This window comes from Camellia sinensis, chromosome 5, assembly GCF_055761805.1.
Source record: "Camellia sinensis isolate YWXY chromosome 5, ASM5576180v1, whole genome shotgun sequence".
Classification (NCBI taxonomy): Eukaryota; Viridiplantae; Streptophyta; class Magnoliopsida; order Ericales; family Theaceae; genus Camellia; species Camellia sinensis.
In genome coordinates, this window is record NC_138965.1 from 162,518,989 (window position 1) to 162,591,077 (window position 72,089).

The following is a 72,089-nucleotide window of genomic DNA, read 5'->3' on the forward strand; positions in this document are numbered from 1 at the left end:
TGTCTGCACTTTGTTACCCGTACCGGAGGCCCTGTTACGGGGGCTCAGCTTCTGTTCTGTTGCCCGGATCCGGAGGTTCCTTTATGGAACTAGTTATTCGTAACCTCACGTGTATACGTTCTGTTCTGTTCTGTTCTGTTAATGCCAATGGATGTATCACGTAAACTTAATCACTACTTATGATTTCTGTCTGTATATGATCTGGACAAATGATGAATTTGATACAAATCTGAATTATGATTTCTGAATCTGTACGAACTCATTCATTGAAAACCCTTTACTCTGTTATTATTCACTGGGCTCTACCTCACTGTATTATTTATGTATGTCGGTGATCAGGCGCGCGACCAGGCTTAAAGGTAGAATCTGCTTTTGTCAGCCAACCTATGTGTGTAACAACCTAGATTTTTAATTATTCTGTAGAATTTATACTAATATTATTTAATCTCAGTTTGAAAAATATATAATTTATTATATATTATTATGTGTAATTTTGTAAAATAATATAATTATTAAAAGTTTATGGGTCAAAATATAAATAATAATAATATAGATAATATTAATAATAATAATAATGGATGTAATAGTAAAATAAATAATTAATTTTCTGTTAGTATATGATAATGTGTAGTTTAATTAAGAATTAATTAATTTATATAATTATATTAAAATATTAGGTCAAAAGATAAGTATCTTAAATATAAGAATGAATTTTTGTAATGATTATTGAAATCTGCCACGTATCAACTCTCCCCCTATAAAAGGGAGGAGGCCTCCGCTGGAAAGAAGAGGAAAGAAACAGGAAAGAAAGAAAAGAAAGAAGAAAAGAAAGGAAAGGAGAAGAAAGAAAAGAGAGAAAGAAGAAAAAAATAGTGGGAGTTAAAAATATTTTTGATAGTGGAAAGAAAGAGTAAGATATTAAAGTTGAAGTGAGTTATATTATATTTTGAGTTATCAAAATGTATTTTATGTATGTTTTGACTTACCAAAATCTATTTTATACAAGTTATGTTTTATAAATTATTATAAACTATAAACATTTCAGTTACGTGGTTTTATTTCTGAACCCTATTTGCCTAAAAGGAAACCCATGGATATGTTTGTTTATATTTTAAAGAATATTTGACTATAACCTTATATACAATTATGTTTTGTAAGTATCACCACGGGAGTCCCACGTCTTGGGGGACTTAAATAACTATTGGCTTCTATTTGACCATTTTGTGCTCCTCTGTTTGTCATGGATCCATTGACCTCTGTTTTGTGGGGAGCAAAGTGCTGTGTAGAGCTAAGTGCTACACTATTGTGAGAGCCACCTCTAGAATCCGTATGAGCCACCTCTTGAATCCGTACCTCTATTCTATGCGGACCAAAGTGCTGTGTGGAGCTAAGTGCTACACTATCGTGGAAGCCACCTCTAGAATCCGTACGAGCCACCTCTTGAATCCGTACCTCTGTTCTGACTGTCACTTCTGTGACCTCTGTTCTATTCTGTTCAGTACCATGGTTATGGTGATATATTTACATAGTTTCTGTATTTCAGTTTCTGTCATTTAAATGATTTATGAAATAATCTCAGTTTTGCTACTTAAAGGATTATTTGTTCCGACTAAGTTATCTGTAAATGTTTTGGCCTAAATAACTATCCATAGTTATTTCGTGTCCCTTATACTCTTAGTATAATATTTCTCACTCTGCCATGTGCTTATAGTCTTTTACCAATTTTCAGGAAACATGCAATTCAGAAATAGCTTCTGAAAAGTTTTAGACGCGGGGCTGCGGAATAGACACACACATTATTTTTATGATATTTTTATATGTAAATATCGACCTTTTTGGTCAATATATTTTGTAATAAAAATAGAAGCTCCAATGATTATTTTGGTACCCTTACTCAAATATTTCTTCTGCTTGCGTTTATTAATTTGTTTATGAATTGGCCGTAGGTAATTTCAATTACTGGCCATTACAATGCTTAACTCTTGGGTATGGGGAACGGGTCGTGACAATGTGCCTCCCATGGAGGTTCCGGATATGTCAAGTGATTATCGCTAAGTGATTTGAAGTTTAAGTTCAGTTTTCTTGTTTGGTTAAACAAGTCTTGTGTATTTTGTAAAAGGGGCTAAGTCCTTTTTGTCTGATCTGTATATATATGAGGACTTAAAGATAATGTGTCTATAGGTATATAAAAAGTTTAAAATTTTTCTGTCCCATATAAGTCTGCACAGCTCAATGAATGTTGTATATTGTTATTTGCTTCCGCTAGCCCCTAATATTATGTTAATCTGTCTCAGAGGCCTTCGGTAATCCCAGGATTCCTGGCCGGTTATGATGCTTGTCACGATCCAAACCCGCCCATATGGGTTTAGTACCGTAACCAGCCGGTAATCCGAGATTACCGAAGGCCTGCTTAACAGTAAAACGATAATACAGAGTACAGGGGCTGGCGGAAGCCAAAACAGTAAGTAAAAGATGTCCAATGAGCTGTGTCAGTCTGTATGCAAAAAGACTTTCATAAATATTCACATAAACAATACATATACATCCATACATTCATATATAATCATACAGGTTAGGGACCCAAATCCCTACCATGACAGTACAGTAACAGTCTATACAGTTGGTACAAAACAGAGACAGAAAAAGGGAAATCTAAAACACCCTGAAGCAGCCTTAGCTTGGCAGCACTTGGAACAAAAAGGGAGCTTAACCCGACGCTCCTAACTCCGGTTCGGTGCCTGAACACCTACATATATATAAACAGTAAGCTAAAGCCCAGTGAATAACATATGCGTAAAGAGGTTAAGAATGAATGTCCTTTCAGTATTGAAAACAGTCATTTATCAGTATATCAGTCATTCAGTTTGTGGCTCATAATTCATGCCATGACAGTAATTCAGAAACTATAATAGTCATATGTGGTACATCCAATAGCAAAACAGTACAGTAGGTCTTAACAGACCGAGCAGTCAATGATGGCCATCATACCAGTAAACAGTAGTGGTTCCAAACATGGGAACCGACAGAGATCTCTGTAACAGTAGCAGTAATAGTTTAGTAACAGTAAATTGCTATGAATGCCACGAATACAGTTTACAATAGGACAAACATTCATTCAGTAAACAGTGTCATTTCATAAAGCAATATAGTCATTTGTTCAGAAAATAATCTCAATTGAGCATATCTTTACAACATTGTTACTCACAGAGTACTGGGCTATAAGCAGCTAGAGCGTCCTCGGGTGCCAACCCTACAGTTACAGAATGAACACACACTAAGCTACACAGTTGGGAAATAATAACTTAATCCCTAATTTGCCTCGGTGTGGTTCTACATCAATATCCTCATTAAGATGCCTTAAACTAGGCCTAGGAATGCCTATGATGGAATGAGGATGCAAAGATGCACTTTAAAACATTTTTCAGAATTTTCAGAAAACAGGGGTCTCGCTCGAGCGTGGCTTTATACGCTCGAGCAGACATGCAGACAAATGAGCTCCGCTCGAGCGTGACTTCTGTCACTCGAGCGGACTGTAAGCTACAGTAAAAGTACTGGATGCACAAAAATCACGCTCGACGGGTGCTCGAGCGTGAGACACAAGTCCTCGCTCGAGTGTGAACTCTCTTGCTCGAGCGGACTGTAAACGCATGCAAAGTACTGGATACACGAATTTCACGCTCGAGCTTCACTTCCTACGCTCGAGCGGACTTCACGTATTCAGAGTGTACGCTCGAGCGTGGAGTTCCTCGCTCGAGCGTGGGTCCAAAATCTGGAAATTCCAGATTTGAACCTCAAGCTCAAAACTCAACTCTAATGTAACAAATTCGATCCTTTTGGGCCAATTTTCTTGAAAACACTTGTAAATTCATAGTATAACATGATTCAAAGCTCAATTTGTAAAATCAAGGCCCAAAAATGAGTCAATTAAACCCAATTTTCAAATAAACTTCAAGAACATGAAGAACAATGCAAATTCAACACATGCAAGGGTTCCTTGAAATTCCAAAGCTCTAAAACAAGATCAAATGTAAGATTTAACTTCAAAATATGGTGAGTTCATGGACTATAACAGAATGTGGACATGCATGTAACAAATTCCATGAAAATAACTTCAAAACCTCAATATAAGAGCATGCATGCATGATCTAACTCTCAATTCAACATTGTAAACCAATTCTAGACTTAGATGACTAAATTACCATGAGCCATGCATGAATTAACTTAAATTCACAAACAAGAAGTTAAATTTTCTACCTTAGGTCTAGAATTCAAGGTATACAAGCTCAAATAATGCAAGACTCCTTCAATCTCCTAAGCCTCAAAGCCAAAACAAGATGAAAACAAGTTTTTTCCTCTCTTTCTCACTCTCTTAGTCGTTTTGGACTCAAAAAAAGGCTGATGAAGTGATAAATCTAACATAAGGAAATCAAACAAAGGCTCATGAAAGTCCACTAAGTGGCACTCTTGTAAATAAGTCTAACTTATGTGATTTAACACTATTTAATTCAATTTAATCATACCAAATCACATTTTAATTAAATTACATAAATTCCAATTAGCATAAAACATTAATCAATTTCAGATTCGGCCGCCGATAAGGCCTTCAATTTGCAGTCTAAACATAATATATGAACAGATGATTTAACAGTCAAACAAATAGACATGCATTTAAACTAACACATTCAATCAATTAACTCAGAATTTCAATCAATTCAATTACTTATCATGATCAGTCTCAGTTTAGCAGTAATCAGTGGTGTTATCAGTAAACAGTAGTGAGGGTTGTCATAATGCTAAACCTATAGGGGCGGGTTTGGATCGTGACAATTACTCACTGGGTTTTAACTCACCATTTTCCCTTATATATATGTAGGTGAGCAAATGGAATATTGGTATTAGAGTTTGCCTCGAAATCCACCCCTTTGTCAAGCCATCCAAGCAATGCCTCTGTGTTGAGACTTTAGTTTTATTTTGTCAAGCTTGCTAAGTTTTGTATTTTGTTAAAAGACTTATGTATATATATGTGTGAAATGTATAAGATATGTCTTGAGTATGTGAAGATGTATTATAAATGTTTTAATATTTTAGTTCATCATGTATGCACAGCTTAATGGACAAATATTATTTTGTTTGCTTCTGCTTCAGGCTTCGATATTAATTAAAAAATTTCAAAATTTTGTCTTTGAGGCCTAATTATAGACTGGTCATGGCCTAAACCTTTAGAGGTGGATTTGGGTCGTGACAACTTTATACACACTTTTTAATATTAAACAATGCATAGGGGCACTTAGGCTTTGTTTGAGATATGAATTGGCTATTTGACTTTTTTAGTCTGAGATTAAAAAGTCTCGTTTAAGATAGGTTTTTTGGTTTTTTTTTTTTGATTTTTGTGAGAGAAAAACTGAAATGATTATGATTTGAATGTGATATTTTTTAGCCTGAGGCTGAAAACCTTTTTTATCTTTTTGTAATTATTTTAACCCCAACCCACCCCAACCCTGTATACCAAATTAGTGCTTATTAACATTTAGGACGAATTACACTAATAGTTTTTGTATTTTGAGAATTGAATCACTTTGATTATTGACTTTTTAATTGTGATATATTTAATCTTAAATTTTGAATCTTATTCCAAATAAGAACTTTGCAAATGAGTCATTTCAAGGGTAAAGTTGTCATACAACTTATTTTGTGTTGATTAACTTATATGTTATTTGAAATGTAATGACATTTTTTTAGTGAATAATGTTAGAACTTTCTTGATTATAAAGTTTTCTTTGGTTTTGTTTTCAAAATCTATTTCCAGAAAAAAAAAAAATTAAAAACTAAAATTTAAATTAAAAACACATGTTATTTTTATATAATTTTATCTTTGGGAGGGTAGGAATAATTTTTTTTAAAATAATTTTTTCTTGATATTTATTTTCATTAAATTTGTTTCTATCTTTTCAAAAATCAAACATGGCGGCAACTTTAATATTATTATTTAACCAATCAATTAAATTAAAAAATCCAAAACTAAAGATATTTCATATATTAAACATATTGATTACACATTAAAAACCTAATAACCCATTACATAATAACCATAAAAAAATATCTATTAATATCAAACACAATTATCTATTATATAATAACCATCCAAAACAATCACTCATTACATGATTATCATCAAAATACATACTAAAAATTAATTTGATAAAAAAATAAAAACGTAAAAATTTATCATTTTTATATAATTTTATCTTTGATGGGTAGTTTTTTGTTTTTAAAAAAAAAAATAATTTTTTGATATTTATTTTTGACAAATTGATTTATATTTTATCAAATTAACGATTTTATTCTTGAAATGGAGTAACGGTGTTTTCAATTGTCCTTGTTTGAAACAAAATTCAAAATTTAAGATAAAATGTACCACAATTGAAAAGTTAAAAATTAAAGTAACACAAGCCTAAAACTACAGGGACCATTAGTGTAATTCGCTCTAACATTTATCTTTTATCATTAGGAGAATTTAAACACAACGAGACGGACAAAAAAAATTATAAAAACATGTAGGGTGCAAGTGGCTTTGTGATTGAGGTGCAATTGAAAGGTTGTGGATGTGCAAGTGTGACTTGCACCCCTCTACGTTTGTATAAAAAAACAAAAAAAAAAAATTCTCTTACTGGGATGTAATTTCCCCAATATTATTGGCTTAAATTACATTATTCTCCCTCGTAATTTAAAAAATACATAATAAATTCTATAATTTTAACATAATTATATTCAGTTTTTTTTTAACAAAAATTAATTTATATAACACTTTAGTTCATTCTCATCAATAATTTATTATAGATAAAAAAAATGTTATCGTCTTATCTTTTATATGAATATGTAAATTTCACATTGGTTATTTTTGCATGAATATATTTTTATCAAGCTTGAGAGGAATAGTATTATTTACCCTTATTATTATTATTATTATAGCCATCAACACTCAAACATTAAACCTAGGAATGTTTGCATGCTGGTTCGGGCCGGGTTTGACATATAATCGGTTGGGTCGGGTTCACCCGTTTTCTAATCTATTCATCTGATATTTGCTCAAAAAAATTTTAAAAATCTATAATCTTAACCGGTGGTCGACCAAAATGTTTGTTAAATCTGTTCGTGAGCTGTCGGTCTTGGTTGGGGTCGAGTTTTTGAACGCCCCAGTTAAACTGACCAAGTTAATATCAAAGATAACATGAAATTGAGACACTCATTTGACCAAAAGTTAATTACCCATTTTTTAAGCTATTTTATTGAGAAATGTCTTAATATTTTTAAATCTCTTATGTAAAGTTAAGATGATTTATTTATAATAATATATTTTTGATCTACTATTTTAAAGTCAATCTATTAAAAATATATAAAAACACAGTATATAGTTTCTTAATTGAAGAAAAATAATAAAAATATGGTATTTTTTATTTTTATTTTTATTTTTATTTTTTTGTCTCTAGATTGGAGAAATATAATTGAGATAAAATTAAATATTTTTATAAATAATTTTATCAAGCATTAAATTAAATTTGTAAGAAAAATGTTAAATTTTTCTATGCTAGTATTTTTAACAAAGGATGATTTTTATTTTTTTACGCAACATGTTAATATACAATATAAACAGGATTTAGACTGAAAGTGAAATGACAAGGTAGCACATACACACACCAGAAACAAAAGCAAAAATACAAATTAAAATAGTTATAAAGGAGAAAATAGATTTTTAGCTTCAGGTGAAAAAGTGCTATATTCAAATTAAAATTATTATTATTATTTTTTTTATAAAAGTTAAAAAAATCACAAAGTTCATTCTAAATGAGACTTTTTAGTATGAGATAAAATAAAAATTCACACCAATAGAATTAACACGGCACCCACGCCTACTTATTTCGTGCACTATTGAGTCAAAAAAAAATATTTGAAATTCAAATTTTAATTTTTACAATTATATTTACAATGACATAACAATTAATGTATTAACTTTTGATTTGTCATAAACTCAAGTCCTGTTTGAAAACCATAGTTTTTAGTTAAAAAATTAAAAAATACTATAAATTGTCACATTATTTTTTTACATATATATATATATTTTTATAAAAAGTTCAAAAAATCAATTAAAATAACCAATTCACAAATAGAGGGTTAACTTTTCGTGAACTTTAAATTCAGCAGTGCTAGGGCCTCGAATTGTGAGGTTCGAATGCGTCTCGAATTCTCTTCCTCTTTTATTTTATTTTATTTTATTTATTCTATTTATTGGATTGTGTTGATTTAGTTGTTTTTTGTTTTTTTTTAACTAAAAATGTGGTTATGCATGGGGGTGTACTAAAAAACTAGATATCTTACACCAACTCATTAGCTTAACTGATTATAAGGAATTATTAAATTTTAACCAATAACTTAACTAATCAGTCAATTTTATCACCCAACTAGTTCAACCCAACTCATCCACCTTATCAAATCACACAGACTGAGTTAGTATGGAATGTCTAATTTTTTTGACACAACACAGAACCACCTTTCAAAGAAAAAAAAAAAAAACTAAACTAACATAACCCAACAGATGGAAAAGAAAAACAAAAAAACAAACAAACCAACACAGCCCAAAAAAAAACCAACAAAGGGCAGTTGAGGCGCATTTGAGCCTCACAATTCAAGATTCCAAACATTTCCCTTCGACCGCGCTAAAGGCCTCAAAATTTGAGGCGAATTTACCTCGAATCGTGTTTTTTTTTTTTTGTTGTGTTGGTTTGGTTTAGTTTTGTTCTTTTTTCTTTTTTGGGAGAAGGGTGGTTATGTGTATACAAAATTCTAAATTCTAAATTCCTAAATTTTAAATTTTAAATCCTAAATCTTAAAATTTTGAATCCTAATCTCTAAATCCAAAATCTTAAATCTCTTAAATCCTAAAACCCTAAACTTTAAACCCTAGACCTCTTAAACCCTAAACCCTACTTCTAAAACCCTAAATCCTAAACCTCTTAAACCTTAAATCTTAAATTCTAAACCCTAAATCCTAAACTCACCCCTACACATAACCATTCTTAAAAATAAAAAAAAATAAAAAAACAGCCCAACAAATAAATAAATAAAAAACAACCAAACCAACATAGCCCAACAAATAAATAAATAAATAAAATAATAAAAAAAAACAACTAAACCAACACTGTCCAAAAAAATAACCCAAAAAAAAAAAAAAAAAACAACAACAACAATTCAAGGCATTCGAGCGTCCATTTTGTCGAGACCTCAGTCTTTTTCCATTTAAATTTGGGATCCCTAACATTTTTCGTTGAATCAATTTGGTGACAAGCGAACTGGGGTGAAACATGGGCTGATGAAGTGGGCCATTTCGCTTGTTTGGTTCCAGTTTTTAGAAAGCAGTTTTCAGAAAATTCTACTTTTTTATTTTTCGTATTTTAACATTTTCAATGAATTTTTTTAATATTTTAAGCAATTTTTTTTTTTAATTTTTAGATACGCCTAACATAAATACACTTAAAAAAAAATATTTGTGAATTTTTTTTAAAAAAATACACTAAATACCAAAAAATACAAAAAAAATTTGAAAATTTAGTACATTTTCATATTTTTGTGTATTTATTAATTTTTTAAAATATTTTTTCACAAATATTTTACTATTTAGATACATCTAAGTAAAGTGCATCCAAAAAAGTAAAAAAATACCTTAAAATTTAAAAAATATTCACTAAAAACAAGAAAACACGAAAAACAAAAAACTTAGTTTTCAAAAAACTGAATTTAAAAAACTGAAACCAAACACACTGCATGTTTTTTTTTTCCTGGATATTTAATTTGATTTTCTGCTGGACGATGAAATGGATCTGGGCTAGTTTGAGCTTTTTTATTTTTTAGATCAGAAATTTGGGTTGGGCCTTTGCGGTTTCGGTGGACCACAATTATATATATTTTTTTTAGTGAAAACAGTTTTTAAAAATTCAAAAATTAATTTAAAAATAAATTAAAAGTAAATTTTTTTTTTTACATGGGTGTTTTTAGAGAAAAATAAAATTGAAAACAATTTATCAAACAAATTTTAGGTATCAGTCTTATTTTATATATTTTCAAGAATAGAAAACAAGCAATGTTACCAAACACGTTGGGGAAGTTAGTATTATTCTTTTCCCTTTTATGTTTGATTATTTTTTTCTTCGGTCCTTGATTTTTTTTTTCCCACTTCAACCTTTCATATTTTAAATTTTTCTCAATTTACTCTTAAAATTAATTTATGTTCAAAATTAGATAAAAAATTTCACATTAACTATTGCATAACATAAAAAATATATTATTAAATTGGGATTTGGGTTCGTGTTAGGGATGTGAGTTATATATATAATAAAATATTTTTAGCTCATGTGACTATTAATGTATCATTTTCTGTCTAATTTTGGACAAAAGGTAGTTGTTAGAGTAAATTGACAAAAACTTGAAACATGAAAAGTCAACATAAGAAAAAATAAAATTTTAAGACTAAAGTGAAAAAATAATCAAATATAAAATGGTAAAGTGTAATTTACCCCAAAAGTAATCCAGCTTAAGTGAAGCTTTTAATAGTGGTTCAATTTCACACATTCTTAATCTAGGTTAGGTAAAGTTAAAATTAGTTGTTTAATACAGTTTTAGTCCAGCTTGGGGGAAATGCATGTTCCAATTTCAAACACAGACACACATGGGCTCTTAGACCCGGTAATGACCTGCTATATGTCTGAAGAGAGATAAAAATTAAAATCATAAATTCATAACATACTAAATTACACTTTTATGTTTAATCATTTTCTTATTTTGACCTTTGAGTTTTTTTTTTTCTCTTTACTTTGGCCTTTTATATTTTAAATTAGACAGAAAATACCACACCAACTGCTACATGGCATAAAAAAAATTATTATTATTTTGAGATTTAAGTTTATGTCTTATATATAATATGATATTTTTATATCATGTTTCATTATCTATCTAATTTAAGATATAGGTTAATTTTTTGAGTAAATTGAAAAAAACTTAAAAAATAAAGAGCTAAAATAGAAAAAGAAAATTTTCAAAGATTAAAATGAAAAAATGAGCAAGTATGTAAGGGTTAATGAATAATTTACCCATTCATAATATTATCGGTTGATATTTTGATAGGTAACTTTGATGCTAAACGTGGACTTTGGAATTTATAATTAAAATACTTAGGACTAGTTTGTTAATATGTTATTTTAATTAAAACTTTATTATAAACTATCCCATTATCTTTTATTTTTTTTATTTTTTTATGAAACATTAAAAAAATTATTAAAATAATCAACACCAAAGCATAAATTTCATAAATTATTAAAATACTCAATACCAAAGGCATAAACTTCATTATCGTACATGCACGAGCATAGAATTTTCATGCATCCAATTAAATTGGTCAATGAGTCATAACGTTGACGGGATATATATATATATATATATAGAATAAAGCTTGAGATCCTCAGTCGGGGTGCTGGGATCCTCTGTGATTGGTTCAAAAATCAATTTTTTTTTCTTTTTTTGGTTTTCAACAACTTCCAAACTGACACGTGATACTGGAGGGGTCAATGGGAGTCACCCCACTGAAAATCCCAGCAGAATTGATATATATATATATATATATATTTGTAGGGTTCATGAAAACAAAATTACAATTAATTGCACGCGAAACACTTTTTTAACATTTTTCCTTCTTCCTCTGCAGCTTCGTTCCTCTTTGACTAAACAAATCAAATCAAACCAAGGATATCTCACTCTCTCTCATCACCAATCCTTCAAATCATACCCTGCATGCATAGCATCAGATTGATCAACAATTCTTTTTTTTTTTTAATTAACAAGTGTGGGAGTTCAAAAAAAATATCAATTCACTTGGGTCCAATTCAAACAAGTCTTAAGAATGGACTAACACCATCAACAACGTCTACCCAACAAATATCTATCAAGCAAATATTACACTTCTATAAAAAGGAAGCATGACATATTACACTTCTATAAAAAGGAAGCATGACATAGAAGGTAAGGGGAACACAAGCACACAATCATTCTAATTCTTCTTTTATTTTCTTTGATTTAAGTTATTAATTTTATCATAAGAATGTCCCTAGCCGACAATCCTAATTAAGTGGTGCCGGTTATGTTTGTCTATGTAAATCTACAAGGCTAAACTTATCTTTTCATTAAATCTTTTCAATAATCCATATGTGAGAATTTTAAGTCTCACAGAAAGAATATACAAATACGAATTCTCTCTCCCATAAAAGGGGATAACCAACAATCAAGATTTTTAAATATAGGCCATATCGGTTTTTTATCTCTTAATATTGATGCACTATAATATATCAATGATCGATAAGTTGGAGAACGAAGATTACTTGTGTGTTGACAAATTGACAATACGTCATAACTAATTACGACCAATATCACTGATTGATTATAAAAATCTTTACCAATACACTTTGATATATCAGTGGATCATATAAATAAAAATTATTTGCGTATCAGTTTATAATCGATTTATAGCTTGATTCATAGCCAATATAGCCATCCAATTAAGCTGCTGAGAGGGTAATTTATATGTAAATTGGGCCGAGTTGGGTAATGGACCATTCTGTGGGCCATAGTAAGAAGAGCTGAGTAAAAGGGCCTTGTAATTAGTCCGGTCCAGAGGAGCCTTGCTGGTAGCCCGGTCCGAAGGAGCTTAGTGGTTAGCTCGGTCACCACGGTCGGCGCGGTGACAGTTAGCCCGGTCAAACCATCTTGAGCCAAGGTATTTTTGGCTTCTATTTAGGACCTTATTGTTGAGTAGCTCGGTCCAAGTACGCTATGGTTAGCACGGTCTACAAGCAAAGCCGAGGTACATGTTACACATAAAGCGCCGGGATAAATGTAACATGAGTATTGTTAGCTCGGTTACATTGTCATTGTGTCATGACAATGCTAGCTCGGTCGTTTGGATATGACACCGAGCTAGGACCATCTCACTTGGTTTAAGCAGTGAGGAGGGTGTTGAAGGATAAACATTATCTTTCAGGAGTATGATTCCTAAGAGGATTCTGCATGGAGGAATAAGAGTCCTACTAGGATTGTGCCACGCGGAACCTATAAAAGTTCATACCATCACCTATGGAGAGGTAACACAACTTTGATTCTCGGAGAGGTATCCGGCACACACCCGCCGCCTAACTCACGTTTGTGTTTTCAGGGAGTAAAGAGACGACGTTTGGAGGAGCGCGGACTTGATCAACAAGATTATACGAGAAGATTATTTCTTGCTCGTATAATTGGCGCCGTCTGTTGGAATCACAGAAAGAACAAAACCTCTTGATCAAAGTTTTCCTCGCTATACTAGATGTAATGGCGCACAATAAGGATTTGCCGTAGTCCGCCATTGACGGACAAACCCCGGAGAGAGGTGGGAGGCGCGAAGGTTTGCCTTTCATCCCTCCCATGGCAGATTTAAAGCCCCAGCGATAGAACCCCCAGAGGGATGTAAGAGGGAGACGGGGTAACAGCCCCCGTCGCTCATCAAGTCCCGATAGGCAGAAGAGGAGGATCGACCCTTAAGTTTTGGAGGATCAGGTAAAGGAGCATGACGAGTTAATCAGGAAGATGGCGGTGGACATGGAATTGATGAAGCGCTAGATAAAAGGGAAGGGGGTGGCGACAGGAGTGGGGCGCAAGAGCAATACGCCTCCTCGCAACTCAAAAGATCGTGGTAGACATACCACACCATCGCAAGCAGAGAGTAGAAGCCTTAAGACAGGCGACACTCAATCAAGGACTTCCAGAACTCGTTACTTTAGGTCTGAGAGAACGAGATCATTGAGGTCCTATACTGAGGGAAGCACCTATCGGCCCTCACATACGCACCATACATCATCCAGGCAAACGGAGTTGCTTAGATCGTCCGACCTATAGACTGTGCTTGAAGAAAGGACACGACGGAAGGAGGATGCCAGGGCACGCGACCCGCACAGAGTTTCAGCCCTTCAGCAGTTGACTCCTCGAACACATGGAAGCGTCGAGGTTGGAATGCCAATACCGCACCTTGTCTACGAACCAACAGATAAAGTATTGGCAAGGCCACATAGCTCGCCGTTCGTTCCGGCGATTAAGAATGCACCATTACCTTCAGGCTTCATCTAGCCTAAATTTACGACTTACGAGGGAAAGACAGACCCTATATGCACCTAAGCCACTTTCGCTAGGTTATGGCAGTATACAGGCGGAATGAGGCTTTGATGTGCATCCTATTCCCATCTAGCCTTAGCGACCTAGGTTTAACCTGGTTCGAAAGGCTACTAGAAGGCAGCATAGCCTCCTGGACGCAATTAGCGGAGGCATTCGTGACAAGGTTCAGAACGAACACGAAGACACCAGTAGAGATCGATCAGCTACTCTCCATTGACATGGGTGACAAGGAGACGTTGAGATCCTACAACAGTCGTTATTGGGAGACCTTCAACGAGATAGGAGATTGCCCCACAAATCTCACCATCGCGCAGTACAAAAGAGGTCTTCCAGTCGGAAACAGGTTGAGGGACTCAATCACCATGACGCCACCCCTCACAATAGAAGCCTTAATGGAGAGGGTACACCAGCACATTCGGGTGGGGGAGGATGGCGCCCGTGCTACAACAAAGGCTGGTATAACCGTAATACCAAATAAAAAGACTCTGACAAAAGTCAACACGGTAGAACGTTCGAGCAAAAATGAGCGAGGCAGGCGAGACAACGGAGAGGACCAAGATAAAAGGTGGTTGAGAGTCCGCACTGCCATTACCACGGTGTTCAAAAAACCAATCTATCGGATTCTCAGCGAGATACGCGACGAACCCTTCGTCATATGGCCAACTAAATTGGGCGAGGCACAAAAGGACTATGACGAAAGATCCCGGTGCACCTTCCATAAGGAAAAAGGACACCGCACTAAGAATTGCATGCCATTGAGACAGCACCTGGAAGAGTTAGTGGCAGCTAGGCATCTGGACAAGTACATTGAGGGAGGGACGCAGCCAGCTCCCCAAAACCACGATCACCTAGACGGAACGCCGATCGACGCCCCACCTCAAGGCTTGATAAACGTAATACATAGGGTATACGAACCTGAGCGAGTATGTGAGCTCAAGGGCATGATAAAGAAGGCTGAGCACTTAAAGGAGGTATTAAGTGCGCAACCCATCATTAAAAAGGGGAAAACAGAAGCCACAAACGTCATGTCTTTTTCAAACAGAGACTTGGCAAGGATATATTGCCCTCATAATGATGCACTAATCGTCACTCTTCGCATCAAGGATTACGACATCAAGCGAATTTTGATTGACCAAGGGAGCTCATGTGAGATAATGTATTACGAAACCTTTAAGCAATTGAAACTGGAGGACAAAGACTTGGCACCTGCCGTATCTCTCCTGATCGGATTCAACTCAATGCCAGAGTGGCCAGTTGGCAAGATAATCCTCCCAGTCAGAGCAGGAAGCATAACGAAACAAGTGGAATTCTGGGTATTGAAAGCCCCGTCCACTTACAACATAATCTTGGGGAGGACATGGCTGCATGCCATGTGATTGGTAGCGTCAACTTACCATCAAGTAATGCGGTTCCCCAACGAAGCTGGAGTAATTGAAGAGGTCTACGGAGACCAAATTATGTCCATGCAATGCTTCGTTACAGTAAATGGCAGCCGGGCTGCCAAAGGGTTTGTTCAGATGGTGGAAGAACCTGAAAGCAATGAATTGTTTGCGGATGTTGGCAAAGCCGCTAAACAGAAAGCAGTAGAAGACTTGGTACAGGTAAGAATAGATGAAAAAGACCCGAAAAAATTCTTTTTGCTTGGTTCATCTATGTCCAGCACTGAGAGAATAGAGATCATGGAATTCTTGACCTCAAACATTGAAGTGTTTGCCTGGACGCCATATGACATGCCTGACATTGACCCAAACTTCATCTGTCACCAATTGAATGTCCACCAAACTGCAAGACCAATCATACAGCGTACTCGTAGATCGGCACTCCACCACGCCGAGATAGTGGCGGAAGAAGTGGGAAACCTTCTAGAGGCAAGAGCTATCAGAGAAGTGCACTATCCCAAGTGGATATCCAATACAGTAGTGGTGCCAAAGAAGAATGGAAAATGGCGTGTCTGCGTGGACTACAAAACAGTCAACAAGGTGTGCCCAAAAGACAGCTTTCCTTTACCACGGATAGACCAACTGGCAGGACACAACCGTCTTAGCTTTTTGGATGCGTACAGAGGTTACTATCAGATCGCCATGTATGAGCCAGACCAGGAGGTCACATCTTTTACGACGCCAAGAGGACTGTATTGTTACAAAGTCATGCCCTTTGGCCTAAAAAACGCAGGGGCAACATTCCAGCGGATGATCACCAAGATGTTCGAACCATTGTTAGGCAGAACAATGGAGGCGTACATCGATGATATGGTAGTCAAAAGCAAGGATGAGAATAACTATCTCAGGGACCTAGGTGAGATGTTTCAGATCCTAAAGAAGCACAAATTGTGCCTGAATGCATCTAAATGCGCGTTTGGTGTAGGATCAGGCAAATTCTTGGGCTTCTTGGTGACCAATCGAGAAATTGAGGCAGACATTTCTCAGATCAAAGCAATTCAGGATCTAGAGAGGCCCAACTCAGTAAAAGAAGTACAACATCTCACCGGTATGGCAGCCGCGCTAAATCGGTTCATAAGTCGGTCGTCAGACAGATGTTGACCATTTTTTTAAACATTAAAGACCAAGTTTGAGTGGGATGAAGAATGCGACCGCGCCCTGGAAAGTTTGAAGGAATACATGTCTTCTCCACCGCTGCTAGTGACCCCAATACCTGGAGAAGAACTATTTTTGTATCTGGCAGTTTCACAGCACACAATTAGCGCAGTGTTGGTCCGAGCGGAAGGAATCCAACATCTGCCCATCTTTTATGTCAGCAAGATGTTGCTGGGCGCAGAAACCAGGTACTTACCATTGGAAAAACTGGCCTTAGCCTTGATGATGGTCTCAAGGAAGTTGTCGTACTACTTTCACGCCCACACCATAATCGTCCTCACAGCTTTTTCATTAAAAGCTTTGTTTGAGAGGATGAACTTTTCTGGGTGAATCTTAAAGTGAGCAGTAGAGTTGGGACAGTTTGACATCAAGTTTCAACCCAGAACCGCGATAAAAGCCCAAGCTTTGGCAGACTTTGTCTCAGAATTCACACCAGGAAGTCATTATGTCTGCCCAGTTGACTTAACGGGTAAAACCGAAATAGGGATGGAAAGTGGCGCCGGAATAGCGTGACCTCTAATACAGGATACCCAATCACATCCCAGGACAGACTAGAGTAAACAAAAGGAGGGAGAAACAAACCATGCTGCACCAAACAAAGACTTATCAACAAATAAGGACTTGGTACAATCAGATAGAAAGGGGTAAACGGTAAGTGTGGACTTTGAAGAAAACACCAGCAACACTCAGGACCCCAAAGCATCATCCGATCCCTCTATTTGCTGGAAGCTGTTTGTTGGAGAGATGTGGAAGCTCTTTGTGGATGGAGCGTCCAATAGGCACGGTGTAGGACTCGGCATAGTCCTCATCTCACCAGAGGGCCTAGTAGTGGAACAGGCAGTCAACCTTGGCTTCCTAGCATCAAACAACGAAGCGGAGTATGAAGCACTTCTGGTAGGACTAAAATCAACACTTTACATGAAGGCCACCAAGCTAATGGTTTACAGTGACTCACAGCTGGTGATAAACCAAATTTCAGGTGACTACGAAGCAAAGGATGAAAGGATGGCTAAGTACCAAGAGTTAGTCAGAAAAGAGATCATGACGTTCGAAGTAGTGAGGATAGAGCAGATTGGCAGAGAAGAAAACAACAGAGCAGACGAACTAGCAGGCTTTGCTTCAATGACAGACACATGCATCCCATATCCACTACTGATCGACTTCCTACCCAGACCAAGCATTGAAGAACCTGAAGTAGAAGAAGTATGTTGCGCCGAATTAGGCCCTTCATGGATGGATCCTATCATAGTGTTCCTAAAAGACGGCTGTAACACGTCCGCGAGGGCCTCATGCTACAGTTCGGACTCGATTTGTGTCACGGTTCTTAATCTGAACCAAAGAGTCCAAATCTGGCAAATCGTTTTGAGAAAACAGATTTTGAAAGAAGTGCCAAACATGGACTGCTTTGCCAGATATAGAGTCGCCACCTAAATATTTTTAAAATGGGAAATTTAGGAAACCCTGACTCGGTGCCGAAGGCCACATGTCCGTCATCACCGGAGTTGTCTCGGCTCGGGAGCTTGGGTACGATCGGGGAAGGTCAGCTATGAGCACCCCCTCTCGCCTGGTCCGAAGACCAGCCTCTACTAACCGTGATATCCAGTTTTGAAAACGTTATGTGTTCTTATTCCGATTATTAGCCTAGAATTACTATGTTATGCGCGCAGCAAACAAGTATAGACCAAATCGCCCAAATTGGAACAAAACATTTCGTGTTTGTTTTGAAAATGGTTTGCTACTCGCAAGTAGGCTAAAATGCAGATTTTACCACCCTCAAGTGGGCTTTTAGAGAAGATGATTTTGTCACTATCTAGTGGGCTTAAAACTCACAGTTTTAATGCATTATTCCAATTTAGGTAATTTGACCTCCATCCACAGGCATTCAAGCAGTTATATCTCATGTAAGCACTTAGCCGCATGGCAAGCATACTATCATGGCAACACTCACACGCATGCGGGATGCTAAAGCATAAACACTTACATCGTACTCCGTGCCAAAACAATAAACTAGTTAGCAAACATGCATGTCCTAGTTCATGTTAGATTGACTAATGCAACACATACGGGATGCAATTGAAGTAGGCTCGGCTAACCTAAGCATGGCATGTGAGATGCAATCAATTGATGCACGTATTCAATCTTGAAATTAAAGTACAAATGCAGTTAGCATGATGTGCCGAGCCTGATGCATGTCAACAAATGCATGAATGCACGCATGCATAGCATAAGGTATGCTAAAATAAATGTGCCCTAATCTACCATCATAAGTAGGTAAATAAAAGGGAAGAAAGAAGTGGAGGTTGGAAGACACGCACACCACGCACACACACTTATTACAGACACGCCCTCACTCGGAGGGACCAAAATAATAATACAAATTAATTAACTACGCAAGCTAATTAAATATTACAAATTGCTTAATTAATTAACAAATTAACTAATCTAGGAAAACAGGTAAACCGCCTCGGGAAATGCGCCGCCATGCATAGGCTGCCTCTGTTTTCTTTCCTCTGCTCCTCTGAAGGCTACCAAAACCTCAGGACTGCTTCCTTGGACACTGAGGAGTGCCACCGGCTGAGTAGAATCGCCACCGGCAGTGTGGTGTAGTCATCAGCACAAGATGAATCCATCGGCTGCTTGTTTACTGCCGGTCGGCAATATATACTGCCGGTCGGCAAGGAATGTCTGCAGAACCTGCAATTGACAGCAACAGAGTGCAAAGCAAAGCATGGCGGCACAATTCAAGGCATATATGCACCATTCATGTCCCTTATCATGGTAATGACTCAAAGGGGCATGTGCCTCGATTCTCGGACCACCAATCACGCATTTCCATGCATGATGGCCCAAGGAATCAAGTATGCAACTTTCATGTCAAATGAAATGCAAACCAATCAAACAAACTAAAACCCAACCTCTATCACATGATCAAGAGGCAAGGCATGCATGCCAATGCAATGCAACCTAGGCATACGAGCTAAGGATGCAACATGCCGATACAAGCAAACATGCAAGGTGAGCATGCAAATAAGCAAGGGATGGTCTTAAACATGAATTAGGCAGCTCTAGTTAGGCCCAAAACAGTGGCCATAATATGAAAATGAAGTGCCTCGAAATGCGTGCACACGGGCACGCAAACCGAGGCAATGGCATACGCAATGCAATGGCTAAAATGGCATATAGAATGCAACATGGACTTATACTAACATGAGAGAGCCTCAGCCACACTCACATAAGAGGCCGATGAATGAAAATGAAGTGCCTCGAAATGCGTGCACACGGGCACGCAAACCGAGGCAATGGCATACGCAATGCAATGGCATGGAAAATGACATGCAAATATGCTAATGGGATTTCAGCACTGAAATATGGGGGAAAACAGCCCCGGAATGAGGCGAAAACACACCCGATGCATGGAATAGTCCCGAAACATGGACTTTGGCACCCGAAATGGCCTATAGCTATACAAAGCATGCATAATATGGACATGGAACATGAAGACAGAAGCAAGACAGCTCTGAGATAAGAATTTTTACAGTTCATGACATGGCCAAACAGCAAGCAAAAATAGGGCTAAAATGGCATACAAAAAAAAAAGGCCCTAAACATGAGATTATGAAGCAACTCACAGCTGCTGTCCCCAAACATGTTAGGGCCCTTCAACAACATTGAAGAGGGGCCCAAAATATGCACATTCACAGTTCATGGCAAGGCTCGAAAACAGATACAAGCATGGCAAACAATTTATGCAAGATTAAGGCCACAAAAGGGCTATAACATGAAGTACACAAAATATTCATCAAACAGCCAAAGACCCTTAATGAAACATGACAAGGGGGTCAAAATATGGCTGTTTTGAGTTCGGACCTCAGCCCAAAAACAGCAACATCAGGGGCTGCCAAGACATACAAAAATGGGACCAAAAAGAGGATATAAAGGGAAGTACAACATGGAAGTCCCAAACAGTGTTGAGCCCTTCTTAAATGTTGAAGAGGGGCCCAAAATAAGCCTATTTTCAGTTTACATCAGGCTCTAAAACAGATCACACGCAAGCCAAAAATTCTATGCAAGATTATGGCATTCAAGGAGGATATTGAAGGAAGTGCTAGCTACTATCCTCAAACAGCAAGAGGTCCTCAATCAAACATGAAGAGGACCTCAAAATATGATGGTTTGAAGTTTGGGTCGGAGCCCAAAGATGTAAGCACAAGGAGCTAAGATATAGGCCAAAAAAATGCGCAAAAGAGGGAAAATGAGACTCACCCTTGTAGAACCAAACTTTAGCAACCTTTGGACTGAGTTTGGGAGCTTTTAACCTCTGGAGGACAGCCTCAAGCTGCTGGAATAGGCGTTGGATGCCTTGTGCTATGAGTTGATGAAGGAATGACCCAAGAACAAGGGTATTTGATGGTTGAATGGGAGAGATATAGAGAGAGATCAAGGGTTGTGTGTATGTATATCAGATATATCTATATATCTCTGGTTTTTTGTTGCCTCAAATCTCTAACCTCAACAAAGGAGGAGGAGAGGTGCATATATATGCAAAGCTAAGCTTCTAAGACAAGCTTCAAAGGGTCAAAGGGGTTCAAGGCTTATTGGAGAAGCTTGGACAGCTGGTAGGCTTCTTGAGGAAGCCAAGAAAAGGGGTCAAGGCTTCCTCAAGAAGCCTTGAGCAAAGGGTGCAAGAAGAGGGGCCAAAGGTGTGCAAAGGGTGCAAAACAAGCACACATGCACGTGGGGGATCAATTCTGTGCATTCCAGCTGGCACAGCTGGAATCCACTCAATCTGCAGAATGCTCCGGAAGGTCGTCGGCTAGCAAAAATTTCCGGTCAGCACAATAAAGTGCCGGTCGGCACAATAAATGGCCGGTCGGCACAATAAATTGCCGGTCGGCACAAATAGAGTGCCGATGGGTGGCCGGTGAGGTCAAAAAAGTGCCGGTGGATGTCTAGATTGAAGCCCCGGAAGTTAGCTTTCCAATGGCGCAAACCTTGCATTAAAATTCCTTCTGTGCAAAAAGTTATGCCCTTTTCCGTGAAGCCGCGCAGATTCGATCCAACCGGGATGATGCCCGACTTCAACTGATCATATCTCCCCCACCCGGACTTGGCTCTAGGAGATTCTTGAGTGCAAAATGAAGCCCCAGAAGTAAGCTTTCCGACGGTGGTGGCCCCATAGCTAAACTCCAAGTGTACAGACAGATAAGCCCGATTCAGCGAGGGCTGCTCGACTCGCTTCTACCCGGATTCATGCCGAACTTCTCCCAAACTAGTTTTCTCCTCTCCTTTCCTCTTTTCTTCAACTCCAAACCCCTAAACAAAGTGTTTTGAAGGATTTGCCTCTCTCCTTGCCGAAGAAACTGATTCTTTGCCCTGCACATCTCTCAACACCGAGCAAACCATCAGTGGTGCCCAAGTCTTAAGGGCGGTCAAAAATGGGGTGTCTACAGTTGCCCCTCTTTGACAGAACTCGAAAGTCATAACAATGACGGGAGTGAATGTCAAAGCCCAGAGACGACCCATTTTTGACAAGGCCGAAGACTTGGACAAACAAACAAAATACTGATAAATAAATGGTTGTGCCCACAGGCTGCCTACGTATCCCTTTGCAAGGAATCAAACCAGCGTAGTTCAGGGGCAGGATGCAAATGATATGCAGGAAGACTTTGATAATTGGACTTATACGCTACGCGAAGCCAGTTTGCACTCACAACAATGCAATGTACTAACAAGTACAAGTGAGGTGCGCAAAATAGCGCGAATGTAAACTGCACAAAACAGTGCGATGCGCAAAATAGCGCGAATGTAGCTGTGATGAAGCAATTATGCAAAATAAATGCAACATTTTAAGCGAATGCTATGCCAGCAAGTAGACATGAACCAAACTACATCTCATGCAGAAAGGATGTAAGAGAATTATGCAATTCTCACGAACATGTGCGATAGATACACATAGTGAAGAGAGTGTGATGGACATGCTAACACGAATAAAGTGTGATTGATACACTAAGCAAAGCAAAGTGTGATAGATACACAAAGCGAAACAAGTGTGATGGATACACTGAGCAAATATGTGATAGATACACTAAGCAACCGTGTGTGGTGGATGCACAAAGGGAGCGTGTGATGGATACACAAAGTGAACGTGTGATAGATACACAAGGTGAGCATAGTGTGATAGATACATAAAAGGTGAAGCGAGTGTGATGGATACACTATATGAAGCAAAGTGTGAGCGTGTGATAGATACACAAAGTGAGAGTGTGTGATTGATACACAAAGCGTACGTGTGTGATTGATACACAAAGCGAGCATGTGATAGATACACTATATGAAGCAACATGTGATACATACAGTGGTTGAGCGTGTGATAGATACACTAAGCGAGTATGGTGAGCACAGTGTGATAGATACACAAAGGGTGAACACAAAGTGTGATAGATGCACTATGTGAACAGAGCGTGATTGATACACTAAAAGTGAACACAAAGTGTGATAGATGCACAGTGTGAACAAAGTATGATTGATACACTAAAAGTGAACACGAAGTGTGATAGATGCACTTAGTAAACAGAGTGTGATTGATACACTAAAAGCGAACACAAAGTGTGATAGATGCACTATGTGAACAAAGTGTGATTGATACACTAAAGGTGAACACGAAGTGTGATAGATGCACTTAGTGAACAAGTATGATTGATATACTAAAGGTGAACACAAAGTGTGATAGATGCACTATGTGAACAGAGTGTGATTGATACACTAAAGGTGAACACAAAGTGTGATAGATGCACTATGTGAACAGAGTGTGATTGATACACTAAAGGTGAACACAAAGTGTGATAGATGCACTATGTGAACAGAGTGTGATTGATACACTAAATCAATGAAGTGTGATTGATACACTGAAAGTGTGATACATAAAACGAGAATGTGTGTGATAGATACACAAAATGAAAGAAGTGTGATTGATACACTGAGTGAGAGTGCAATAGACACAAAAGCGAATATGTGCGTGATAGATACACAAAATGAGAACGTGTGTGATAGATACACAAAATGAAAGAAGTGTGATTGATACACTAAGTGAAGAGAGTGTGATTGATACACTAAATGAGAATGTGGGTGATAGATACTCAAAGCGAATAAAGTGTGATTGATACACTAAGGCAAATGAAGTGTGATTGATACACTATATGAACAGAGTGTGATTGATACACTAAAAGCGAATGAAGTGTGATTGATACACTAAAGTGAGTGTGTGTGATTGATACACAAAAGTGAACGACCTCAAAACGGAACTTCTTTGAATGAACCGTGCATACAATGTCGTGCACGACTGAGGAAGAAACTTGATAGGTATAATGCATTACAATGCAAGTGAAATGGATACATAACAATGTAAGTGGAAGAGTGCATAACCTTGAAGCAGGATTGATCTTGCGCCTGAGGTAGAGGTACACTCATATTTCGGAGCATTGACAAGGCCTTGAAGAAGTACGTCCGGAGTACAATCACGGAATTTTCTGAAGTTGACACAAACTCACATACTTCGATTTTCGCTCTTTTGCTTTTTCTTTGCAGTCTGGAACTATCATAGCTTCAGATAGGTCCTGGTTTCACCGTTCACACTTATCGGGGGTGGACCCTGCAATTTTATGGAAAAAAGAATCTTGTTTTGCACAAACGTGAAGGATGGCACAACACTCTGAGCACAAAACGATTTATTTTTGAAATTGAGATATGAGTTTTCGACCAGGTATTGAGCCTACGACTGAACACAGCGAGAAAGACTCAACAACGGAAAACAAAAGGTAAACAACCTAAACACGTCGAGACACGCTCGGAACGACTCAAAGCAAGAATCGAGACAAACAAAACAAAAGACACGACACACAGACGTGCACAGGGAGCCTGTTTCACCGGGTATTATTCCCACCCTTTCTTATTTGTGATTCTCACATCATTCGGCTCTCAAGCTTGGTTTTTTCTCTCAAAACCCTTTTCTCGCTTTTTCTCTCGGCGCACATCTCTCTATTCTTTAATCTCTCGTTTTTCATCCCTCCCCTGGGTGGTTGATGGATAAGCTGGAAATTGTGGGCTCTTGCCCCTGGTATTTTACCAGACTCTTGTTCACAACAGTAAGTTTCTCCCATAGAGAGATTGTGCTACAACTGGGTGTGTAGCAAATCTGCAGCTAACATCGGTTGATGATGCCCTGCTGGGGAGTTTGGACGTGATTAGATCTGTCCAGATGAGGGAGTGGAACATCTCGCCCCATTCCAGTTCGTGCTTCGTACTTGACTTGATTCCTCGTTGCTTGGAGGATGAGAGAGCTTTCAGCCCTTTTGCGGTCAGCTTCAGTGGTGCCCTTTTCTGGCAGGTAGAGTGCCCTTCTTGGCAGATGCATTGACAACGGGGGAAAGACAGGAAGCCTGACTCAACTGTGCCCCTAGTTCATCATTTTGACCATTTTTTGTTTTGGTTTTCTACTTAAAACAATTTTGACCAATATGAGAGTTAGATTAACATACTTGTTCGATTTTTGATTTGAAATCATGCAAGTCAGGCTATGAGCACTGAAAATTTTCCTTTTTTGGGTCCAAGAAATGGTCTAGTTTTTTAGAAAAGATGGAACAATTTTCGAGGAAATTAGTCAACCTCAGTAAAAATTCTCAAAAACTATTTTTGCAAACGGCCGATGCTTAACAAGCACGGAACCTACTCTTGAGATGCGCAACTTTAGATCCGAAGGAAAATTGCCCCTTGCTTGAAGAAAAGCTGCACGGCAACGGAAAGTTGCCCCTTGTTTGAACGGCACCGCAGTGCATTGAATGGCAACGAAAAGTTGCCCCTTGTGTGAATGGCACCGCGGCGCATTTATAATCAGTCCTCGAAGCGATGATTGCAACCGAACTCTCGGATACAGAGAAGGCAAAGATTATCAGAACCATTACATGGACATTATCGAATTCGAAGTGTTTGTGGCTGGACTTCAAGATGAAGTTGCCTACGTATCCCAAACATGGGAATCAAGCCTTACGTAGTTCGGGGTTAAGGTATACTCGGGTATTTTAACCTTCACTTTTTTTGGCTCTCACTTTTGCCAAGGCGCCCAATGCGGGTTTTCGACCTTGCGAGCTTCTTTTCATTTTCTATTTCTTTTTCTTCTTTCTTTTTTTTTCTTCTTCTTGCTTTTTTTTCTTTTTTCTTTTTTCTTTTTCTTTTCTTTTCTTCTTTCCTTTTTCGCTTTTTTGTATTTTTTCATTCTTTCTTTTGTATTTTTCTCTTGCTCTAACTTTTGCCTGGACCGCCCTTCCGGGTTTTCGGCCCAGCGAGCCTCTCAAAGGGTAAAAGCGTAACAAGTCCATGCCAAATGGTTTTAGGGTTTTGAAGCCATCCGTATCCAGGAGAGTGGCTGTTGTATTGATTTACTGAAGGATCCATCTTTGGCTCTTCAAGCATATCTGACATTTTTGCCCCTAGTTTGAAGGGTACTTCTGTTCTAGCTTTGCAAGCTTCCTTTGATCTGATCTTCTTGATCTGACTTTGGGTGCCTCTTGTTCGAGGGTTGCTTCAAATCTGGCCACACAGGCCTCACATCGTAGTTGACCGTTGAACCTTCTGAATTCAAGTTCAAGGTTTGGGAGCGAAGGGGTTGAGTTTCGAGGCTGAGGGCGATCCTAGGCTGCACAATCTCAAGAGCGATTCCACACAGGTCTTCGCAGGACCGCGCAAAACATTTTGTTTTTGAAAGTTTTTAAGAAAGCGACAGATCGCTCGTGCTGAAGACAGTGTGGGACCAATCTAGATCAAGTGAGGATCCTTCTCAGTACGCACATTAACAAGCATGATCTCGATCATTAAGGGCTTAGCATGCCTCTCTTTCTCTCAATTGATTAAATTTTGCAAAACCCAAGGAATTCTTTCCTCTTTGTTTTTATCACAATGTTTCGAAAAAAGTTTTGGAAAACTTAGGTCATTACAATGACTTCGAGGCACAGAAAAGGCAGGCGAAGAGCACTGTCATTCCATTCAATACTTCTGGCACAACTGGCACACGGCAGAAGCAAACACAAGAGTGTGAAAATCACTGCTGTTCCATTCAAATCTGTTGGCATAACCGGCTCCCTGGCAGAAACAGACTCAAAAGGACAAACACAAAGCAAAATAGTGATATCCGAAGTAACACCCCCGGAATCACCCGACTTTAACAAAACAGGACTGGCTCGATACAATAAGACAGACCCGACTAACTCAGTATGAAAGGACTGACTTAAAACAAAGAGGCAGACTCAAAACAACACAACAAGGCTGACCCAATACCCAAGTCAAAAACTACAAAAACCAGCATTTGCAAATGCTCAAAAAAGTGCGTGCCACACGCCACATCCGGAGTAAACTGAGCGCCATCCGCAGGTGGTTCATCCCCTGATCACATAATCACATTATCTCCCACAAATTCACTGATCCAATGACGGTAGACTTTGCTAGACTGGTGCGGCAATGACCTTATTGTCAAACAAATCTTGTACATCATGGCGCAGACGAAAGCAACTATCGGTCTCATGACCAGTTTGTTGGTGGTACGCACAGTACTTAGTCTGGTCATACTTTGCAGGGATAGGATCGGGTAGGGGCCGTTGTTCCAACGGTTTCAGATGTCCTTTCCGGAGTAAGACCTCTAGAGCCTTTGACAAAGGCATATGAAGTGGAGTGAAGACCCTCTTGACTCGAGGTGGATATTTGGTTTTTTGTGAGCTACTTCCGGACGCACCGGTGAATGGGGTGGCTGTTTTTGATGCAGTAGTGGTAACCATGTCTACTTCAGAAGATCTTGAACCTGCATCACCACTAGTGGTCGCATTAGAATTGCGGGAAAATGCCCTCCTGGGCTGCTCCTTATCCTGGTCAAACAGACCTTGCCTCATTGCATCTTCGATTTGCACCCCCATATCGTGTAAATCTGAGAAAGTGGGAAAGGGGATTACAATCATTCTCTGCATTAGCTTAGGCTGGAGATTGCGCACAATCATCCGTATTTGATCCTTATCTGTTGGCCTAATGGTCATCATTGAGGCCTTGGCCCTCCAGCGGGCCACGAATTCTGAGAAGCTCTCCTTAGGCTCCTGCCTCGTCGTCTCAAGATCACGGGTCGTAATCTCGATTTGTGTATTGTATGAATATTGTGCGACGAAGGCCTCAGCCATCTCATCCCAGCTTCGTTTCACTGAATCCTCCAATTTGGCATACCATGCGGCCGCTACACCCGACAGGGTCCGGCCAAATAAAGATAGCTTCTGCAGTCTAGTGAGGCCCATTGGCCTTAGGACGTCTGAAAATAGTCGTAGATGCACCATGGGATCCCCAGACCCGTCAAAACGATCAATTTGTGGCATCTTAAACCGATCTGGCAGCGTCACGGCTGCGTCAGTGTATCCGTCTCCAATGTCCGGAATGGACTTCACACCTTGAGATTTCTTGAACAGCTTTTCAAGCTTGTGCATTTTTAACGCCACGGGCTCCACCTTGGGCTCGAAGGGAGAATCTGATTGGTTGATAGGAGTGGGTGCCTTGGAGAGTTGAGGCAGAATCGGGGGTGGAGCTGGCCCGACTGGAATGTCAGTATCATCCTGGACATAGGTTGCCTCCCCGAGTATGGGAACTCTTGGTGGGGGAGGAGCCTGGTGCGAAGTAGATACTCCAGTTTGCTGCTCCAATCTGGCAATTGTCTCTGCCTGTTGGGTTATGGCCACAGCCTGTTGTTTGGCGAACTCCGCTTGACGGACAGCGTCTTGCTGCATGGCTTTCATACTATCCTGGAGTTGGCGCACCATCTCTTCCAGACTTGACATACTGTTCTAATCTAACTGAGCAACCGGTATATCTGTATCGGCAATAGGTTCGAAAATCTCAGCCTGACTGCTCAAAGATCACTGATCTGGTAGCTGTTGTACTGGTGGTCTGTGCCTGACTAGCCTTCTCTAGCCCTGATTACCCTTGAACTGAATCTCTGACCTGACAAAGTCTATCAGCACAAGTCCGATGAACCTCGGGGGATATCGGAGCCTTCTGAAGCTATGGTTCCAGGACTACCTTGCAAAAGGGAAAACAGAGAGCATCTCAGCCTAATTTCACTGGAGCAGATTTGAGCATACTAGGATGAATGTACCCAATACTGATCACTGTTTCCCAAATATCTGCCTGTAAACTGATACCCTCAGGTAAAACTGATTCCCCAAATACTGATGCTGATGCCCACAGGCCTGATGCCCAGACTTGTAAACTGGTATATGCATTCCTGTAGAGATGCACTCTAAAGCACATAGCAGATAAGTGAGAGCCAAAACACCCCTATGTTGGGGGAGGGTTTCCCTGTCCTATTTTGTCAGGAGCTAGGGTTTCACTACGCACACAGCGGTTTTCAAACAACCTAACATGGGGTAAGCAACCTGCCCTAACTTGGAATGGTCACTATGGATCCGAATATGTACTAGGTCGAATGGTCGAAAGGGGTGCCCCGGTAAACCGGGGTTTGTGTTCCCATACTGTCAGAGCCCATAGCCGGTCAGCCTTATGGACATGCCTTGACAAGACAAGCCTCCGGCGAACCGTTCAGGAATGGCAGATGGCAAACACTGTGTTCCTAGGCGCACCAATGCACATGCAATGCAAAGAAACACATAGATGAGATCAAAACAGGATATCACGAGTTCGAGTCAAGCTCTCTAATTTCCCCAGCAGAGTCGCCAGAAACTGTAACACGTCCGCGAGGGCCTCATGCTACAGTTCGGACTCGATTTGTGTCACGGTTCTTAATCTGAACCAAAGAGTCCAAATCTGGCAAATCGTTTTGAGAAAACAGATTTTGAAAGAAGTGCCAAACATGGACTGCTTTGCCAGATACAGAGTCGCCACCTAAATATTTTTAAAATGGGAAATTTAGGAAACCCTGACTCGGTGCCGAAGGCCACATGTCCGTCATCACCGGAGTTGTCTCGGCTCGGGAGCTTGGGTACGATCGGGGAAGGTCAGCTATGAGCACCCCCTCTCGCCTGGTCCGAAGACCAGCCTCTACTAACCGTGATATCCAGTTTTGAAAACGTTATGTGTTCTTATTCCGATTATTAGCCTAGAATTACTATGTTATGCGCGCAGCAAACAAGTATAGACCAAATCGCCCAAATTGGAACAAAACATTTCGTGTTTGTTTTGAAAATGGTTTGCTACTCGCAAGTAGGCTAAAATGCAGATTTTACCACCCTCAAGTGGGCTTTTAGAGAAGATGATTTTGCCATTATCTAGTGGGCTTAAAACTCACAGTTTTAATGCATTATTCCAATTTAGTTAATTTGACCTCCATCCACAGGCATTCAAGCAGTTATATCTCATGTAAGCACTTAGCCGCATGGCAAGCATACTATCATGGCAACACTCACACGCATGCGGGATGCTAAAGCATAAACACTTACATCGTACTCCGTGCCAAAACAATAAACTAGTTAGCAAACATGCATGTCCTAGTTCATGTTAGATTGACTAATGCAACACATACGGGATGCAATTGAAGTAGGCTCGGCTAACCTAAGCATGGCATGTGAGATGCAATCAATTGATGCACGTATTCAATCTTGAAATTAAAGTACAAATGCAGTTAGCATGATGTGCCGAGCCTGATGCATGTCAACAAATGCATGAATACACGCATGCATAGCATAAGGTATGCTAAAATAAATGTGCCCTAATCTACCATCATAAGCAGGTAAATAAAAGGGAAGAAAGAAGTGGAGGTTGGAAGACACGCACACCACGCACACACACTTATTACAGACACGCCCTCACTCGGAGGGACCAAAATAATAATACAAATTAATTAACTACGCAAGCTAATTAAATATTACAAATTGCTTAATTAATTAACAAATTAACTAATCTAGGAAAACAGGTAAACCGCCTCGGGAAATGCGCCGCCATGCATAGGCTGCCTCTGTTTTCTTTCCTCTGCTCCTCTGAAGGCTACCAAAACCTCAGGACTGCTTCCTTGGACACTGAGGAGTGCCACCGGCTGAGTAGAATCGCCACCGGCAGTGTGGTGTAGTCATCGGCACAAGATGAATCCATCGGCTGCTTGTTTACTGCCGGTCGGCAATATATACTGCCGGTCGGCAAGGAATGTCTGCAGAACCTGCAATTGACAGCAACAGAGTGCAAAGCAAAGCATGGCGGCACAATTCAAGGCATATATGCACCATTCATGTCCCTTATCATGGTAATGACTCAAAGGGGCATGTGCCTCGATTCTCGGACCACCAATCACGCATTTCCATGCATGATGGCCCAAGGAATCAAGTATGCAACTTTCATGTCAAATGAAATGCAAACCAATCAAACAAACTAAAACCCAACCTCTATCACATGATCAAGAGGCAAGGCATGCATGCCAATGCAATGCAACCTAGGCATACGAGCTAAGGATGCAACATGCCGATACAAGCAAACATGCAAGGTGAGCATGCAAATAAGCAAGGGATGGTCTTAAACATGAATTAGGCAGCTCTAGTTAGGCCCAAAACAGTGGCCATAATATGAAAATGAAGTGCCTCGAAATGCGTGCACACGGGCACGCAAACCGAGGCAATGGCATACGCAATGCAATGGCTAAAATGGCATATAGAATGCAACATGGACTTATACTAACATGAGAGAGCCTCAGCCACACTCACATAAGAGGCCGATGAATGAAAATGAAGTGCCTCGAAATGCGTGCACACGGGCACGCAAACCGAGGCAATGGCATACGCAATGCAATGGCATGGAAAATGACATGCAAATATGCTAATGGGATTTCAGCACTGAAATATGGGGGAAAACAGCCCCGGAATGAGGCGAAAACACACCCGATGCATGGAATAGTCCCGAAACATGGACTTTGGCACCCGAAATGGCCTATAGCTATACAAAGCATGCATAATATGGACATGGAACATGAAGACAGAAGCAAGACAGCTCTGAGATAAGAATTTTTACAGTTCATGACATGGCCAAACAGCAAGCAAAAATAGGGCTAAAATGGCATACAAAAAAAAAAGGCCCTAAACATGAGATTATGAAGCAACTCACAGCTGCTGTCCCCAAACATGTTAGGGCCCTTCAACAACATTGAAGAGGGGCCCAAAATATGCACATTCACAGTTCATGGCAAGGCTCGAAAACAGATACAAGCATGGCAAACAATTTATGCAAGATTAAGGCCACAAAAGGGCTATAACATGAAGTACACAAAATATTCATCAAACAGCCAAAGACCCTTAATGAAACATGACAAGGGGGTCAAAATATGGCTGTTTTGAGTTCGGACCTCAGCCCAAAAACAGCAACATCAGGGGCTGCCAAGACATACAAAAATGGGACCAAAAAGAGGATATAAAGGGAAGTACAACATGGAAGTCCCAAACAGTGTTGAGCCCTTCTTAAATGTTGAAGAGGGGCCCAAAATAAGCCTATTTTCAGTTTACATCAGGCTCTAAAACAGATCACACGCAAGCCAAAAATTCTATGCAAGATTATGGCATTCAAGGAGGATATTGAAGGAAGTGCTAGCTACTATCCTCAAACAGCAAGAGGTCCTCAATCAAACATGAAGAGGACCTCAAAATATGATGGTTTGAAGTTTGGGTCGGAGCCCAAAGATGTAAGCACAAGGAGCTAAGATATAGGCCAAAAAAATGCGCAAAAGAGGGAAAATGAGACTCACCCTTGTAGAACCAAACTTTAGCAACCTTTGGACTGAGTTTGGGAGCTTTTAACCTCTGGAGGACAGCCTCAAGCTGCTGGAATAGGCGTTGGATGCCTTGTGCTATGAGTTGATGAAGGAATGACCCAAGAACAAGGGTATTTGATGGTTGAATGGGAGAGATATAGAGAGAGATCAAGGGTTGTGTGTATGTATATCAGATATATCTATATATCTCTGGTTTTTTGTTGCCTCAAATCTCTAACCTCAACAAAGGAGGAGGAGAGGTGCATATATATGCAAAGCTAAGCTTCTAAGACAAGCTTCAAAGGGTCAAAGGGGTTCAAGGCTTATTGGAGAAGCTTGGACAGCTGGTAGGCTTCTTGAGGAAGCCAAGAAAAGGGGTCAAGGCTTCCTCAAGAAGCCTTGAGCAAAGGGTGCAAGAAGAGGGGCCAAAGGTGTGCAAAGGGTGCAAAACAAGCACACATGCACGTGGGGGATCAATTCTGTGCATTCCAGCTGGCACAGCTGGAATCCACTCAATCTGCAGAATGCTCCGGAAGGTCGTCGGCTAGCAAAAATTTCCGGTCAGCACAATAAAGTGCCGGTCGGCACAATAAATGGCCGGTCGGCACAATAAATTGCCGGTCGGCACAAATAGAGTGCCGATGGGTGGCCGGTGAGGTCAAAAAAGTGCCGGTGGATGTCTAGATTGAAGCCCCGGAAGTTAGCTTTCCAATGGCGCAAACCTTGCATTAAAATTCCTTCTGTGCAAAAAGTTATGCCCTTTTCCGTGAAGCCGCGCAGATTCGATCCAACCGGGATGATGCCCGACTTCAACTGATCATATCTCCCCCACCCGGACTTGGCTCTAGGAGATTCTTGAGTGCAAAATGAAGCCCCAGAAGTAAGCTTTCCGACGGTGGTGGCCCCATAGCTAAACTCCAAGTGTACAGACAGATAAGCCCGATTCAGCGAGGGCTGCTCGACTCGCTTCTACCCGGATTCATGCCGAACTTCTCCCAAACTAGTTTTCTCCTCTCCTTTCCTCTTTTCTTCAACTCCAAACCCCTAAACAAAGTGTTTTGAAGGATTTGCCTCTCTCTTTGCCGAAGAAACTGATTCTTTTCCCTGCACATCTCTCAACACCGAGCAAACCATCAGTGGTGCCCAAGTCTTAAGGGCGGTCAAAAATGGGGTGTCTACAACGGCATGTTACCCGAAGAGAAGAAGGAGGCCAACAAGATAAGGGCAAAGTCACAATGATTTTGGCTCTCCCCATCAATGGCCTTGTACAAGAAAACCTTCACAGGACCTTACCTGAAGTGTGTCCATCCCAGCAAGGTCGAAGCATTCCTGTTCGAGATTCACGAAAACGTATGCGGAAGCCACCAAGGGAGGAGATCATTGGCTTATAGAGCAATTTTGCAGGGATATTGGTGGCCTTACATGCAAGCAGATTCAGAGAAGTATGTCAAGAAGTGTAAGAAATGTCAGAAGTTCGCACACCAAATACATCAGCCAGCCAGAGCGCTTCTACCCTTAACTAGCCCTTGGCCCTTCGCAATGTGGGGCTTGGACATAGTAGGACCACTTCCAACAGCACCCGGTAATAGAAAGTTCTTCCTTGCAGCAATAGACTACTTCACAAAGTGGGTGGCAGCAGAAGTACTAACATCAATAAAGGAGAAAGATGTGAAGAAGTTCGTCTGACAGAATATAATCACTCGGTTTGGCATACCCAAGGCACTGATATCAGACAACGGCACCCAGTTCGACGGCAAAGTTTTTAGAGGCTTTTGTGAGGAATACAAGATAGAATTCTACAACTCTACACCGGTATACCCCCAAGCAAATGGCCAGGTAGAAGCATCAAACAAAGTTGTCTCGGATGGATTGAAGAAAAGGTTAGAAAAAGTAAAAAGAAAGTGGGCTAAGGAGCTTCCTCATGTTTTATGGGCTTACCGTACCACACCTCGACGATCAACAGGAGAAACACCATTCTCCTTAGCCTACGACATGGAAGCAATTATCCCATTGAAAGTTGGCCTCCCCACCATTCGAAGTGAAAATTTTGATCCAGACTTAAATAGAGAGGCCATCGCATTAGAGCTCGACTTTATAGAAGAAAGAAGAGAAAGAGCACTGGTTCACATCGCCTCATACCAACAGGAGTTATCTAGGAAATACAACAAGATTGTACGTCCAAGGCAATTCAAGATTGGAGATTGGGTACTACGCAAAGTAATGGGGAACACCCTGGTACTCGGAGATGGCAGGTTAGGGCCCAATTGGGAAGGACCTTACAAAGTGGTTGGATTAGCTGGCAAAGGTGCATACCACTTGGAAGACGCAGACAGCAAAGCCATTCTCAGGCCATGGAACACTGCCAATCTCAAACTATTTTATTTTTAGCTTTTCTTTCAAGTATTTGTGATTTTTTCTTTCTTAATAAAACAAGTAGTTTCTTTTCAGTATAGTTGCTTCTTTCTGTAAAAGATTGTTTTAGTGAGTTAGGCGCACTGAAAGCATAGTTGGCCGGAATAACCAACTTTGCACTCTCTTCAGCTAAGATTACGATCAGTGCTAAAGAGGTTGGCTGGAAAAACCAACACCCCTCCTAAGCCCAGGATAAGGATCCAAGCTGCAAGACGTTTTGGTCGGAATAACCAAACACTTTACTCTAGGTTGACAGGAATAACCAACTTAGAGATTGGCTGGAAAAACCAACACCTCTCCTAAGCCTAGGATAAGGATCCAGGCTGCAGGACGTTTTGGTCGGAATAACCAAACACTTTACTCTAGGTTGGCAGGAATAACCAACTTAGAGGTTGGCTGGAAAAATCAACACCCCTCCTAAGCCCAGGATAAGGATCCAGGCTGCAGGACGTTTTGGTCGGAATAACCAAACACTTTACTCTAGGTTGGCAGGAATAACCAACTTAGAGGTTGGCTGGAAAAACCAACACCCCTCCTAAGCCTGAGATAAGGATCCAGGCTACAGGATGTTTGGTCGAAATAACCAAACACTTTACTCTAGGTTGGCAGGAATAACCAACTTAGCGGTTAGTTGGAAAAACCAACACTTATTGTTCTTCAGTCGAGCGAAGGATCTAGGCTGAAGAGGTTAGCTGGAAAAACCAACACTTGTTGTTCTTCAACCGAGCTAAGGATCTAGTTTGAAGAAGTTGACTGGAAAAACCAACACTTATTGTTCTTCAGCCGAGATAAGAATCTAGGCTGAAAAAGTTGGCTGGAAAAACCACTTATTGTTCTTCAGCCGATAAGATAAGAATCTAGGCTGAAAAAGTTGGCTGGAAAAACCAACACTTATTGTTCTTCAGCTAAGATAAGAATCTAGGCTGAAAAAGTTGGCTGGAAAAACCACTTATTGTTCTTCAGCCGAGATAAGAATCTAGGCTGAAAAAGTTGGCTGGAAAAACCAACACTTATTGTTCTTCAGCTGAGATAAGAATCTAGGCTGAAAAAGTTAGCTGAAAAAATCAACACTTATTGTTCTTCAGCCGAGATAAGGATCTAGGCTGAAGAGGTTGGCTGGAAAAATCAACACTTATTGTTTTTCAGCCGAGATAAGGGTCTAGGCTGAAGAGGTTGGCTGGAATAACCAACACTTATTGTTCTTTAATCGAGATAAGAATCTAAGTTGAAGAGGTTGGCTGGAAAAACCAACACTTATTGTTCTTCAGCCGAGATAAGAATCTAGGCTGAAGAGGTTGGCAAGTATGGATAGCTAGATTACAAAGTTAAGACCGGGATAAAATCTCAGACAGAGAATGTACTTCATTCAGATTATATTGAGAAAATAATCATAGACGTAAACCGAACAGACAGTTGAAGAAAACAAGAGATGATTTCATTGAGAATGCAAAGAAAGAGTTACAAAAGGGTGGGATTTCAGCCCGGTTACAGTTTTTTTTCCAAAAATAAAAAAAAAAAGAAAAAAAGAAAAGAAAATACAAAGTCAAGCAAACAGGTCGTCAAGATCAGCATCCAGTTTGACTCGGAGCCCGGTTTCAGTTGGTAGCTCGGTTGTCAGGTCTTCTACCGGTGGTTCCACCTAAGCTGACTGGATGGCAGGATCACTGATGACCGAGGCATTATTAGGCACGGCCTCTTCATCATCATCCTCAGATTCAAGGAATTTTTGTTGAATGGCGGCTGCATACTCTGCCATACAGCTCGGTATGAAGTACGATGGAGGGTTCAGGAAAACCTCAGTCTCTGGACCGTGACCGAGCTGTTCCACCGCCGCCTTCCACCCGTACTTAAAAAATAAATCCTTGACAGCTTTGCACTGCAGAATGTAGGTTGCTTCACTTTCTTTGAAGCCGCGGTCTTCTACATCACCGATTTTCTTCTCAAGGTCAGTTATCTTGGCCGTCTTCTTCTCCTCAATGGTGGCAAGCTCACGCAGGTAGTAGTCTTTCAGCTCGGTCAAAGCTTTTTGTTTCTCCACTTCGGCTGTGTTAACTAAACCGGTGAGGCGGGCGACCTCAGATTGAAGCTCGACCATTTTTTGTTTGGCCTCGTTTAGCTCGGCCGTCTTCTGGTCAGCCTCTGCCAAGGCTTGCCTTGTTGTTTTGCGTAGCTCTAGCACACGCTTATGAGCAATCTGGTTCTTCTGCATGGCCTATATAAATATGGTAAGCAAATTGGAGTAAGAATCGAGCTAATAGTTGCACAAAAAAGGAAGATAAAGGAAAGAATACTCACTAGCACCATTGATTTGGTGGCCGAACGGATAGCTTTTAGCTCGGTTAGGTAGGCATGATGATCCATATCAGGGGGCAGACACACGCTCTTAGCTAGATTGAAAGCCAGCATGTGATCTTTGTCTGCCACCACTGAATCTGTGTCTCGGATGGCTCGGTTCTGGTACGATAATTTCGGTGCCTAATCAGAAGAGTTAGCTCGGTCCAAGCTCTCAGGTTGTGGGCTTGGTACTGCGGTTGGAGGAAGCACGGTTTTATCCTCATCGACAAGGCGTGGCTTGGGTGGAGAAATCCGAGCACGCTTACTTGTCCGAGATGTTGAAGGCTGATGGGTTGGCAGGGCTACCACGGCCTCTTGTGTTTGGCCAGTCGGTGGTACCTCAGGCTGATTTGTTTAAGTCAGAAGGGCTCTTATAGCTCTCTTTTTGGCCATTTCTTATTCAGCAGTTAGTTGGATCAGGTTAATTTCAGGCAATGATGGGTCCGGTTCAGGAGAGGCTTCCAACAAAAAGTCAGTCACCCTGGTCTTTCGCCTATTACTGTATCTGTACGTCGATTCAAAATTCAGTAGCTCGGCCCAACCTCTATTAGGATATCACAGTGCGGCTCGAAGTGTGTTTAAGTTGGGATAGCTGTACTGGGACTTGAGAAAATTCAAATCTGCATGAAGAAAAGAAGACGACAGTCAGTGCGGTTTAACATAAGAAAACCGAAGTAAAGAAAAGCATGGAATTGAGCCGAGGTAATTTTACCGGCTTCACCCTTATTCCAATTTATTCTGTCGCCCAGGATCTAGGCTTGATGATCCTCAAAGTTCCCAGATACCCAGAAGAAATCATCATCATTGACGTCCTTATCTGGGGCATTTTTTATTATCTTTTCACGCCGGCGCCTTATTCTTAAATAGTAAACCCAGCCATCTTCATTTGATCCTATGGAGTATTGGTGGAAGAGCTCGGCTAGACCGAGATTAAGGCTAGCTCGACGGTTTAGCTCGGCAATGCCATTTATTATGCGGTACGAATTTGTGGAAAGTTGGGTAGGGCAGAGGTTGGTTTGTCTGAGGAATTCGCATAGAAGGGGCTGTATAGGAAATCTTAGTCCGGTTTCTACAATGGAAAGAAATGTAAAGGGAACAAAGCCAGGGTTTCCCCAGGGTATGGTATCTACCAGGGTTTCCCCAGGGTATGGTATCTAGTTCGGCTAAAGTGAGATGAACATCATCAGGGATATGGTAGTCCCTTCGGAACTCGGTCATAGCACCTGGTGAGTTCACTAAAAACCTATATTTACCTATAAGGATTTAAATTATGTATAGCTTAGCCTAAGTGTTAGCTCGGCGCTGAGAAGATGTTGGATATCTCGGTCAAACATTCAAAGGAGTGCCTGGGCAACCTAGTCAGAGTCTACAAAGTAAAAAATAAAGGTGTTAAGCACAGATCGTGGGACCGTGCTACAGGAAATATAGGCAAGATAAATGAAGTCCTAACTCGGTTACATGGGATGCTATCAGTCTTAGCTCGGTTTAAGCAAGGGGCTTTTAGCCCGGTCGAGCCATTGGGGCAGCATTCTTAGTTCGGTTTTGAACTAAGGGAGCTGGTTTAGCCCCTAGATTTAGCTCGGTCGGGGGTTGAGGCTTTCTAGCGTGATATTGTGCAAACCTAGTACGGTGCGATAGCTCGGTTAAAAGAAACGAAAGATCCCCAATTTATGGAAACCACAAGTATGGCATAAGTTTTAGTGCGGTTGTTGGTTGTGGCTAGGCTTGCATCTAATACAAACAGTATCCTAGTTCGGTTGATGTGTGATTTTGGATCAAATACATCGTTTTTCAGATTATTCGTGAGTATAAGTGGTTCTATTACATGGTTTTTCAGGGAAAAATGAAAGCAAACATGGCATATGTTTTGAAACACATACGAATAAAACATACTTTGTGTTGTAAAAGAGGTGCGAAATCAACAGAAAAGAAGAAAATTCGAACCACTTACCAGTTCAAGGTAGTGGCACTGAAAATGGAGGTAGTACCAGCAAGAACACGAGCTCCATAGGTGCAAGAGAATAAGGGAGAAGAAGTTCGAAGAGAGAGAAAAATGATGAATAGTGAACGTAATAGATTCAAAAATGAGTAGTTTTTGTGTAAAGAAGGACAAAAAAGGCGGGACTGTTCAAAAAATACGAAGTACGAAGACGGCGTAACAGCTGCATTTGGCTAATCAGAGTTTACCACGTGTCCTTGGAATAGAAATCGATTCAGTTACTGCCATTGAAAAGACGTTTTTGACCGAATAGATGGGTAGCACAGTATGAATTTAGCTCGGTTGGAAGGCTAAAGTTTTTTAGTTCGGTTGGAAGGCTAAAGTTTTTTTTTTTTAGCTCGGCTGGTAACAGGTAATCCTTATCATGCTGCGTAGATGGAATTAAGGGGCAATTGAGAGGGTAATTTATATGTAAATTGGGCCAAGCTGGGTAATGGGCCATTCTGTGGGCCACAGTAAGAAGAGCTGAGTAAAAGGGTCTTGTAATTAGTCCGGTCCAGAGGAGCCTTGCTGGTAGCCCGATCCGAAGGAGCTTGGTGGTTAGCTCGGTCACCACGGTCAGTGCGGTGACAGTTAGCCCGGTCAAACCATCATGAGCCAAGATATTTTTGGTTTCTATTTAGGACCTTGTTGTTGAGTAGCTCGGTCCAAGTATGCTATGGTTAGCACGGTCTACAAGCAAAGCCGAGGTACATGTTACATATAAAGCGCGAGATAAATGTAACATGAGTATTGTTAGCTCGGTTACATTGTCATTGTGTCATGATAATGCTAGCTCGGTCGTTTGGATATGACACCGAGCTAGGACTATCTCACTTGGTTTAAGCAGTGAGGGGGGTGTTGAAGGATAAACATTATCTTTCAGGAGTATGATTCCTAGGAGGACTCTGCATGGAGGAATAAGAGTCCTACTAGGATTGTGCCACGCGAAACCTATAAAAGCTCATACCATCACCTATGGAGAGGTAACATAACTTTGATTCCCGAATACACAGAGTTTTTTGTCTATTTTGCTGACTTAGGCATCGGAGAGGTATCCGGCACACACCCGCCGGCTAGCTCACGTTTGTGTTTTCAGGGAGTAAAGCGACGACGTTTGGAGGAGCGCGGACTTGATCAACAGGATTATATGAGAAGATTATTTCTTACTCGTACAGCTACTACAAACTTTTTTTTTTTCAATTGGTGATTTTTTTAAAATGATAATCACGTTATTTAATTTCTGATATCACTACAATGCGACAAAGATGATCAGTCTCTCGATACTATCTTTTAAAACTTAAGAGTAACCATTTTAATTAAAGGAAAGCTATACCTTCTCTCATTTTTTACCTGCACTCCTAAATACAAGATAATAAGATTAAAATTAATAAAAAGTATAAAATCAAAGCTGCCATAATTTTTTTTTTTCAATTTGGTGATTTTTTAAAAATGATAATCACGTTATCTAATTTCTTATATCACTACAATGGGACAAAGATGTGTTAGAAATGGGTTTTAGAAAAACAAATTTTTCCTCAACTTTTGTCTATTTTTTAGGTGGGACCCATGCGCCAAAGTTGGCGGGTCAAAGTGGTAACACGTTCAGCCCAATACCTATTTTTTAGGTCAAAAGCATTTAAATTTTATTTTTCTAAAATTAAATTCTAATTTTTTAGAATTTGAATTTCGAAAATTAATTTCAAAATTGGCTTCGGTTTTTTTCCCACCCGAACAGATGAATCTCTGTTTGAATTTAAACCCAACAACCACATTATTTGTTCATTCAAACCGAACAGATATAATACCTGTTCACACTGTTAAACACTGAACTGGACTGGACTGGACTAGACTGGACTTAAAAGCACCGTGGAGAGGATAAATCTGTCTTAAGAACACAGTGTTAAACACTGGACTTGATTAGAAAAATAGTTTAACAAATTAATTTGGTAAGTAATTAATTTACTTTTCTGTTTTATTATTTTTTCTGTTTCAGATTTTGATTTTGTTTTGTAACAAAATAAAAATCTGTTTTATTTATTTATTTTATATTTTGGTTTGATTTTTGTAATCAAACAATCTCTCTCATTTTCTCTATTTCTTCTGTATTCCGTTGTTGTTAAGTATAAAAACAGAATTTTTATTTATTTATTTTAATACATTGAAGATTGTCCAACAATCTTAAGACAGATCCTTTTTTGGAGTCTTCATTGTATTTATTTTTCTGTACTTTCACAAAGTAATATTCTGGTTAGAAAATACAAATAGTAGTAATATACTGTTTATTTTTTTTGACAACTAGTTGTAATATACTGGTGTCATTAACAATTCAGAATATTATTTTGTGTAATAGTGTTACAGAAAATTATTGTGTAGCAATTTATTTTCTTGGTTTTAATAACTAGAAAAATAAAATTATTTTGTGTTATAATTTATTTTCTGATTTGAGAAACTAGAAAATTAATTTATGTTTTCGTTTTTTTGATTTTTGTAATCAGATATTATGGCTGCTGAAAGTAGTACTCCAAATCTAATCGTTACAATGACTCCGGTCCCTGTCTAGAACCATATTCAAGTTCCAATAAATCATGAAGAAAAATCAAAAAACTTTAATGACACTGAGTTTAAGGGATGGCAGCAGAAAATGTTGTTCTATTTTACAACTCTAAATCTGGCCCGGTTTCTACGCGAAGAGGCTCCAGTACTGAGAGATAATGAAAGTGATCAATAAGTTGTTGTCGCTGTCGACGTTTGGAAATATTATGATTTTCTGTGTGGAAACTACTTCTTCAATGGCCTTAACAACATACTGTATAACGTTTACAGCCCTTCAAAAATAGCAAAAGAATTGTGGGATTTTTTGAAAAAAAAATACAAGACAGAGGATGCTGGTACAAAGAAATTTGTTGTCGGAAAATTTCTAAACTTCGTTATAGGAGACTCCCAGACAGTAATTTCTCAAGTTCAAAGTTTTCAATTAATTTTACATAATATTCATTCTGAAGGTATGTCTCTTAGCGAGTCTTCGCTGCTTTATTAGAAAAGTTACCACCGGCTTGGAAAGATTTTAAAAATTATTTAAAACATAAATGCAAAGAGCTGACCATGGATGAACTTATTGTAAGATTGAGAATTGAGGAAGATAACCGAAAGACTGAAAAGAGGAATGGTAAAAATCCCATTGAGTCCAAGGCTAATGTGATTGAACAAGTGCATAAACCACATAACAAAAAGAGGAAGTTTACTGGAGATGGTCCTAAACAAGACAACAATAATGGCAATAAAAAGTTCAAAGGCAAATGCTATAACTGTAGCAAGACTGGACATTGAGCTTCTGACTGTCGTCGCCCTAAGAAGGATTATGGAAGTACAAGCAAGAAGACCACTAATCAAGCCAACATAACAGAATTAGATTACATCTTTGATGGGGTAAATGACATTAATCTCTCTGCTGTGGTGTCTGAGGCTAATTTGGTTGGAGATCCCAAAGAATGGTGGGTTGACACTAGGGCAACTCGTCACATTTGTATGGACAAGAAGATGTTCACTACTTACAATGAGGCTACAAATGGTGAATAACTTTTCATGGGAAATTCTTCTACTTCTACTATGGCTGGACAAGGAAAGGTGATCTTGAAGATGACATCAAGGAAGGAACTTACCCTCAACAACGTACTGCATATACCAGACATCCGGAAGAATTTGGTTTCTGGTTCTTTGTTAAGTAAAAATGGTTTTAGGCTTGTATTTGAGTATGATAAATTTGTATTAACAAAGAGTGGTATGCATGTTGGTAAGGAATACACGAGTGATGGTCTCTTCAAGTTGAATGTAATGACGGTTGTTCCAAAACTTGCTATTAATAAGAATAAAACATCTTTTGCTTATATTCTTGGGTCGAATTTATGCCATAGTAGATTAGGACATGTAAATTTTGATACTTTGCATAGATTAATTGGTTTGGATTATATACCAAAGTTTGAAATTGATCCTAATCACAAATGTGAGATTTGTGTAGAAGCGAAACTAACTAAGACTCCATTTAAATCGATTGAAAGAAAAACTGAACCTCTAGAATTAATTCATACTGATGTGTGTAATCTTAAATTTGTTCAAACTAGAGAAGGCAAGAAGTATTTTATAATATTTATCGATGATTGCACAAGAAATTGTTATGTATACTTACTTAGAAGTAAAAATGAAGCCTTAGAAATGTTTAAACTCTACAAAACTGAAATTGAAAATCAACTTGGTAAAACCATTAAAATGGTTAGAAGTGATATATGTGGTGAATATGATGCAACATTAAATGAATTTTGTGCACAACATGGCACTTTTCACCAAACTACAACATCCTATTCTCTACAGCAAAATGGAATTGCTGAAAGGAAGAATAGAACCCTTAAAGAAATGATCAATGCCATGTTACTAAGTTCAGGCTTACCGCAGAACTTGTGGGGGGAAGCAATTTTGTCTCCTAATTATGTTCCTAACATAATACCCCACAAGAAAACTAATAGCACTCCTTATGAATTGTGGAAAGGTCGACTACCGTCCTACAAATACTTAAAAATGTAAGGGTGTTTGGCAAAAGTAGAAGTTTTTGTTCCCAAAAAGACTAAGATATGACAAAAAATAGTGGATTGTGTATTTATTGGTTATGCTCAAAATAGTAGTGTATATCGATTTTTGACTTATAAATAAAAAATACCTGATATATATGTGAACACTATTATAAAGTCAAGGAATGCTGTTTTTTTTGAACATTTTTTTCTTACAAGAAAAGACATGAATTAAGTTCACATAAAAGAACTTATGATTGTACACAAAGTCAAGAGGTTAATGACAATCAAACACAAGATACTGGTAATGGTCTCAACTAACAGGATTTAACTGATGATGAACCAAGACGAAGTAAGAGAGCAAGAACATCAAAATCCTTTGGTCTAGATTTTCTGACATACTTGTTAGAAAATGAACCTCAAACCTTTAAGGAAGCAATGACAGGTCCTGAAGCACCTGTCTGGAAAAAGGCTGTTAGTAATGAAATTGAATCCATTATGCAAAATCATACTTGGAAATTGGTGGATTTTCCACCTGGTTTTAAACCTCTTGGATATAAATGGATATTCAAGAGAAAAATAAAAGCAGATGGTTCAATAGACAAGAATAAAGTAAGACTTGTAGTAAAAGGTCACAGACAAAAGGAAGGTCTGGACTATTTTGACATATATTCCCCTGTGACAAGAATAACACCTATTCACATACTTATTGCTATAACATCGTTGTACAATTTAGAAATACATCAAATGGATATTAAGACAGCTTTTTTAAACGGTGATCTAAATGAAGAGATCTATATGGAGTAACCTGAAGGAATTGTAGTGCCAGGGCAAGAAAAGAAAGTTTGTCGGCTTATAAAATCTCTTTATGGATTAAAACAAGCTCCTAAGCAATGGCATGAAAAATTTGATTATGTTATGCTTACTAACGGGTTTAAGATAAACGAATGTGACAAGTGCGTCTATGTTAAAAACACTGACCAAAGATATGCCATAGTTTGTCTTTATGTGGATGACATGCTTATCATTGGAAGTAGTCAAAACATGATGAAATTAACTAAACAAATGCTGAATAGAAGATTTGATACGAAAGATATGGGGGTCACAGATGTAATATTAGGAATGAAAATTACTAAAACATCTGACGGATATGTATTGTCTCAATCACATTATATTGAGAAAATTCTTGATAAATTTATCAAGGATGATATGAATGTAGCTAGAACACCTGTAAACATCAGTCTTTATTTATCAAAAAATAAAGGTGACGTGGTATCTCAGTTAAAATACTCCTAAATTATTAGAAGCCTAATGTACCTAATGAATTGTACTCATCCTAATATAGCTTATGCTGTCAGTAAATTGAGTAGGTACACTAGTAATCCCGGAAAAGACCATTAAAAAGTGATCATTCGAGTTCTTAGATATCTAAGATTTACCCGTGATCATGATTTGAACTTTACTCGATATTCTACAGTACTAGAAGGTTATTGTGATGCCAATTGAATATCAGATACTAAAGATTCAAAATCCACTAGTGGTTATGTCTTTACTTTGGGAGGGGCTGCTATTTCTTACAAATCCACGAAACAAACATGTATTGCACAATTAACAATGGAATTGGAGTTTATTGCTTTAGACAAAGCAAGAGAAGAAGCAGAATGGTTTCGCCACTTCTTAGAAGACATTCCAATGTGGCCAAAACCTGTGCTAGCTATCTGTATTCATTGTGATAGGCAATCTGCAATAGACAGGGCACAGAGTCATATGTACAATGGTAAGTCACGACATATTCATCGTCGACATAATACCGTAAGACAATTGTTCTCAAATAGAATAATCTCAATAGATTATATAAAATCTAAAATCCACTAACAAAAGGTTTGACTAAAGAGCAAGTGTATAGTTCATCAAAGGGGATATGATTAAAGCCTATTATATAAGAGTTATCATAATGGTAACTCTACTTAAATGACTGGAGATCCCAAGAATTAAGTTCAAAGGGACAACTAAGTCATGTGTGGCTCGCCAAAAATCACTAAGGGATTAAAATTCTCTACTCATTCCTATGGTGAGAATGATATCTGCAACATGTGTTATATGTAGGGGTTTAAGGATAAGCTTTACTTTTAATGATTACTTATATCTTGATTTAGACTTAAAAATCAAGACGAGTATAAAGGAGATACTCACAATAAAAATCACCTATATGAGTGTCGAACTGGGGCTGGTTCTATAAGAATGTAGAGGCTAAATTCTCTTGAAGCACTCATGAACAATCAGGAGCGTTCAAGGCCAAAATGAATATAACCGTGAGAATCACGATGTGTCAGAAGATATTTTGTGTGAAATCTATTGTCTTGGCTTACACAAACGGCTGAACAATTCAAGGCATCACGTTTATTGGTTAGCTAGTAAGTTCAATAGGTTATCACTAAGGAATGTTCAAGGCTGAAAGCTATTTATACCGATGTAAGATATTTCGATTTATACTCTCTCGACAAATTTTGCATATTGTTGCATTTTCATTGTCATCAAATTCCATTCATGTGGGGGATTGTTAGAAATGAGTTTTGGAAAAACAAATTTTTTCTCAACTTTGGTCTATTTTTTAGGTGGGACTCATGCACCAAAGTTGGTGGGTCAAAGTGGTAACGCGTTTTATGCCGTGTTGTGATTCATGTAGTATATTTGGTTGCTCAAAACCATCATCGGGTGAATGAAAAATTAAAGCCAAAAAGAGTTCTATGAAAATGGTATTTTTGGTAAAATTTCCTAAATGTTTGGTTTAAGGCTTATCCTATATTGATTTGGTGGACAAACTTTGAGTAGGTTTATAAGGCTTGAGTTTGGAACTTAGGATAGGCCCTAAGGGGCATTCAAGTTTTGTAGGGGGAAAGGTTATGGACAAAGTGGGCTAGACCTATTGGATTCAAAATAAACACGTATGCGCCGCCGCTGTCGCCCGTCTGGGAGGGCTGGGCTTGGGTGCGGGTGCGTGGTGTGCGGTTGGGTTGGGCTTGTCCGGTCCAATATCTATTTTTTGAGCCAAAAACATTTGAATTTTATTTTTTTAAAATTAAATTCTAATTTTTTGAAATTTGAATTTCGAAAATTAATTTCAAAATTAGCTTCGATTTTTTCCTTACCCGAACAGATGAATATTTGTTTGAATTCAAACCAAACTGATTCATATCTGTTTGAATTTAAACCCAACAACCACATTACTTGTTCATTCAAACCGAACAGATATAATACCAGTTCAAACAGGTTTTGCACCTGTTTAATTCAAATTGTACAGCCACCTTTTTATCCATAAATAGGCAGTCCCTCACTTGGTTTTTTCACTTCAATTTTTGTCCCAAATTCTACCTGCTCTATCTGCATTTTGCTGTATTATTTTCCTTGTGAGAAAGAGTGTAAACACTTAGTGTATTCGTTGTGTGAATAGTGTGTAGTGCTGCTACTATTCACTATTGATCATTTTATCTTGAGAGATACACGTCCACAATCTGAAAGCACTGTGGAGAGAACGAATATGTCTTAAAGACACAGTGTTAAATACTGGAGTTGATCAGAAAATTAGTTCAACAAATTAATTTGGTAAGTAATTAATTTACTTTTCTGTTTTATTATTTTTTCTGTTTCAGATTTTGATTTTGTTTTTGTGACAAAATAAAAATCTATTTTATTTATTTATTTATTTTATATTCCGGTTTGATTTTTGTAATCAAACAATCTCTCTCATTTTCTCTATTTCTTCTATATTTCGTTTGTTGTTAAGTACACAAACAAAATTTATTATTTTTTTAATACATTAAAGATTGTCTAATAAAATGATCAGTCTCTCGATACTATCTTTTAAAACTTAAGGATAACCATTTTAAAAGTATAGCTACACATTCTCTTATTTTTTACCCGCACTCCTAAACACAACGTAATAAGATTACGTTAATAAAAAGTATAAAATCAACTCACTAGTGCTTAAAAAATAAAGTTATAGGTAGAATTTCAAATCAGTGTAGAACTTAAAAAATAATTATAAATTATAATGATAAATTTGGTCAATATTGATAATTAAAATTATAAATTTTTTCATGTATATGTAATATTTTTTTCAACTTCCCACTGTTAGGTAATTTCCCCAAAGTTATATGTAGCATTTTACTTTCAACTTAGATTAACCTCATCCAGAAGATAATTAAACGGAAGTTGGAACAAGTTAGAGATTTGGCATGCCAACTCAAGGATGACATGACACAACCTTGACAAAATGCAACCAAAAGCTATGAAAACTTATTCAATAATGCATGACATAGAGCAAAACATGACATGTGAGAGAGAGAGAGAGAGAGAGAGAGAGAGAGATACTGTTGGAATTCAATGTTTATTAAGGCAGCTGAAGAATTTGCAATGGCACCAAATGCAGTCTTTGACAAAACAATGGTGGTGCCACCAGCCGACGGATTCGAAGCTGCCGTAGGGACATAATCAACCACCCTAATCTGGACAGTCTGATCAACAACACAAGTTTCAGGAGCTGTTGCACTAATACACCTCACCAAGTACTGTCTCCCACATGATGCCCCATTGTCCCATATTCCATCCCCCACCGCCGCGAACAAATTGCTTGAAGGAAACTGTGAAGGATCGCTTCCATAACATGCAGTCGCTGCACGAAACCCAGATCGAAAATCAGTCACTAGATCAATCTTATCAGCTGAAACTCTTGAATTATGCAGTTTTTAAGTTTTAGTGGCATTTCTAGATTAAAATGCCCTGAAGCAATGCCGCGGAAAATGCTTTTTAACACATTTGCAACATTTTGGAACAATTCAGCTACTAATATGGAAACTGGTCGCACAAAAATGATACATGTTCATATACATTCTGTGTTTTATCTGTGACTGATTTCTGTATTGATAAAATTTATTTTTTAAAATGGTACTTACGTATATATGGAGGATCATACTGAGCAGCTGTGCCGACATCGCCATGAGAGGGAAGACAGAGCTCGACCAAAATGAAGAGAGAGAGCCATTGAAGGATTGGTTGAGTCCTAGGCATGTTGGAAAACATAACCGACGTTGAGGGGAAAAAGGGTCTTTTATGGACAAAAACATGGTGTACTGTTTTTTGGGTCCATGATTTTGTTTTAGTGAAAAGAGCATTTTCAATTTTTTATTACAATTTTTTTAAATTTATTTATTTGTTTTGTTTTTGTTAGCATTGGTCCTGTTTGGTAGAGTTGTAGGAAAGTATTTATAACTTATACTTAAACAGCTTATAGCTTATAACTATGAACATAAGCTGATTTCTGACTTATAAATTAAGCATCTCCTGCCCCACTCAAAGAATAAGCTGATTTCTGACTTCCAAAAAGTTATAAACTAAACCAAACATATCAAAATAGCTTAAATTAAGCTGAAAGCTGAAATAAGCAGCTTTTAAGCTGCACCAAATAGGGCCATAGAAAATGATGCAATACTTTATGCTTTGTATGTTAGAAAGTGACATTTTATTAACTAGTAATTGCAGTTATTTATGAAATAAGAAAGTTGGGCCTTTATTTTTATTATAAAAAATGAATAATAAAAAATTTCAGCCCAAAATAATAAAGAATTACAAAAAAATAATTCAAAAAAAGATTTAAAAAAATAGTAAAGCACGTTCGAAAAAAGATAAAAAAAAAATAGTAAAGCTCATATTCATTTGATATTAGCAAGAGTCTCACAATACTATAGGGGGCGTTTGTTTTCAGCTATCAAAGTTCACTATAGACTGTGATAGATGAATAGTAAAGATAGAGCCTGTTTGTTTGGTTTGGGAGGTTTGGATTCGTAGTCCGGAAGGACTATGAATGGGCATTGGCGAGGGTATTAGTAATCCGGAGTGAGAGATGGTATTAGCAAATTAGTCTGTTCGGATTGGGTGTTATCGGAAGTTCGGCCGGTCAACCGGCTAGTTAACCGGTCAATGTAAATTTTTTTTTTTTAAAACTTGTTGAGCATTTTTTTAAAACATTAATGTTTAATATTTTTGTATTTTTTATTAAGTAAAAATTATAATTTTATTTGTTTTATTATTTAATATTTATTTTATATAAATTTTTTTTTACTAATTCCCTCATTATAAAAACAAATATAATTTTACTAATTCTCTTATTATTAACCATTTTCATTTTATCTCTAAAAACAAAAAAAACCTAAATACAATGATTGTTATTCAGACATCATCCAAAAAAGCACAAGGCCAGTTGTACAACAATTATCACCATCTATATGATGACAAATTTCGTTGCCATTTCTCAAAAACAAAAAGTGTTGATACAAATAAGTAACGAAAAAGCTATTGTCAAATACTCTATTTAAAAAAAATAAAAAAATAAAAAGTTCATATGCCTTTAATGCCCTAATAAAATCTAAATAAAATTAAGAAAAATGCAAATTTCACTTTATTCCTTATAATTTGATTCATGTGCAAATTAACTGATATTATTTAGAAAAAATCACATAATCCCTTAATAATTGGTGGATTGTAATGTACCATCAATCATTCTATCAAAATTAATAATAAATGTAATTCATGTGCGAGAATATAAGGGACTATGTGCTATTTTAAAATGTCATGAAGCAAGTCATACATAGAGTAATGCATAAGAGGTTAAAGTGAATTTTGTTTCTAAAAAAAAATGACAAAAATATTTGTGGTTTGCATAATGAGATTATCTATAAAAAAGAGTAGTTTCTTTTCATATAAGATATTAATGGGCTTGACAATATTGTACTTTAGTTTACAAATCACACGAGAGTTGTGTGTTTGTTTCCAAATAATAGAGGGTATGTACACATGGGTTAAATTATATGGGAGAAAGGGAGATTTAAAAAATTACTAAATAGTCCCTAAATGCCATATAGCATTGCCTAATGGTGCTTTTAGCAAATGAGAAATTACAACCTAGTTGAATATTCTCGCCTTCTAACTACTTAACAAATGTGAGTTGCTCTGTCCTATCCATTAGAATTTTCACTGTCATTAGTTTAAAACAAAATCATGTGAACTAACCGTACCTAATAATGACCTGTGAAATTTGCCTTCAAAAAAATCAGTGATATTTCACTAATTAAAGTGTTCAATCACCAACCCGGATTTTCGTATAAAAAGTGTAAATTGCATACCTTTTGGTGGTTCACATGTCAATTAATAAAGGAAACTAATTGTCAATATCAAACACTCACCAGAAATTAGATGAGGTTAGGTGTGAAAGTTGTGAACTACATGTGATGCTGCCAATGGCTGCAAGAAACATAAAAATGGTTCTTACTTTACTTCTAGCATGGGCCATTAGAGTAAATATTGGAATTAATGGTGATATTGTAGGAAAATATTTTTGAAAAAATCAATTTAATACAAATAAATAACAAAATAAAACACAAGAAAAATTCTACAAATTTAATACAGATTGTGACCGAGGTCAGTGTTTGAATACTGTGCCTGTAAGATAGAATTTCGCCTTCGCTTTTGGTGCTTGCAGTTAATGGACATCCTGTTTCCAGGATACGATGATCACCCCACACAGAAATTGCACAACTTTTTGTGTGTACAATGAATCAATTTGTGTTATGCACTCTCTCTTATATACTCGACTAGACATAATGCATGAATCCTAAAACAAACCTTAACTTATGCATGAATGTCATTGGATGAGATGATATTATTGAGTAAGGTTAGAGACACCAAAAATTTTACCAAAAGTTCTACCAAATGTCTCACATGGGTGTGAGACCTACACAATGTGAGTCCCATGTGGATCCCACACCCATGTGAGACATTTGATAAAATTTTTAGAGTCTCTAGTATTTTTGTTTATAGATGTACTTATGACCTTTAGAATGGTCATATCTCTTGGATTCGACCCTTTCATATGAATAGATACAATGAAGGGTTGTACCTTTTCATTCAAATGGAGTCCAATTCTATCCACTTTTAAATTTTCCAACACACACTACAACAAAAATCACCTTTGGCGACTAAATTTTTAGTCGCCAAAAGTCCCTCTTTAGTCGCCAAAAGTGGATTTTTCAGATTCAGCGACTAAATTTTTTAGTCACCCATTTTGTCGCCAGTACTTAGTCGGCAGAGGTATTGGCGACTAAACAAGTTTTAGTCGGCAAAAACAGGTGTTTCAGCGACGAAAGTGATGGTCGCCAATAGTGAATTACACTTTCGGAAATTATACATTCAGCGACTAATATTTTAGTCGCTGATAGCCATCAATCGCCGACCAAAGTGATTAGTCGCCCAAAGCAACACTTTTGGCGACGACTAATTTTAGTCGCCAAAGGTATTCCGTGAAAAAAAAAAAAAAACCTTCTTTCTTTGCATTTTCTGAGTTTCGAACCACTGACCCTTTCACATTCTAAACCTTTAACCAAACACTCCCTCCACTATGCCACTATAACATCACATGAATGTATATGCAATATATATTATTTCTATAGTATATTAATCGGTATTAATACAAAACTAATTATATAAATATAATTATTTTTATTCAATATAAATTATGTAAAAAATAAATTATTTATTAAAAAAAAATTTAGGCCACTTTTGGCGACTAAAACCATTATTTAGTCGCCAATTCTATTATTTTGGGCTACTAATGATTTTTTTGTCGCTAAAAAAATTAGTTCCAATTAAAAATATGCAGTTTTGGCGACTAAACCTGTTTTTAGTCGCCAAAAACGTCACCTTTTGGCTACTAAACTGAATTTTAGTCGCCAATACTCAGTTTTTAGCTACTAATTTTTTTGGGTAGCCAAAAAGCTTCACTTTCAGCGACCAATATGTTTTTAGTCGGCAAAACACCTACAATCGGCGACCAATCTGTTTTTTAGTCGCCAAAACCATCACTTTTGGCGACTAAATTATTTTAGTAGCCAAAAACTGTCACATTCGGCGACTAAACTACCTTTAGTCGCTAAAACCCCCAGATTCGGCAACTAAAGTGCCTTTTAGTCGCTAAAAACCTTGTATTCGGCGACTAAACTGTTTTAGTCGGCAAAAGTGACCAATTTTGGTGACTAATTCCATTTTAGTCGCCAATTCTACTACTTTCAGCGACGAAAAAAGAAACTTTAGTCGCCAATTCTGCTATTTGTTGTAGTGACATATCACATTACAGTATCATATTCAATAAGTAATATCGATACTTAATAGTTTCTCAGTTAATAAAAAAGTTTCAATGCTTTACTATTTAGGTATAACACTGTTAAAATGGCATAACAATAAAAAAATATATATATGTCATGAATAAAATAGTATAGTCAAGATGCGTTCAAGATGGCCTGGACACCAAATTATCAAAAGGTATATTGTGTTAAGATAGCACAATGTTATTTCTTAACCAAATTTAGAACATTATATAGCACAATTTTATTTGGCCAGTTGGCTTTCTTTATCCTTTCTTTTTTTTTTTTTTGGGGGGGGGGGGGGTTGAAATTACATTTATGCCTTTGTAGTTAGAATTTAAGTTATCATTAATTTATTTAGCCATTAATAATCCAACCAAAGAAATTTAAATCCTCACATGTCCATTGATAACCAAAATTATTTTTCCCATTTTTAACCACTATCCACATTCATGGACAAAACCAACATGGGGCTAAAGTTAGTATATTGTGGATAGTGTAAAAAAGAGATTTATGTCAAAATAATAACACACTAAACAAACTCCGATTTTCGTGGAAGCCTTATATGATTTTTCATGATTTTGTTTCTTTCGTTTAATACAACTTCTATTTATTTTATAATTTTGGCACAAATTAATGGTGGATGATAAATAAGATAAATAGCATAGCAAATGCTACACTGGAGCACTTGTGCCATTTTAGTAGTACAAATACTACACATTGCTAAAGTGGCTTATATAAAGTGTACTTTTATTGTCAAAAAAAAAAAAAAAAAAACCTAAACCCATGGAGATACTCTAGAGACAGCAATATTAGATTTGTGGAGAAGAAGAAAAATGAAAAGAAAAGAGTGCAAAAAAAATTTCATTCACTTCTTCTTTTTACTCCATAAATCCAACATCCAAATATTGCGTAAACATAAAAGGATATTTTCCACAATGATGCAAACTTGGTTGCCTCCAAGTATTTGGAGCAATTAAATTGGTGGCGAAAATAATAATTTTATGATTGATTTGACGTTGGTTTAATCGTGTTGAAAATTGGGTCGCGTATTAGACCCGGATTTGGGCGCCCATGTGGCATGACCCATGGCTTATTTAAATTACCCATGTAATTTGAATTTGATTTCCTGATTATATCCTATTTGTTAAGATAACTCACATAGGAGATATAGATGGATGGTTATATATCTGATCTATATATAATATCAAATAAGTTATGTAAACATCAACCCCATAACATTGTTCAATACTTTCTCTCTAACTCTCTCCTATCAAAGAATGATCAAGCCTTTGCACTATGACTAGAGTGGGTGATACTCATATTGTAATATCACTCTATTGCTGGGTGTTTCTAGTTAGTGTTTGTGAAACACGTAATTTACCCACAAGGTTCTTTATTTCAGATTCTAACACATAAGGTATACCCGAATTTGTTTATCCATTGCATTTATATATATCTTACATTGGGCTATGTGTTTATTGGGGAGCATCCGGATGGAAGTGTGATTGAAATTGAGTCACGAGACATGGATTTCCTAGAGGAGGATTTCCTGAGCAAAGGTGAGGTAGCTAGATATGTAGAGTTCTATGAGATGGAGGATCTACATGAAGGCACACCTAGTAGCCTAGTAGAGAATAAGAAAATAATCCCTCAAGCTCCTAGGGACAGTGGGAGCGGTTTACCTGCCCATGGATTAGATCCAATGGATAAGGATTCTCAGGACTCTTAATTGTGTAGAAGCAAACGTAGAGCTATACCCCGTTGTCGTTTTGAGATTGAAGGGAAAGTATCCATGATTGCTCCGAGTGATGAGATTGAGCCTAAGAATCTTAATGTCACGACCCAAACCCGCCCTTATAGGTTTAGTGTTGTAACCGGCCAGTAATCTAAGATTACCAAAGGCCTTCCTGTACAATCAAAAATAATCGGGGCTAGCGGAAACAATATTCAAAAACACCAATAGTCTAATGAGCTGTGCATCTATATGAACAAAAATTTACATGCAAAAATGTTAATTTACCCACATTTAGTACATAACTTGTAACTTAACATCTTTTACATAACATATGCACATAACAAATGTTTACTTCACAATCAAAAGCTTAACAACGACCTTCCAGGCCTAGCCCCAACTCGAAGGCACTCAAAACAACTCGGTAGGCTTCAAAAGGGTAGCTCGACTAAAGACCCCTTTTAGACTTGACCTCCAAAACGCTCACCTATACATATATATATATATATATATAAACAGTGAGCTAAAACTCAGTGCATAACATTAAAGTAAAGGGGTTAGTGAACGAATTCCAAATATATCATATCCGTAAAACAAATCATGGCACGATCATTCATATCAGTCTCATATCAGAACATAACATAATGGTACATCTCATAGAACATATCACATATCGTCTTCCGACTAGAGTAATCGGTTCCGAATACCGATTAAACACATATCACCACAATGAAGTGGTTAACGAGATCCCGTATTACATATATGTCGTGGACTCGCATTTACATGACGTCCCCCATAACTTGGGACTATCTGTGGATGCCATAATAGATTCGCAAATAGGACGTTCGTTCACATAATCAAGATAGCATTTCAAGAAACTATAGCTTATCGATAACAATTAAAACATAATTTATATCAACATATCTTTACAGAAATATTACTCACAGTGGGCTTTCAGAACGGTTGGTCAAGTAGTCCTTGACTCGTGACCTACAATCACAAATATGCATAGCACGATACACAATCATCTGAAACATATTTAGTTCACTTAAGCTTTTAAATATGGATGATTAGAATTAAGAATTAATTAGATTATTAATTTCCTTTAACCTCTAATTAAAACATATTTAGTCATATATTAACCAAACAAATTAAATATAAATAATCTAATCATAAACCAACCCTTATTAAGTTCACTAATTACACAATCAAACTTAAATTAGGCTCATACACATTAAATTACAATTATTCAGTCATATTTAAATTACTAAATCAGAATCCCATAAATATGCACATTTTGCAATTTCAACTCCATTTTTAAGAAAATTAAGGCCCAAGTAATTAATCTTCACATTTATTTCCATAATCTTAAACCTAACTCAATTTCAATTGAATTTAATTAATTCTCAATTAAGGCTTAATTTGACTACATCTAATTTTATGAACCTAAATCAAATTTTTAATTGAATTCTTATAAAGCTCTAAATATCAAATTAAACCCATTCTTCCATTTTTGTAACTCAATTTCATGAAACATCCATTTTTCTTGAACCCAAGCTCTAATTCATGCTTAATCCCTCCTTAAACTCCATGAATCATCTTTGAAAATAAGTTTAGAATCATTGTTCTCTTGAAAATATGTCATGCATGTAAGAATTATGAGTTAAATTGATCAATTCTTCAATTCTTTTCACATGCATGCCCTAAGCTCTCAATTACATGAGTAAATCTCCTATTTAAGGACAAATTCAATTCATTTAAACTTATATCTTGGAAGATGATGTGTAATAGACCTTCAATATCAAGAATTTGGAATAATTTCTTACCTTAATTGATGCTTCAAGACCAAAAATTTCAACTTTCTTGTGGTTCCTCTTCTTCTTCTTCCTTTCAATTCTTCCTGAGTTCTTCTCTAGCACATTCTCTTACTCTCTATATATGTGTGGTTCACCAAGGCCACTAACTCTTCATTCTAATTCTTTATTCTTTATTCAATTGACGAGTATAGAAGAATAAAACTCTATTCCACTAACCCTTTAATTATACATACATAAGGCTTGACTTAATTAGGCTAAGAAATTAATTAAACAAATTAACTTCACTCAAATTAAATGCATCTCATCATCTTATAATCTTAATTACACAAAATTAAATTATACTAATGGGTATTAAGCTCTAATTCCTATTCAATTATTTAATTTCAACCTATTAAAATTAGCAAATCAAACGAAATTAGTTTTAAATTAAACGTCCCAAATGGCTCTAAATTCCCATTAGCATATCCATGTACCCAACTTCGGTTTCTGAATCCATTATGGTCGTCAATTTCAGTCCCAAAATTGTAGCCTCATAAGATATTTTCAAATTAATTCGTATTATCGCATAATTAAACAAAGATGATTATGACATGCATTTTGTGGCCGTTACACTCAAAAAGGCTCTCTCATTCCCTACTAGTAAAGAATGGAGTGCTGCAATGGATGAAGAAATGGAGTCTATGAAGAAAAATCAAAAGCTGGGACTTGGTTGATTTACCGCTAGGGCGCAAGACTATTGGAAACAAAATGAGTTCTCAAAATCAAGCGCAAGGCGGATGGTTCCATAGAAAGGTATAAGGCTCGCCTAGTGGCGAAAGGCTACACCCAATTAGAGGGTATGGACTATGAGGAAACATTTTCACCAGTTATGAGGTTTGCCTCTATTCGCCTAATTCTGGCTATAGTAGGTCAATTAGACTTAGAGCTATATCAGATGGACGTTAAGATTGCGTTTCTCAATGGAGAATTGGATGAAGAGATTTATATGGATCAACCAAAAGGTTTTGTGGCAGTAGGTCAGGAGCGCAAAGTTTGCAAGCTTTAACGATCTATTTATGACTTAAAGCAATCATTCAGACAGTGGAATCTGAGATTTCATCAAGTCATTGTTTCTAATGGGTTTATGATGATCGATAAAGATCATTGTGTGTACGTCAAGCGGTCCAAGGACATTTTTCTGATATTGTCATTATATGTGGATGATATATTATTGGCTGGAAATGACAAGGAGATGATTGTCGCTACTAAAAAGTGGTTGTTCTCTACATTTGAGATGAAAAACATGGGTGCAGCGAGTTATGTGCTCAATGTTAAGATCCTTAGGGATCACTCTAGGAGACTTCTCGGTTTGTCTCAAAAGACTTACATTAAGACTATCCTAGAGCGATTCCAGATGTAGAGCTGCAAACCCATTGACACTTCTGTTGTGAAAGGCGAGAGTCTAAGCTTTAATATGGGTCCTGAGACTCTAGAAGAGAAGGAAAAGATGGCTCGTGTACCCTACTCGAATGTTGTTGGAAGCTTGATGTATGCTATGATGTGTACACGTCCTGACATTTGTTATGCAGTCGGATTGGTGAGTCGTTACCAATCCAACCCAAGACTAGCTCAATGGAAAGCAGTCAAGAGGATATTATGATATCTTAGAGGGATTGCAGATTACACACTTTGCTACCAAAGTTTAGATCTAAGTCTAGTTGGCTATTGTGATGTGAATTGGGGAGGAGACTTAGATGAGCATAAGTCCACTTTGGGATTTGCTTTTGTGCTTAGCAATGGTCCTATTTCTTGGAGTAGTAAGAAGCAATCCTGTATCACCTTATTGACTATGGAGGCTGAGTTTGTGGCTTGTTCATCTGCCGTTCAGGAAGTCGTTTGGTTGAGGAGATTTCTTCAGCATTTGGATATTGTCACACACACTTCAGACCCTGCGACTATCCATTGTGACAACATAATTGTACTCGCTTATGCTAAGGATCATAAGTACCATGGGAGAACCAAACACATTGATATGAGGTTTAACTTTATCAGAGACATTGTGACGTAAAATGAAGTAATCCTGGAGCACATCCCTACGAGTCACATGGTTGCGGGCTCTTTGACTAAGCCCATTGCTAGAGATGTTTATCGTACTCATATTAAGGCTTTAGGACTACGTAGGTAGTGATATATGTGTATTCAGTTGAACTCTTGTTTTTTTTTTTGGTGGATATTTATGCGATTAGTATTCATATTTGTTTATATTACACATTTATGTTTACTATTTTTTGCCATGGTTTGTGAATTAGCTCACTTAGAATAAATAAATTTGATGTTAGCAGATAAGATTGGCTCACTTACACAAGCAATCGCCCTTAGCGCTAGGTAGCGAACAAGGATAAGACTAGTGGCTTATTGTATTTGGAGTCAAAAGAGAGGCTAAAATTATCCACTATCTATGTCACCTTGGTTGAAGCCAAGATGAGGTATTATTAGAGACTAACCATGGATATGAGTACCCACTTTTCATGATGTGCCTGTTATGGAAAGCCAGATGCAAGATCTCATTTGAAGCTTGAGAGACGAGCAAATAGAGAATTCGAGTTAGACGCTAGGAAGTGACTTGTGTGCTTAAGGGCGACTAGACTAAGATCTGTACTGTGACAACCCTCACCACTGATTAGTACTAATCTCTGATTAAGCATGTTAAGTGACCGATTGATTGAAATTCTGAACTGATTGATTGAGTGTATTAGTTTAAATGCAAATCTATCTGTTTGACTGCTAAATGATCTATTCATGTTTTATGTTTTAAACTGCAAATTGAAGGCCTTATCGGTGGCCGAATCCGAAATTGATTAGTGTTTTATGCTAATTAGAATTAATGTGATTTTATGGTAAATTTAGTTGAAATTCGACATGGTATGATTAAATTGGATTAAATAATGTTAAATTGCATTAGTGGGCTTATTTACCAAATTGCCACTTAGTGGACTAGTTCATGAGCATTTTATTTGATTCATCTATGTTAGCTTTATCACATTTCCTCAGCCACTTGAGACCCATAACCGGCTAGAGAGAGAGAGTGAGAGGAAAAAACTTGATTTCAATAAATTTAGCTTGGAGACTTGAAGATTTTGAAGAGAGATTGCATAATTGAGCTTCCATTCTTGTAATTGAGAACCTAAGGTAGGAGAATCATCTTTTTGAACTTGAATTCTAGTTGTATCTTGCATGGTCCATGAGCCATTAGTGATTTAAGGCATGAATTAGCTTAATATGTTGGATTGAGTAGGAATTCATGCATGCACGTACACATTGTCGAGTTTTGAGGTTGATTTCATGGAAATCCTCACATGCATGTCCATATTTGGGTTATAGTTCATGAATTCATCATGTTTTTGGAAGGATTAACTCATTTGATTATGTATTAGAAGTTTTGATTTCAATTGAACTCATGCATGTTGCATGTTCATCATGTTCTTGATGTCTATTTGAAATTGGTGTCCATTTGACTCACCTTTGGGCTTTGATTTTGCAAATTAATCTTTGAAACATGTTATATCATGGGTTTAAAGTGTTTTTCCAAAAAATGGGCCCAAGAGGTTGAGTTTTGATGTGTTGAATGTTGAGTTTCATGTTTGGAGACAAATCTGAAAATTCCAGATTTTGGATCCACGCTCGAGCGAGGAACTCCACGCTCGAGCGTACACTCTGAGTTCATGCAGTACGCTCGACCGAGTAAAGTGACGCTCGAGCGTGAAATGCATGTATCCAGTACATTGCATGTGTTTACAGTCCGCTTGAGCGAGGGAATGCACGCTTGAGCGAGGACTTGTGTCTCACGCTCGAGCGGGGGTCGAGCGCCCGTCGAACGTGAATTTCATGCATCCAATACTTTTGTAGTCCGCTCAAGCGAGTAAAGTCACGCTCGAGCGGAGCTCCTTTGTCTACATGTCCGCTCGAGCATAGAAAGCCACATTCGAGCGAGACCCCTATTTTTTGAAAATTCTGAAAAGTGTTTCAAAGTACATCTTTGCATCCTCATTCCATCCTAGGCATTTCTAGGCCTAGTTTAAGGCATCTTAATGAGGATAATGCTATAGAACTACACCGAGTCAAGGTAGGGACTAAGTCATTGATCCCCAAGTGTGTAACTTAGTGTGTGTTTGTTCTGTAACTGTGTAGGATTGGCATTCGAAGACGCTCACTAGCCTATCTATAACCCAGAACTCTGTGAGTAACAATGTTGTAAAGATATATTCAATCATGAATATTTTCTGAATGATCGACTGTACTGCTTTCTGAAATGATATTTCTTATTGAATGAATGCTTGTCCTACATACGAACTGTAACCCATAGAAATTTACTGTTACTGTACTGTACCGCTACTGTCACAGAGATCTCTGTCGGTTCCCATGCTTGGAACCACTACTGTTTACTGATATGATGGCCATCAATTGACTGTTCGGTCTGTTAAGACCTACTGTACTGTTTTGCTATTGGATGTACTACTTATGACTGCTATGATCGAATAACTGTTATACTATTCAAATAACTGTTTTAAATACTGAAAGGACATTCATTCCTAACCTCTTTACACAACTGTTATTCACTGGGCTTTAGTTTACTATTTATATATATATGTAGGTGTCCAGGCACCGAATCGGAGCTAGAAGTGTTGGGTTAAACTCCCTTTTGTCAAGTCAACCACTGTGCCTTACTGAGAGGTTCCAAGTCCTTTAAGCTAGGGCTTTTTGGGGTGTTTTAGATTCCCCATTTTTGTTTCTGTTTTGTATAGACTGTATGAGACTTGTACTGTACTGTTATGGTAGGGATTCGGTCTCTAACCTGAATGCTTGTATATGTGTATGTACATATTGCTTTTGTTCTAAATGTGAATGTATTATGAAAAGTCTTTTTGCATACAGACTATCACAGTTCATTGGACATCTTTTATTACTGTTTTGGCTTTCGCCAGCCCTTGTACTCTGTATTACTGTCTTTACTGTTAAGCAGGCCTTCGGTAATCACGGATTACTGGCCAGTTACGGTGCTAAATCCATAGGGACGGGTTTGGGTTGTACATGTACGGTGAATGAGTTTAACATCACTTTTTGGAAGAGTAACTCCACTGTAGCATGCATTCATACTGTATGTGCTTATAGACCTGTTTGCGAGGTGAGAGAAAGGATCCCTGCTTCCTTACTGTGTGAGTCCTAAAAGTCATTTTTTTTCCCAATGACTTCACTTTGTGCCTTTTGTGACCTTTGACTATGTCATAAGATAAGGAGTTGATATTTGACTACTTTGGTATGTTGTTTGTGGTCATGTATGATTCGGCTTTAAGGGACATTACTGGGAAAGCGGTCAATTCTAAGTTAAATGATATGAGGGTGGAAAGAAGATTATCTAGTTCTACATCTCTGCTCTATATTCACTGTCCACAACTCACATCGTTTTATATGGGATACTGATTGAGTGTGAATATAATGTAGGACCTAGGAGGGTCAAACATGCTCTTTAAGGGATTAGAAATGTTTTGGACTAATGTAACTAGATGGATTTGGGTAGTAAGACACTATTTTTATTCTTTTTGGGTTGATGTCCCTATGCTGGCTTATTTTGAGTTTCTAGTATAGAGCTCCCACATGCAGGTGTTTCTCAGCGATCGTTCATTGGCTAGTATGAGATTGTTCAATATTCGGGGAGATTGAGATAAAGATGTGGCAATGTCATGCCAACTCATATGCGAGTAGGAGATGTAGAAAATTAGGTTGGGTATTGGATCCGGATTTGGGCGCCTATGTAGCATGACTTATGGCCCATTCAAATTACCCACGTAATTTAAATTTGATTCCCTGATTATCTTATTTGTTAGAATAACCCACTATCTATCTACATCTATCTTATCTATTGGAGATATGGATAGGTAGTTATATATCTGATTTATATATAATATCAGATATGCTATGTGAATACCAACCCCAAAACGTTGTTCAATACTCTCTCTCTAACTCTCTCTCATCAGAGAACAATCAAGCCTTTGCACTGTGACTAGAATGGGTGATACTCATACTATAGTATCATTCAATTGCTGGGTGTTCTGGGTGTTTTTAGTTAGTGTTTGTGAAGTACGTAATTTATTCACAAGATTTTTTGTTTCGGATTCTAACATGTAAGATATGTCCGAATCCATTTATTCGCTACGCTTATGTATAGCTTACAAATCGCATTGAAAAGACATGCTGAATAAAAAATGATGCAGTAGACAAAATTTACAACTTTGCCGTAATCTAAGGCAAATTTTCGGTAAATTTCTCTTTTTTGGCATCTTATTTCATAATTTTGTTGTTTTAGAATATTTTTATTTTGTCACTTATTTTCTCAAGGAGTTTTTACTATACTACTTGTTTAACTTGTTTGTTCAAAATTGAATTAAGCTTAACTTGTCATTTTTGATAATTTTCTTGTTTTCCTTACTATTTTTGTGTTTGTCAAAGACTTGTCTTAGCTGGCTATTTTATAGTCAAATTAGGGTTTAACTTTTATTATAAATATAATTTATAACACTATGAGCAAATCATTGTTTGGTGATTAATAATATTCTAGAGAAGTCCTATTTTCTTTTAACTTTTCAATACACTAACAAAACATAATAGTATGAACAGTATAACACAAAAACTGTAATATAGTTTAGGTAAAAGAAAAGAAAAGAAAAGAAAAAAAAAAACTCAAGTTAAACCCTTATAACATAATAAATTTTAAAATTTTAATTTTATTAATTTAAATCTAAAATTTTGATTTAATTTTAATTTAAATTATTTATCTACATCCGGAAGTAAAACTAATAGAAAAAATATATTTTAGTCATTAAATTTAATAAAAAAAAAGATATTTTAAATATTTTACGAACATTTACGTTAAATTTAATGACTAAATATTTATTTTTTCATCAATTTGATTTAACAAGAAAAAAGAAAAAAAAAAAACTAGCAGTGTAGATTAAAAATAACTCAAAAAATTAATATTTAAATTGACAAATTTAAAAGCTTCAAATTTATTTTATTATAGTTGTTTTTTTTCTTTTTCTCTTGTTTTTGGGTAATGTTTTCACACAAAAAAAAAAAAAAAAGACCAAAGGGTATATGCGTCATTTGAGAAGTAAACCTCTTGCGGCTATCTCCAGATTCCCTTTCTGTGTCTCTGTGGCGGCGTTCACTGGTCTCCGAATACGATCTCGTTGAGGAGAGAAGTCCACTCTTCTTCTTCTTCTTCTTATTCTTCTTCTCCTTCTTCTTCGTCTCACTCCAAAATCCAGCTTCTCAGAGAGAGGTCTCCGAAGCTTTTCCATACAAAAGAAGATGTCAGGGAAAGGTGCCAAGGGTTTGATAATGGGGAAGACTCCTAGCAAAGACAAAGACAAAGACAAAGACAAGGACAAGAAGAAACCCATCTCTCGCTCCTCCCGAGCTGGCCTGCAGGTCCGATCTCTCTCTCTTTCTCTCTCTCCCTCCTCATATCGATGCATTTTCTCTATCATTGATTTTAAATTTGATCTTTGTTTCGATGCTTCAGTTTGTGCTTTCTTGACCTAGTTTTTGTGCTGTTTTCTCTGTATATTTGGGCTTTTTTTGCTGTTTAGGATCGTTTTGGCCAATGTTCTGTTTGATTAGGGCTTAGATTAGTTGATTACATTGTTGTAACGGCATCTCTAGTAAATTTAAAAAATTTGAGTGAAAAAAATCCCAAATCCCTTTCCATTCTTTTACTCAAAACTAGCTATATCAAATGTTTGCTCAAATTTTTCAAGGCTGTTTTGTGGCTTTAAAATTTACCAACTACTCTGCCTTTAATGATGCTTTCACTCTAATTTATGCCTAAATATGAGTTTTTGCCTATTAAAGTGCTATATTAATTACATATATAATATGTTTACTATACTTATAGTATATATACTAGAAGTTGTGACACAAAAAAGTTAATTATAATTTATAACATGAAAATCAAATCTTTACAGTAAAATTATAACATAAACATAATTAGCAAAAAAAATATAAACTTTGATTTTCAAAATTCTTATTGAAAATCAAAGAGGATAGTTAATTCACAAAGCAGGCAGCTACTGTTTAAATATATTGTATGCCCAATTACGACTTAATGTGGAGAGTGTGCAGTTATATGAAATTTGTGCATCTTCATATTTGACTTCAAAGTCAAATGAAGACAAAATAATTTAGACAGTAAAACATTGTATTATTTAAGGATAAATTTGGCATAACAAAAATCTACACAACATAAAGAAGCAGGGAACACCAAACTGGTGGTCTCCTTGTATATATTAGTGCATAGATTACTTCTCTCACTTATTTTTTGTATTGTAAAATACATTAAAAGGTTGTATCCACATCCCTTCCTATCACGTGGATGGCCTCTCCACCTTGTGAGTGAGGGGGTTGTGACATAATGGACGTAGACTAGCAATTTCGTAGAACTTTGGGTTTAGTTTTTGAGTAAAGTGTATGGTGTGTAAGAAAACAATATTAGACGGTTATTTTGGTTTCATGCGAGTGAGATTGGTGATTGGAGAAAGAAGGTGCAAATGGATTAACAGAGAGAGTATTTGTGGGGTTGGGAATGGTTGATCTTCATTAAGTTAAATTGGAGAGTGAGTTGTGGAATTGTGATGTCAATAAGATTGCCTCAATTTGAGGCAGGGGTGGACTTCTGGGTTTTTGTGAAAAATGTCCCCTGTTGTGTGTTGTTTGTGATGATTTAGTTTTGAACTTCTAACTAACAAAAACAGAAATCTCACGTTGAACTGGGGAAAATTTTTGATCTGCTTGAACTGGTGGAGGATGTTTTAAGAATCACATGCTCTATTATGTGGAATTTTATTTATTTAGTAAAACAGGAAATAGAATCCAAGGGTTAGCCAAGATTGATGATAGAGAAACCTTGTGTGATATTGTCTGTTGAGTTTTGGGAAGGAGCTCGTTTCTAACATAATAGGAGCATTTGGGGAGATGCCTTTTGAAGTCTTGTGTAATTACCCAATACTCGAACAACAGATGATGACCTACGCATGGAGTTGAATTGCCTTAGGCCATGAAAGAATAGACGCCCACACAAACATTTTAGTTTAAATTTGGGTGGATTGATTTGAAGTTGAAATTAATTAATATGCTGGAAGGGTGGTTGTTAAGATTTCTAATGACCAACCTATGGAAGGATAGAGTTAATGCAAGGGAAATATCATGTTTCTAGGAACCTTGTTCAATGTAAACCCTTTTGGGGATGCCTTTTATGCAACTCTCTCAACAACTGTTATTTGAAATGCCTCCTTTATAAGTGATGTGGGAATGCTGTTAGAAATTTGGAATAAAGCTGCCTACTATTGGTTTTATATTGAGATAGGTTGCAAAAAGCTAGTAGGGTTGGATGAGCTAGAAGAAAGATTGTGGGATTTGTAAGGAGAAATTGAAATTGGCTTGGGTTGTTAAGTGTTAGGTTACAGTATTTGAAGAGAAATTAAGTTGGACTTGGATTTCTTTGGACAACAATATAATTAAGGGTTTTAGTGTGAATTAAAAAGCCAGATGGTAGGGGTTGCCCTCCCTTTAATCAAAGTCACAATAGTCAAAATTTAAATTAAATGAAGGTCCTACCAAAATCATAGGGCTTAAACCCATTTCGAAATGTGGGATGCACCAGCAGAAGTGTTTTGGTCCACTTTGACAACATGGATCAACTAATTGGACCAATCCAAGGATGCGGGCCCACAATGGCACGTGTTAAAATCTAAAAAGAGTTAACAAAATTGATTTTTCAACTTTATTTCCATAATAAGACATTTTCTGTTATTATAGAAATTTGAATCATTTAAAAAATTCAAATTTTTACTTTGCTTGGTTTTATTTTTTCAAAAATACTTTTCAGAAAATTCTATTTTCTTGTTTTCGGTATTTTTTTGTTTTTATTGAATTTTTTTAATATTTTAAGCAAATTTTTTTTTTTTTTTACTTTTAGACATACCTAACATAAATATACTTAAAAAGTAAAAAAATTATGAAAAAAACCTTTTAAAAATTCACTAAATACCAAAAATACAAAAAAAAAAAAGAGAATTCAGTACATTTTTTGTATTTTTATGTATTTATTAATTTTTTAAAATATTTTTTCACAAATTTTTTATTTTTTAAATACATCTAAGTAAAGTGCATCTAAAAAAGTTTAAAAAAATGTTTAAAATTTTAAAAATATTCACTAAAAATAAAAAACACGAAAATAAAAAAACTCAATTTTCAAAAAACTTAATCTAAAAAACTTAAACGAAACACACTAATTGGATTTCCAAATTAAAACCTTGGCCAACATACTACAAGAGCTCTCAAGCGTTCTTCAAGCCACGCATGGGGGATCATCAAGCATTTTAACAATGTGCATCTATGGCCTTTCACATCAAACCACACTCTCCGTGTTAAGTTTACTTTCAAGCTTTATCTCTTCAATTTGGAGAGATTAGTTTGAGGTTTGTTTAAGATCAAGCTATTCTTCCACCCTTGATCAAATCCTTTTCTTCAATTTTCTTTGCCAAAAGGAAATGGAAGAAGGCAAATGTACAACACATCATGGTGGAAGAAGTGAAAGACAGTCAAAGCCTACTTGAGTCTCAGTCTTCAATTGCATTGAAGGTTTTGCGCCTTGTGCATTAGTCTTTAACAGGTTGGGCCCTGCTAATATAGTCGATAAAGGGACAAGTTTTTAGTAATGAAGGTTAGTCTTTTCTTGGCTTGATGACACAAGCGAACCACCTAGGATTGACAAGCATAAGAGAAGGGTAAGGAAGATCAATGGTTGATTTTATCAAAGAAGATGAAGAGAATTGAAACTTGATCCCTTCTTGCATGAAGCAAATGATATCACTCTAAGTTAGTACTGATGGTCCAGTTAAGGCCAAAAGGAACACTATTGTATTAAGGATGAAATAAAAAGCTAGAAGATGACTATTTGGTAAAATTGTAGATTATATCATGTTAAAAAAAAAAAAGAAGACTTCAGACTAATTAAACACCCCTCCCCCCTCCCTTTTTTTGTGTGGTCAAGATTCTTCAGAATTTAACAGCCTGTTGTTTGGTAGTTTTCTCATGTAAAACTGATGTTGGTGTTGTTTGTGTCCCTTTAAATCAATATTGTTAAAATCGGGATCCTACGTTGGAGGTGTTTATAAGATTGGATCGTAGAATCGGATCGAGGATCATAAGATCCTATCGAAAAAGACAAATTACATAATAATTTAATTTAAATAAATATTTCTTAAAAAATATACACAAAATGAGCCTATATTCTATTAAAAAGAAGTGAAGATATTGTAAAAAATATAATACTTTATATAAAATGTACATATAATATTATACAATAGAAAACTCGATGATAAAAGTTTTGAATTTCATCAAAAAAGAAGGTGAAGAAGAAGAATTTTATAACAAAATACTTTACAATCTACAATAATGCATAAAAAGTGAAGAAAAAATATTTAACGAAGTTGGATATGAAAATAGATTAAGAGCGCAAAAGAGCAACTTAACCGAATGATAAGGTTTGCCGTTAGCATCTCTGGTGGAGCGGATTCGAGTCACAAAAATAATTTTTCCAAAAATTGGGATAAAGGTACAATCATCTTACCCTCCTTAGATTCCGCTAAAGTTAAGTTTGTTTTTCTGATTAGTTAATTTTCTTAAATTACCGCAATATTTGAATGTTTGTTTCTTAATTTGTTTTTCTTAATCTATTTGATTCAACATTACTTAATTTTTATTATTTATTTTGACCACATAAATTGGTATTTAGACAACAAACATAAAATTTATAATAAAATATATCATACAATACAAAATAAGGCTCGTAAATTAGATCGGATAAGATCGGATTCGGGTTGGGATTCCACAATTCTATAAGATCCCAATACCAAGATCGAAAGATCTTACTGATAAGGAATTTTTTACACGATCTGGATCGATTGTTCTCAAATGGATTGTAAGATCGTAGGATCATAAGATCCGGATCGGGATTCTGATTACCATGCTTTAAATATTAATAAAACTATCCTTTAGCCTTTAGGCTTAATTATCCACCCCCCCAAAAAAAAGGAAGAAAAACTATGCTTTATGCTGGAAAAGGCAAGCCATCAACGGTTATATGCAGCAATGATTTTTTTTCGAAAACCGATATTTTTTGTCCCCCTTATTGGGTTCAATGATATAAAGTTGGCACTATTTCTTTTGACTGGAAAAAAGTGTAAAACTTGTTCATAAGCCCCCAAACTCCAAGCCCTTCATTTGCAGCTTGGAAAGTGTGATGAGGCAAGGAAATCAGCAACTTTAGTTCTCTGTCCTAATTTCATCTATGATGCAAAGAAAGCCTAAATGTTTGAAACAGCAGGTAGAAGTTACAGCCAACTTAATTATGTACAACATTGAGTGACAACCTTTTCTGAACAATATCAAAGAATGATTGTGGTTACCCGTTTTAGATGCCACTGATTCTTTATTATTTTATCTTTTGCCCCTTCTACTTGGGCCTACAGACAAAAGGGAATAAAAAAATTTATAGATGGAAATTTGTACTTTGTGGCTGTACTATTCTCTATCGACTTGTTGATGTCTCTTGGGTATGGCTTAGAATTCTGCTACACTGTCAATTTGTCGATCTTTTTTGCCCCCTTGATATGTGTCAAGCTGTTGACTATGATGCTGTTTAGTGAAGGTTCATTTAACAGTGGCTTTTGCATGTGTAAGAAACCTTGTGGCATATGTTAGGTAATAAGTGGTAGCTTAGAAGGTGTGCATGAAGGTCCTGTAGGACCTGTACTTGTTGATAGTAATGCTACAATAATATTTTTTTGTAGTGCTTATCAAAAGTTTTGCACATGCAAAAACCATATACTGAAACAAACACAAGAGTCCAAATTCAATACAATTAAGGTTAGTTTGATAGAATTTGTTTATCATAAATTGTAATAATGGAGAAACAAGAATAATTTGTTTTGATGAGGGTGGATTCTTGTGCAATGATACCATCTGGGAGCGATATAAAATAAAAGATGTGTTTGATCTATAACTTGTTTCAGTATTTTTATTCTATGGTGCTTCTTACCACCCTGTAAGTAATACAGTTGTGTTTCATTTACATAATCCAGTTTAGTGGAAGTGTTTAGGATAACATAATCCAAAAAGTAGCACAAACATGGACACGTGACACAACATGGACATATTGACATGTCGATTTTCAAAAAATGCAGGACACAATATGCCTGGGACACATTAAAATTTACAGTAATGCTAGGGATCATGAAAAAAATATCATGAAGATGATCATGAAAGATTCTCCACATTTAGATTATCCATACAATAAAACACTACACATTAAGCACACACTAATCAATGAATGAAAAATCTTCATGATGAATTTCATGATATATTTTTCATGATCCTTAGCATTATTGTAAAATTTATTGTATGCCAAATATATAAATAGTTCGTTCAAACGTAATGAAAAAAATGCAATATAAAACTCATTAAAATTATTAAGTCACATATTTCATAACCTGAACATCAAGATATCATTCATGTAACAATTGCAAAACAATATTGAATTACACGGTATATTCATCTTATAAATGTTTCAAAACATATTCAGAATGCATAAGTTGTATTTCGAAGAATATAAATCATTGTCACTATGACAAGATCCATGGTCGTGTTCCGAGAGTTCAAGAAATGTCACCAAAGTTTCTGAGAACTGATAAGTGTTCGACTTTCTATAGCTCCATCCTTTGCCAATAAGCTAGTTTTTTGAGCCAACTTCTGAAGGATGCCTAAGGCTACATTATTAATAGACCCATTTCTGATCGATCAATCTATAGGTATTTGTCATGATTTTGATACTCGCAATAAACATTGTTCTCTTATAATTTGCTGCATTGAACTATTATCAGTGTCTCCAGGGGTTATATGCCGTAGTTTTGTTTTGTTTTGTTTTGTTTTAAGCTAACGAAATATTTATGCAATATGTAATGTGCAGTTTCCAGTTGGTCGGATCCATCGTTTGCTGAAAACAAGGTCCACAGCACACGGGAGAGTGGGGGCCACAGCTGCTGTCTACACAGCAGCTATCTTGGAGTATTTGACTGCCGAGGTGTTGGAGTTAGCGGGCAACGCAAGCAAGGATCTCAAGGTGAAACGTATCACTCCCCGACACTTGCAGCTTGCAATCCGAGGAGATGAAGAACTTGACACCCTCATCAAAGGAACCATAGCCGGTGGAGGTGTGATTCCTCATATCCACAAGTCACTCATCAACAAATCATCCAAGGAATAGAGATAATGAAGAGACTGGTATAACTTCCTTTGCCTATCTTCTCTCTCCCGACAAGTTCTGTACTCCTATGATTAAAATGGTGGATTTGTTTTTGCTTTATGAATCCGTGCATTTGTGTAACTAAAATTGTCTACTGTATTAGATCTAGATAGGTTATCTATTGGAATTGACACAGGATGTGTATGCTAAATAACCTTTAACTAGGCTTTCATTTTAGAAATGTTTTTATGGATTAGCATGAAACATTGTTCATTATGGAATATTTAGATTTGGGCATCCCCATTTCATCATTCTGATTGAGAAACAGCAGAAATGGTTTGGGCATTGACATAGATGATGGTGAACAACTGAAACATTATGTAGACTAGCGTGTGGCAGTCCTGTTTGGACGTAACCACAAGAGCCTCTAATTACTGGGAAGTCAGACATGAGAGGCCTAAATGTATTCGAGAATCTAGAAATCCACTGGTGACCATGAGAGCCTTTAAATACCGGGGAGCTAGACAGGAGGGCGTAAACAGGTTTCCAAATGGGGCAATGATAGGTGGTGTTCTAAAGTAATCACTAATGATGTGGCATCTATTTTTTTTTTTTTTAAAAAAAAAAAAACAACAACGCTGTGGTAGTGGGTGGGACCCAGGGGCGGATCCAGGATTATGACTTTGGGGGGGTCAAAGTATGTTTAACCTCTAACAAATAAAATTTGAAATTCAATACCAATTTCTACTAACATGGAAAAAATCAATAATGTTACGATAAAATATTGAACTATATATTCCTTGTTAACATAGTTGAGTACTAAAAGATGATTATACAATTGAGAATATTTTTTTGTTCATATTCACTTACAAAAAGTAGTAATTATTTCTACATGCATTTATATACTAAAATTAGGCATCTTCAATTGAACTCGATGCTCTTTCATAATATCAAAAGCATGGATGATAGAATCTACATCAAACTCTCGTTCAATGTCTTTTTCAATGTACGTAATAAGTAACTAGCCAGAAAATCATCTTCTATCCTATTGCGCAATTTAGACTTAATGAGTTTTATAGTTGAAAATGCACGTTCTGATGTAGCAGTTGAAACAGGTAAAGTCAACACAA

At 37.2% G+C, this 72,089-nt stretch overlaps 3 protein-coding genes across 3 annotated transcripts in view; 1 reads left to right on the forward strand and 2 right to left on the reverse strand.

The window, feature by feature from the left end:
* Positions 1-11,358: 11,358 nt before the first annotated feature.
* On the reverse strand, positions 11,359-49,028 carry LOC114276072 (EG45-like domain containing protein 2). Its single transcript, XM_028217797.2, has 3 exons — positions 48,831-49,028; positions 48,250-48,550; positions 11,359-11,831 (listed from the first exon to the last, which is right to left on the reverse strand). Exons 1-3 carry the CDS (start codon positions 48,955-48,957, stop codon positions 11,825-11,827), a joined length of 435 nt encoding a protein of 144 aa, XP_028073598.1. The 5' UTR covers positions 48,958-49,028; the 3' UTR covers positions 11,359-11,824.
* A 14,675-nt stretch (positions 49,029-63,703) lies between these two features.
* LOC114276071 (putative histone H2A variant 3) lies at positions 63,704-71,270 on the forward strand. The gene is made up of 2 exons (XM_028217796.2): positions 63,704-64,085; positions 70,684-71,270. Exons 1-2 carry the CDS (start codon positions 63,966-63,968, stop codon positions 70,978-70,980), a joined length of 417 nt encoding a protein of 138 aa, XP_028073597.2. The 5' UTR covers positions 63,704-63,965; the 3' UTR covers positions 70,981-71,270.
* A 661-nt stretch (positions 71,271-71,931) lies between these two features.
* LOC145791836 (uncharacterized) overlaps positions 71,932-72,089 on the reverse strand; it is an 899-nt gene continuing 741 nt past the window's right edge. Inside the window, exon 2 of the mRNA XM_082872283.1 lies at positions 71,932-72,089. This exon is cut by the window's right edge and continues 430 nt beyond it. Within this exon, the coding sequence (XP_082728409.1) occupies positions 71,932-72,089 (158 nt within the window).

What these genes read in the sequence shown, in the direction of transcription:
- LOC114276072 (XM_028217797.2), bottom strand. Translation starts at nt 48,957, where the DNA reads ATGTTTTCCAACATGCCTAGGACTCAACCAATCCTTCAATGGCTCTCT. An exon ending in GTATGATCCTCCATATATAC is followed by an intron (nt 48,551 to 48,830) that starts GTAAGTACCATT and finishes GGTTTCGTGCAG; the next exon opens with CGACTGCATGTTATGGAAGC.
- LOC114276071 (XM_028217796.2), top strand. Translation starts at nt 63,966, where the DNA reads ATGTCAGGGAAAGGTGCCAAGGGTTTGATAATGGGGAAGACTCCTAGC. An exon ending in CCTCCCGAGCTGGCCTGCAG is followed by an intron (nt 64,086 to 70,683) that starts GTCCGATCTCTC and finishes TGTAATGTGCAG; the next exon opens with TTTCCAGTTGGTCGGATCCA.